Raw genomic sequence first — 72,089 nt, 5'->3', positions numbered from 1 at the left:
TCGCCTTGTTTGTTTGAGGAGGATCGGTTCGTGGAGTAGACCTCCTCCTTTTAGGGCAAGAGGTACATGTACCCCCTATGTACTTCACCCATAATATTGTACAGACATTTATATATTTTGGCGTTATCAATAGCTTTAATCAATTGCCGTGAGGTCGCCCTTTGCTATGTGTTTTCTTAGCAGTCAAGTGTCTGTCTTTACATCACAGTGTTTATTTTTCATTATTTCATTTTATTTCTTATTTTGTTTGTATTTACTCAACATGTACTCATTCAGGATAAATTATTTTTCTCGACTGAAGTGAAAAAAACAGTTAAAAATGATTGGACACGTAGGCCTATCTGCACCCCTTGAACAATTGAAAATTTGAAGTCACCCTTTTCTGAGTTAAATCGAATGACCATGAAGAATACGTACATACATAAAGACAACATTGTTTAATCTATCAAGTCAAAAGGCATGATATTAAAGTTGCAATGATTAATAAACATAGTTAAACTTAATGTCACTTTCGAAGTAAAAAATGGGCTAATTTGTTCAGGGTCGAGAGGGAGACGTCCCTTTTTAAACCTTTTCGATGTCATAATTACAATCAGAAATTGCACTTTTTGCCATGACAAGGACGGTTGATCGATTGTACTAAATAAATTATTTATGAAAACTGGAAATTATATGTTTAACTTTCATTAGAATCCATGTCGACTTAATGAAACTTTCTAAATTCATTTCATGTCAAGATATGTATCTCATTGAACAGGCAATGCGAGCACGAAGCGTAGCAATAAGTAGTATATAGTGAAAATGAAAATATTTCTAATTAATATTTTCCCAACTTCCCTAACATATCCTCTTATTTTTCTCCTATATTTCCCCTTCTTTTCTCTTTTTTCCTTTCCCCTTGTTCCTTTTTTTTGGCTCCGACATAGAGGACCACAATATTTTGGGGGCATCAAATTTCTCCCTCTTTCCAAAAAATGGGAGACGCGTCTTCCCTGTTCCCCTGGGAATTTTGTCCAATGGCCACAATTAGCGAAAATGGATATATAAATGATTTAAAAAATCGGTCCCTTAACCCCCCCAAACCACTACGACCAAACCCACTACGATCTCATCCCTCCCATTTTAGATAATGTCTTTGCATATTGTGATGATATAATCTTGTAGATGGTTATTTATTTATTGGTAACTAATAATTCACCATTAAAAGACCTGGCCATATTTCCACAAACAACATTAGAATACCCTCATCGGCATCCACAATTAAAGTTTCACATGAAGAAAGCACCAAGCAAATAATAGTAGGAATGTAAACAAAGCAGACATTTATTTTTCATTCGTTCTTACTAGCTCGGAAGGCAATGATATAAATGTAAATGAGCCCCACCCCCCCCCCCCAAAAAAGAAAAATGTATATCAAACACCTCAATTCTTCTTTAGTTTCTTTCTTGTTACCCCCAAAGAATTTCATGTAAAAGATAAATAATTATACAAATGGATATATAGAATTTCATATATAATTTGAGTATGATCGTACCCTAGTGTACACAACATGAAAATGAAAACAATGAAGTATAACTAAATCCATTCTCCAAATTCCCCCCCCATCCCCCTTCGTCGCGATTTTTTCCCGTCAGAACTTGTGCACCCGGCTGTTTAGGAGCCTTTGAATCAGACTCTTTTTGTATCTTTTACAAGGCTTGTCTCAATGTTTAATTGTGTGGAAAAGCCGTGGTGTAGAAGGTTCTGACTCTCACCTTGAAACAGAGGGTCGTGTGTTCGAATTCCACCGCGGTTAACGTCCTTTGGCAAGGTGTTAATCCACACACTTTGTCACTCTCGACCCAAGTGCTAAATGGGTACCCGGTAGGATGCGAAAGCCTATGTAGTATGCCTAGCAATTGAGTCTTGGAACTCTTGCTGGAATGATCCCCAGGGAGTGGAGAAGGTGCATACATTGTATGCGGGCATGCAAGTATCCGATAACCGGGGTAATGATATGCTGTGTAGTGCTTTGGACCATTGTGGGAAAAACGCTGTATAAAATATTTCAATTATTAATTAAGACAAAAAATCTTTGAAAATTCGTTGTAGACGAGACTCAAACCTTGGTCCATGAACTCGACTGCTGCAGGATTTGCGTAGTGAGCTAGTCCTGCTACCACTCACATAAACATTTACGGCAGCATAAACTGACCCCCCCCCCCCAAGGTTTACACCCACACGTACAAATTCAAACCCTCTCACTTTCTTTATGGGAATTCTTTCAATCGCATGTTAATGTACAGAAACTGGAATTTACCTGGCAGAATTTACCATAATATATCGTTATCCAGTATATTTTTAAAATTCAATTCAACATTTATTTCCAAAGATAAAAGTATCAATACATTTTCAAAAATGGAGGTGGCAACTCAGTAGGCAGAGCCTGTGACGAGTGGACCGTGACATAAAGATAATGAAGGCATAATATAGTAGACCGGCCAAACCTCAAAAAGTGCTCTAGATAAGGATTCGACGGCAAAATTTGTTAATGCTTGGCATCCCAGCTAATAGTCTTGCAAAAATACCCAGGAATAGCGTACGGCCGGATGCCAAGCGCAATTTTGCGTGAAAGTGTCATTTTTAGCGTAAAATCTGAAAGACTGTCGAAAATCACGCATTTTGATATTTTGACGGATTATCATCATATTTTTGATTATCTTTGATATATTTTTATTCAGAATTTCAAATTCTAAGTCTACTTAATATGCATTTCAAATTTGAATATTACACACACTTATATGGCACAGGGAAACATAAAACCGCGATTTCCTCGAAATAAAAGTTTGTGAAAACTATCAATAGTTTGAAGTTTTTTTACGCAACATAAATTCTTCGATTTAAATGCGTTTATCCATCGAATGTATAGTAAATGTCCTAGTGCCACAAATATTAAAAGAATTTTCAAGTAAGATGGTAGATATCTCATTTTATGTTATCCGAAAGGAGACAATGTGCATTTTACCAGGTGCGCATTTTGAAAGAAAAATTGAAAATACCGTACATTATGCACATAATTACATGTATAAGTACATACTAAAGCGAGTTTTTATTTACATGTATAAGTCCATAATAAAGCGAGTTTTTAATTGAATAGCACAATTTTTCAATTCCTTGCATCCCAGCCAAAAGTCTTGCGGAAATACTGAGGAATAGCGTACGGGCGGATGCCAAGTGCACTTTTGCGTGAAAGTATCATTTTTAGCGTAAAATCTGAAAGACTGTCGAAAATCACGCTTTTCGATATTTTGACGGATTATCATCATATTTTTGATTATCTTTGATATGGAATTGTTTTTATTCAGAGTTTCAAATCATAAGTCTACTAAATATGCATTTCAAATTTGAATATTACACACACATATATGTCAATATGAAATATAAAATCGTGATTTACTCAAAATAAAGGTTTGTAAAAATTATTAATGGTATAATGTTTGTGTTCCGCATCTCAATTTCGTCAAGATTTAGTGCTAACCGAATAAATACTTAATAATTGTTGTCATGTCACATATAGTGAAAACAAATACTGAAATAAGATGCAAGATATATATCATTTTATGTTATATATGCGAAATATAACAATGCACATTTTTTATCAGATGCGCATTTCTGATAAAAAAATAAACAGCGCACAATATTACATCAATATTGCACATATCTTATATCAGTGCGATACTCGTCATGATATTATATAGGATTATGTTTGCTTTTGTAGAGTTCGATCTTCTTGCTATTTGCACGAATGAATTGGTGCTGAACTTAAATCTACCTGTGGCGATATTCAGAAATAGGTCTGATATTTAATTTGCCGTTACCATGGTAGCATTAATTTTACAGGAATATCTATATCCAAAATCATAGAAAACATACATGTATGAATAAAGCGATTGAATTAGCATTTTTAAACCACTCTGTCAATCTACATTTTACTTCAGTTATTTGATTATCAAAGTACATTTAAAAAAATGGCCGTTGCACGGCAGTACCTATTTTTTGTCTCGCCGGCATAGCAGAGCAGGACTGAAGGAGCCACTTCTCCGGTGGAGGTGACGGTAGTTTTGAAATAACAGCGTCATATCAACCTTGTAATCTTAACCAAAGTTACATTTTTCAAAATTTCATTATAACTTTGAACGTATAGAAAAAAATAATGACACTTTAATTTAATGACACTTTAATATTCATGTATTACTGATCGTCTTGCACAAGTTTTAGATCACATGATTAAGTTCAAAAGTCATTTAGAGTCACTGAACTTTGGCCATATGGGTGTATTTTTTTAAATGTCATAACTTCTTATTTTTATTGATCTAGTTAAAGATTACACTTGAACATAAGGGTATTTAAGCATCATCGATCATTTTGCACAAATTTCAGTTCACATGATCAAGGTCATACGTTATTTTGGTTCGATGAGCTATGGATGGCGTTTATTTGAATTATTAATTTCAGTTGTTTCCAATGTCCTGCTGCTATAATTATTATGTTAAAATATGAATAATAAATGTTATTTGGTCTTTGCATTGCAAATTATAATTTTAATTCAATTCATTTTACTTCATCAAAGTTTTTGCATTTGCTATTATCACAGGTCCATGTTATATATCCTGGTCTAAGACGGGGGCCGGACAGCCCGACCCTGGGCAGCCCTGGACATACCAAATCCCTTTTGGGAAATGCAGTTGTACGACCATCTATATATTACAGTATATGCGCTGGACGCTGGTCATTAGCCTTTAGATTTGTTTGTCATAATGCTCGTGCGACGGCATTTCCCAAAATGGCAATACACTGTGATGAAATGCGCTTTAAGATTTGAAATGTGAACTTTTAAAGTGAACTTTAAAGGACAAGTCCACCCCAACATAAAATTGATTTGATTGAAAAGAGAAAAAAAAATCCAAAAAGGAATTCACTGAAAATTGACAGAGTGGTTTAAAAATGCTAATTCAATCGCTTTATTCATACATGTATGTTTTCTATGATTTCGGATATAGATATTCCTGTAAAATTAATGCTACCATGGTAACGGCAAATTAAATATCAGACCTATTTCTGAATATCGCCACAGGTAGATTTAAGTTCAGCACCAATTCATTCGTGGAAATAGCAAGAAGATCGAACTCTACAAAAGCAAACATAATCCTGTATGATATCATGACGAGTATCGCACTGATATTTTATAAGATATGTGAAATATTGATGTAATATTGTGCGCTGTTTATTTTTTTATCAGAAATGCGCATCTGATAAAATAATGTGCATTGTTATATTTCGCATATAATGATATACATCTTGCATCTTATTTCAGTATTTGTTTTCACTATATGTGACATGACAACAATTATTAAGTATTTATTCGGTTAGCACTAAATCTTGACGAAATTGAGATGCGGAACACAAACATTATACCATTAATAATTTTTACAAACCTTTATTTTGAGTAAATCACGATTTTATATTTCATATTGCCATATATGTGTGTGTAATATTCAAATTTGAAATGCATATTTAGTAGACTTATGATTTGAAACTCTGAATAAAAACAATTCCATATCAAAGATAATCAAAAATATGATGATAATCCGTCAAAATATCGAAAAGCGTGATTTTCGACAGTCTTTCAGATTTTACGCTAAAAATGATACTTTCACGCAAAAGTGCACTTGGCATCCGCCCGTACGCTATTCCTCAGTATTTCCGCAAGACTTTTGGCTGGGATGCAAGGAATTGAAAAATTGTGCTATCCAATTAAAAACTCGCTTTATTATGATTTATACATGTAAATAAAAACTCGCTTTAGTATGTACTTATACATGTAATTATGTACATAATGTACGGTATTTTCAATTTTTCTTTCAAAATGCGCACCTGGTAAAATGCACATTGTCTCCTTTCGGATAACATAAAATGAGATATCAACCATCTTACTTGAAAATTCTTTTAATATTTGTGGCACTAGGACATTTACTATACATTCGATGGATAAACGCATTTAAATCGAAGAATTTATGTTGCGTAAAAAAACTTCAAACTATTGATAGTTTTCACAAACTTTTATTTCGAGGAAATCGCGGTTTTATGTTTCCCTGTGCCATATAAGTGTGTGTAATATTCAAATTTGAAATGCATATTAAGTAGACTTATAATTTGAAATTCTGAATAAAAATAATTTCATATCAAAGATAATCAAAAATATGATGATAATCCGTCAAAATATCAAAATGCGTTATTTTCGACAGTCTTTCAGATTTTACGCTAAAAATGACACTTTCACGCAAAAGTGCACTTGGCATCCGCCCGTACGCTATTCCTCAGTATTTCCGCAAGACTTTTGGCTGGGATGCAAGGAATTGAAAAATTGTGCTATTCAATTAAAAACTCGCTTTATTATGGACTTATACATGTAAATAAAAACTCGCTTTAGTATGTACTTATACATGTAATTATGTGCATAATGTACGGTATTTTCAATTTTTCTTTCAAAATGCGCACCTGGTAAAATGCACATTGTCTCCTTTCGGATAACATAAAATGAGATATCTACCATCTTACTTGAAAATTCTTTTAATATTTGTGGCACTAGGACATTTACTATACATTCGATGGATAAACGCATTTAAATCGAAGAATTTTTGTTGCGTAAAAAAACTTCAAACTATTGATAGTTTTTCACAAACTTTTTTTCGAGGAAATCGCGGTTTTATGTTTCCCTGTGCCATATAAGTGTGTGTAATATTCAATTTTGAAATGCATATTAAGTAGACTTAGAATTTGAAATTCTGAATAAAAATATATCAAAGATAATCAAAAATATGATGATAATCCGTCAAAATATCAAAATGCGTGATTTTCGACAGTCTTTCAGATTTTACGCTAAAAATGACACTTTCACGCAAAATTGCGCTTGGCATCCGGCCGTACGCTATTCCTGGGTATTTTTGCAAGACTATTAGCTGGGATGCCAAGCATTAGCAAGCATTAACAAATTTTGCCGTCCAAAGTATAAAAAATCGTTTTGGCCGGTCTACTAATACATGGAAAAAAAAATTATCCATACAAAGTGCATTACATAACTAGGGAAAACAAAACAAAAATAAAACAGATAAGGGAAACTCTATATACATTATATCAAATGAAACATTAAAAAAAGTCCAACCAACCCACACTCTGAAACTAATCAACTCTCTCAGTTTATGGACCGGATGTACTTTTTTTTCAAGTTTTGTCTTAAAGCAATTTTAAAAAATGGTGCCTTTCGGATATCTTTAGATAAATTGTTCCACTATTTCGGACCTATAAAATGAATATTACATTGTGTATTGGCAAATGATTAATGAAAAGGTGCGTGTATTGTATTTAGGTAAATTCTGAGAAGTAACTGAGAAAATGAACAGGCATAAGCCGATTGATACACTGATAAATAAACATACATTGATGGTAGGTTGTAGAATATCCTCAATGCCTATTGATGGAAAGTCACATCCTAACTTACAAACAAAAGCTCATGGGAGCAGAACACCCATCGATATCTAAAAAATGGATAGAGCAATTACACGCTCTATATTGAGGGCACCGGAAACACATATACCCATATACTGTTAGTTGTGTCATTGAGTACATGGAGTTCTTGTATTTCTTTGTGGGTGTGGTTCTTCATTCCAATTACATGTATATGTACATAGATTCAATCAAAGATAAAAGTAAATAGTGAACTTGGGTTACAAAGGGCTAGGGTGCCTTAAAAATAGCACGACAACTTGGAGATTTCTGAGTCAAATACCATGAATAGGCCTACTTCTGCCGGAATATAATTTCTTTTTCAAAACACTTAACAGATCCCTTGTCAATTCTCCAAGGCTAATCAAAAGCAAATATGAGTATAATTGCTTAGTATGTATATCTCTTCTTGCCCGAAAATTTCTACGCCGATACCAACATATCAAAAGACCTATAGCAGTAATGAGTAATAAACCAGCAGCTGATATGAGTACCATAAAGATTACTACAATTGTTACATTCTGGTGAGGATCGACGCCCTCATGTAGACTACTATCACGACTTGTAGGACTAAATATTGGTATATTTGCTGTTGATTGCTTTACCTGGAGCGTGACTACATTTGGCTGACCAGATGGGGACACTGTTACCAAAGGACATGGGTTTACGTTCCCACTGAAACCGATGTTGGATTTTGGATCCCATTCGTAATCATTGCATATGCAAAAGTCTTTAGGTTGAGTTAAGTATGAAGAACAACAAAATACTGGGTAGCTCCTTTCAACAAGATCATGAGTTTTCATTACGTGAAATTTTTTCTTTAAGGTGTTATAATATTCTAAAGGCTTATACCGCAGGGAAGGCATTTCCATACCACCTTGGAAGCATTGAATCTGTCCTTGATTACTACCGATTTCAGCTTTGCAAATCAGTTTTACCCAATTTCCTACATAGGGTTTTCCATCCCATTCACAATCTGCTTTACCAGGGGGATAGTCAACCCGTAACCAGATTCTCTTAACATGCATAATGTAGGCAAGGGTGCTTCGGAGAATATATGTTCCTTGGTCATTCCTCATAACTGGCGAGATAACTAGCTCTAGGAAACAAGTTCCATTTTCTTGCACAATATTCACTGTAAACCTCCCCATCTGATCTCTGTGTAAATTGAGTGGGTCTGGATTAAGTGAACTGAAAAATGGGACTCTGTGTCGAAACTGCAGTGTAACCTCTGTGTTTTCGCATGGATACGGGAATATAAGTTTTACACCAACGTCCCATTCAGTCGCTCTCCTTCTGCTATTAAAGAAGCCCCTTGTAACTGTAATTAACAGCAAAAATTCTATGAACACCAACATTCCCAATATGTGCATACGTCTTTCCATTTTTAGAATTTTCTTAAGTAAATCAAGCACACGAGTAGAGCTAATGTCATTAAGTCACAGTCAAGTGTACTGTACTATAAACAGATAATTGAATGTTTAAAACATGAAAGTAGGCCTACGTGTTGAAATTAATAAACAAAAATCTAAATGTCAAGATTTGGTACTTAGAGTTCAAGTTCAGGTATAGATGAATAAAATGTTCCCATATGTAGGAGGTATTTTGTCACTTTGGAAATATTGCTGATTCCTGGCAAGCCTTCACTGATTGTAACTTCGATTCGTGGAGTATTTGTAGTTCAAGTTGTAACAAAGAATTTGTATCCGGAAAACAGCCTTTGCGTCAAGTCATGCTGAAAATAACAATACGGAAAAAAGATATTAACAAAATACAAAATTTTCAACTTCCATTGCCATCCCTTGCAGACGCTTTTCGGAAATCATTATGAGAGACAATGGCTGGTTATTTTGTTGAATCGACGCCATTATGTTATATCCCCGATAGCCGCAGACCTTAAAGGTCAAGTCCACCTCAGAAAGATGTTGATTTGAATCAATAGAGAAAAATCAGACAAGCACAATGCTGAAAATTTCATCAAAATCGGATGTAAAATAAGAAAGTTATGACATAACTGGCTCGTTCATATAACTGTTTTTGTGAAATGAAGCGAAACTTTGGAATGTTATAACTTTCTTATTTCACATCCGATTTTGATGAAATTTTCAGTGTTATGCTTGTTGGATTTTTCACTTTTCATTCAAATCAAGTTTTGTTGAGGTGGACTTGTCCTTTAATAATGCCGCAGAAAGGATGAGGCAAAAAAAATTGCATTATCGACACATTGTTTTCATAATTGGATGGCATATCTCATAATAGCACGGGCAAGTAAGTTTATTTGGATTAGTTTTTTTTTCAACGATTAGAACTCCACAAACAGAGGTCACCGGCCTTCTACAAAAGTTGTAATTCTGATGTTTCTTGGTCACATCATCAACTCTTTCATATTGCATATCACCCGTGTTTGTCATAGCTTTCTCATTTTACTCCAAGTCTGATGAAAGTGTCAGACATTCTTCTGATTTTCTCATTCAATAAATTTAAAGATCGGGTAGACTTGGTCTGAACGCAATTATTTATACCATACTTACCGGCAGTCTACTATATTGGGCATCGAGTTGTGTACATCCTCGAAGAGTGAGCCTTATCTTTCATGGGTCTAGAACACGAAATAAATAATACAGATGTTTGGTTATAAGATAGAATCCATGGCAGAAATTGATTCTACATAGTCATATTCATTACAAGAATACATGCTTATGAAAACTGATTCTAAATGAGTAAAATATTAGCTAACCTGTCTATGCCGAAATATACTGATCGTCAACACGCAGGAGTAAAATTTCGAGAGTTATAACTGCTGCCGAAGATTGAAATCGTATAAGGTGTGGTGACACGCATTCGGTTAGAGAAAAGGGGCTACAGTTTCTCTATTTTGGCCAATTACTTTTGCCACCTAAACCTAATAACTGCTTCATCAGTAAAAACGATAATATTTATGACTTGTCTAAATAAAGTACAAGATGCAAACTCTTGGATAGTTTGTCTATGTCATATTTTATGGCATATTTGCATAGGGCCTACGCGATTGATGATTTTATGATAAAATGATTTATGATTTTATGATTTCATTTCATTTAATGATTTGTTTTTACAACTCGGCAATTGAACAATTAAGGTAAAATCATGTCCGGAGTTCAAGATTTATGTAATTTATTCGTCTTAACAGATAAGGATTTGAAAAAAATGGATGGAGCTAGTTGAGATAATTTCTTGATCAAACATTCATTTTGTATGTTTTGTAGACATGAGAGTATAGTTCACAGAATAACAGCGCCATAAAAAATATAGGTATAAGCTATAAAGTGTCACGAGTTTGGAGATTAAATTGCAGGATAGAGAATTAGCACATATATGGGCACATCCAGGATTTAGAAGAAAGAGGGGGAGGCAAACATTTTCTGTCCATCAAAGTAAAGGGTTCGAAGAACCCACCATGTCAAAGAACGGTTCAAAGAACCACCATCAAAAGCATTGACTTTCCCGTCAAAAAATATGAACAATAAATAAGAAAAAGTAAAAAGAGGAAGTACTCGTATACAGGGGACAGGTCTGGAGGAAAGTGCCCAATTTTCTCCCTGGGTCCACACCTTAACAATGGCCCTATTAATTAACTAGAATCTACCATAGAATACCAGAGTTGGCATTTTAAGAAAACACATGCTAACAGACACCCATTATCATGCTTAGTTTACACTAAAATAGAAACCAATTGTACACATTTTGAAAAAAGGTATAACAATGCTCTTTTGAGTGCTACAAGTAGACGATCTGCTGTCTCCTATCATGCCTCTGAAGAACTTGAAAGTGCATCTGCCCGAACTATACAGGACCTAACATCTTTTTTTGTTGGGCGTCCAACATTCACCGACTGAGCGAATCTTGAAAAAAAGTCGATTATAATGATATTGTGAATTTTAGTAGACTTGTTAAGAGGTTGAACGCTGCATTTTTGAGTACAAATGTCCCACTTGGCACAAATGTTCCTTGAGTCAAAAGAAAAAGATTCATCCAAAGAGACACGCTGTATCTATGCAAATAAGCAAGTAATTTGCATAAATTTGCATATTATGTTGATATAGTATAAACAAGTAATTCAGAATATATATTTCACCAGAACTGCCCTAAAATTGGAAATAAAGACTTAGGGTAAGACAGGGAAGAAAATTGTCATAAAATAATTGGGATATCCTTGTTTATTATTACCTAATTTACATAAATTATGCAAATTATAATTTAAAACAGAGTATTTTTTCAAGAATCCTGAACTGTTTTATAAATAACAGCAATTAATACAAAATGTCAACATTCTACATGAAAGAGAATATATTAGCGAAAACATCGATATGCTTCATGACAGTATTAGTGTCTTAATTTGCTTAGAAAGAGGGCAAATATGTCAAAATGTATGACGTGATATTGCGCTAAAACGAGACCAAAACAACCTCTATGTCACAGTCACACTCACGAAAGGGCAATAAAGCGATCAATGGTATGTCATTCGAGATAACACAATCTCAACACAATAGCTTCCATCGGCTTCTCGTATCGCTTTTGTTGGTGTGTCTGCCACACCGTAATCTATGATACATACTGGCAAAATGCATTTCGGTATTGGTAAAACACTATTAATTTTGTTTTATTTGTTTCTAATTTGTTTCTCTTGGAAAATTTACAGGAGACATTGCTTTGCAGGTTACTGCTTTAATGAAGCTCTGGCACATGAATCATGACGAATATACCCCACCTCAATCCATATATTAACTTTGTTAAAATATATATCTTTTGGAGACCCCGAAGTGGCAAAACTGCATTCCCCGGCATTCCCGCTACTTTACAAAACCAGTTTGACTTGTATTATCAACTTGGAAAACACAGATGTATGGGACATCAGACAACATGATTCCTGAAAAAAGTTTTTTATTTTTGTTTATTTAAGCCCACGGGAGCCCTCCGAATTTACCCCATCCCCTCTCCGTATTTCGACTTTAAATTAAAAAATATCATGTTTTAAAGCCATCGGCAAGGCAAATTGCGTTTTTTTGTATAATAAAGCAACTTTTATATCTATATTTTTATATTTACATTCATCATTATTGATATTATTATACTAATTATTATTATTATGATTATTACTATCACTATTATTATTATTGTTCTGCAGTTTGTAATAGTGCTCTAGCACAGTAAAGGCTATAACCCAACAGGACCATGCCTAGGATACCCTTTCCTTTTTGGTTTTATGTATTAAAAAATAGTGTATTGTCTTTAGAACAACCGCGTAGCCAGGATTTCATTTTGGAGGGGGCGGTAAATGCACGCGAAGCGTGCCAACACTTACAGAGCGCGCGAAGCGCGCTCCCTAGGGGTGGGTGCAGGGAGCGCGAAGCTTTTAGTATTTCATTAATTGAAATGAAAAGGAGCCGTTTCTCTTGTCTCTAGTACCTCCAATTCGGTTGACTATATTGCGATTTTGAACCTTGTTTTCAAGAGTTATTGTGAACGCACAAAAGAGGTATACAATGGAGGAATTAAAATGATAACTCCGCGCGAAGCGCGGAAGCTAAAGCGTTTTATCAATTTTTCTTGCCATAAAAAGGGTCCCGAGAAAAGGGTATTCTCAAAGATATATTGAATACTTTCCTTGGAAAGATCAGATTTGATTACAACCAATTTAGCAATAGTGCATATTTTTAACTCGCAAAACAGAGGAGAAGAAGTGTAAGAGGAAGATATTCCTCCCTGCGCAGAGCAATGAAACTCTGAAATTTCAAAGGGCGGACGTTTCATCAAATGTAGATATCTCTAATACCCAATCGGCTCTAAGGTCATACCAGTTTATTTATTTATTTATTTATTTCAATATATTTAACCAGGGTAGCCCACTCAGCAATAAACTGGTCTCCCGTGGGGCCCTGGAATACATGATAAAAACAAGTATAAAACATTTAAATACATTTAAAATATACACAGAAATATTCTAAATAACATGACTCGTATCATAACAGAAAACATAGTAGCAAACATACGACATCGTTAAAAGCATGATACTAATTAACAAAATTACACACGAAGCAGTACATATAAATAAAATAAAGTAGATAGACATAAAAAGTTGATTTCAAATTTAAGAGGCAATAATAAAACTTAGAATTTAAAAAGATGCACTTTAAGTTTCTGTTTAAAGATTGATAAAGATTTTGACTGTTTCAAATTAAATGGCAAGTTGTTCCAAAGTAAAATCGCTGAGTAAAATAAAGAGTGTTTAAAAATTTCGGTATGAGTTTTTGGGGTGATCAAATTATCTTTTGCTGCATATCTAGTATTAAAACAATGAGAATCACTTGCAAAAGTAAACACATTACGATAATATTCCGATGACAGACCACTGATACATCTATACATAAAAATACACTTAAAATAGGTAACGCGGTCATTGAACGGGAGCCATTGGAGTTCACGAAACATTTCTTTGGAGGGGGTATAAAAATTACATTTCAGGATTAATCTAGCAGCTCTTTTTTGAAGCTTAATTATACGATCTGTGTGCATATTGAAACGCAACCCCCAGATTTCACAGCAGTAATCAAGGTGTGATTGAACTAAACATAGGTATAGAGTCTTGAGGGTATTTTGGTCAACATAAGGCCTCACCCTTCTTAGCATACCTAAGCTGGCATACACCTTTTTACATACATTGTCAACTTGGTATGACCACGATAGGTGTTGATCAATGATGACTCCAAGACATTTAATCTTTGTACATCGTTCTATAACATCTCCATTAAATTTGATTATTACATTTTCCATAGAAAAAATTAGATAGCTTTTGCGGTGTCCCTATTAACATGAACTTTGTTTTATCCGTGTTAAGTTTGAGTTTATTTACGTTTAACCATTCTTTTAAGTAATTCATATCATCTTGAAGCTTATGTTGAATATCTTGTGCAGACGTACTGTGAACGAATAATGTGGTGTCGTCTGCGTACATGGTAATACTACAATGTTTCAAGGCATGAACCAAATCATCGATGTATATTAAGAAAAGGAGCGGTCCAAGGACGGACCCTTGCGGTACTCCTAGCGAAACAAATTGCTCATCCGAGAGATGAGCAATTTGATTGAGTTTCTAAGATTATTGAACTTAATTACAAGGAAAATAGTGCGCAAAAAGTTGAAACTTCTGTGATTTATTGAAATTATCTTTCTATATAAAAAAAAGGATGCCTAATTTCTTTGACTTATCCTGAAGCGCTTCATTTTGAATATAAAGAAACTTAAGTGTCATTCAAAATTTCAAACTGAGGGCGCAAAACAGGACAGGAGATAAATGTATACAGGGAAATTACATGAAGTTTAATACAATTTGATGAAAAAATATTGTACTTTTTTATTTAATACGACACGAATTTCATACCTTCCTCTTTTTATATTAGGAACCTAATTGCTCCAAAATTATGATTGTTTAGTAATGAGCTGAAAAGCGGGAGAAGTTGACTTTATGGAGGTGACGGTAGAAACTGATATAAAGATTTTACCCGCTCGGAGCCGACCAGACCAGAAGTTGCGCGATCAATTGAAAAAAAAGATAACTTCATATATTTACTTCGGCCTAACCTTACTCAAATTCATGCCCTAATGTATACAATTTTAACTCTAACTGGCAAGAAGCACATAGCTGAGGTGGAAAAACAGGGTTAGAGAAAAGGTGGGGGAAACAATGGCGAACTTCAATATTGTCATTTAACCGCGCGCAGCGCGGAAGCAAAATTCATATATAAATTTAGATCAAGAAGAGTGAAGGAGTTTCTCTTTTGAGAAAAAAATAAAGAATAAAAAGAAAAAAACACAAAGCTACCTTTCTTCCCTTTCCTCCCTTCCCTTTTCCTTTTCTCCTCTCTTTTTTCCCTTCTCTTTTTTTCTTTTTGGGGGCGTTTTTTTTGGGGGGGCGAACGCCCCCCCTGTCTACGCGCTTCAGAACTCTTAAAAGATTACTTTTGTTTGTATTGATACCTTGGAATAGATTGAGGAGAAAATACTCTTCAACTGACATGTAGGGCACGGCCCTTTATTGATTCCACTCTATGTTGAATTTAAATATTTTGAGAGCCCAATCGGAAGAAAGATACATTTCTACTACACACAGTAAAGCCTCTTTGCGTTCTCCTCTTGAAAAAAAAAACAAAGAAGGCATTGTTTTATATCTCATAAAATAAGTTCGTGTACGTGACGGTGGCCTGTCGAAGTTGCCAAAACCGTTTATTTTGTTTTGACAATATATATTTAGAATATCGTCTAAATGAAGCCCTCATCTGGAAAAGGGCACTTATTAAAGGCAGCATCTACATTATATAGAGGAGGCCTTGGCACTGGAAAGAGGGGGCTGAAGCTTGTTTAATTTCTTGGGACCAAAATTTTACATTGAACCTTTTTTGATTTTCAAATTTACATCAATAAATTTTACAGGCAAATAAACAAAAAGGATTGCACTACAAAATGAAGTTTTTGCCTTGGGGTAACGTTTCTTTTTTTTGTCACATCTGCCGGAATTCCAGGGGGTGCTATCTATCGAGAATAATACACGCAGCACCCCCCCCCCCCTCTTCCGGAAAATCTTGCGGGTGCTTCAGCCCCCGCTTCCAAGTACCAGGGCCTCCTCTATCATGTCTATATAATGTAGATGCTGCCTTTTCCAGATGAGGGCTTCATTGTAAAGTAGCGGGAATGCCGCGGGGAATGCAGTTTGCAGTGAAAATACAGTGAAAATATGGATTGAGGTGGGGTACATTCGTCATGATTCATGTGCCGGGGGGGGGGGTATTTCAGAATACCAAAATGCTAATTGAGCTTTCAGAATACCGCCCCAGAGCTTCATTTAAGCAGTAACCTGCAAAGCAATGTCTCCTGTAAATTTTCCAAGAGAAACAAATTAGAAACAAATAAAACAAAATTAATAGTGTTTTACCGATACCGAAATGCCTTTTGACCGTATGTATCATAGATTACGGTGTAGCAGACACACCAACAAAAGCGATACGAGAAGCCGATGGAAGCTATTGTGTTGAGATTGTGTTATCTCGAATGACATACCATTGATCGCTTTATTGTCCGATTCGTGAGTGTGACTGTGACATAGAGGTTGTTTTGGTCTCGTTTTAGCGCAATATCACGTCATACATTTTGACATATTTGCCCTCTTTCTAAGCAAATTAAGACACTAATACTGTCATGAAGCATATCGATGTTTTCGCTAATATATTATCTTTCATGTAGAATGTTGACATTTTGTATCAATTGCTGTTATTTATAAAACAGTTCAGGATTCTTGAAAAAATACTGTTTTAAATTATAATTTGCATAATTTATGTAAATTAGGTAATAATAAACAAGGATATCCCAATTATTTTATGACAATTTTCTTCCCTGTCTTACCCTAAGTCTTTATTTCCAATTTTAGGGCAGTTCTGGTGAAATATATATTCTGAATTACTTGTTTTTACATATCGACATAATATGCAAATTTATGCAAATTACTTGCTTATTTGCATAGATACAGCGTGTCTCTTTGGATGAATCTTTTTCTTTTGACTCAAGGAACATTTGTGCCAAGTGGGACATTTGTACTCAAAAATGCAGCGTTCACCCCTTTTTTTGCAGTTAACAAGTCTACTATTTGACAGTCATTTTGTGATATCTTGGTCAATGGGGGGGGGGGTGCCCATTTCTTGTAGCCTCCTATACATAATTTGAAAATAGACCCCTCCTCCGGATCACCGCTAATGGTGGCAGTAATATGTGTTGTAGATACTGGGCAAGACATTTTGCACAGTATACGATTTTTACTGTTGTTATTTTGTTGTTGCTTATCTCGAAGTATTGTGGTGCGGTGCGTCGTATTAATGCAACCCTTAGGACGCCCCCACCTGTCTCGAAGGGTTGCGCTGAAAGCAATCAGCTTAAGAAAAACAAAAAGTAAATATATTTAACAAGGGGTTATAATGTATACAGTCCATTGTTAAATTTGATTATTTTTCATCCCTCCCCTTTATATTCCATTAAGGGCAAGTACTTCTAAAAATGTTTTTTTTTATTTGCTAGATTCTCATCATATCGAAAACCGTTCCAAAATTGTACACTATTGTACACTAAAAGTTTGGTCATTTTGAATAAAATTTACCTTCGATATGAGATAAATGCAAATTCGACTGGATTGTTTTGAATGATGATCAAGTTCAATCATGATGACGAAATTCTAAAAATGAAAATGTGACAGCACTCGTGCCAAATTTGTTCAGGGAAAGTGTCAATCTTCAGGAAGTGGTTTTCTGACATATCTTCAACACATATGGTAAGGTCGGAAACGCGTTTACCCGTTACTACAGAAACCACCCGGAAGCGCTTTATCCAAACGAGACCAGTCCCGGAAGTGCAGTGCATGGATTTGGTCGTGAGTTTTTCCCGAGCTGATTGATACGCGTGCGAAATGGAATGAAATATTACACTATGGTATAATACAATGTTATGACGAAACCAAAGAAAGAAATTGACTGATACTGTGACGCTATACGCAGGGCATGACTTTGGAATACTCTTTCCAAAACGAAGTGGTGCTTTTGTCAAAAAAATACAGAATTAATGGAAATGGCAATGTTCTGAAAGAGAGCAGCATGTTTAGCCATTCATTTCGATACTGCTCTCAGAAGCTTATTCGAGAGTAGTCTAGGTCTGTGCCTTGTTTATATTAATTTCACGATAGGAAATTTTCGCATCGCGACGAACGTCGTATTAAAAAACACAGTAAATGTATTGATGAAAATTGGTAGTTGGCAGGCCTTTGTCGAAAGGCCTTTGTTGGTTAATCAGAATAGCAGTTTCGTCCTCAGTTTTTCAAAGAGGTCCTTTGTCCAGAATCCATGACGAAACTGCTGTTTCAATTCACCAATATTTTCGACAAAGACTGCTTGGTTAGTCATTGCCATGAACGGAATTTTGCATTACAGTTTCTGTGTCCTTGAGTTTGTCGTGCGTACTGGAGCAAAGACTCCCTTCTAAGGCCATTTCTGGTACCGCTTTTACACAATGCCTTTCACGACGATTGATTATTCAGCGGAGGTCCCCAAATAGGTCTAAGTGCTGTCGAGTAGCCTTGACAGTAAATCTTGGAAAAACGAATGGAATGAAAGACATTTGGTAAAGTTTTGTAGGAATTATCATGGTATGATTAAATATTTGTTCGAAAATAAGAATATTTGCGAGCATGATCCTGATCATTAGTAACATTACCATTTGGTTTAAAAAAATGTTGTATGGAGTATATTTGCCCGCTACGTTATCATTTCTCTTTGGTGTGGATTGTAAGATAATGATACATGATGCAGAATCTCGCATTCTGCGTAAAGAACCAGGAACTCTTTGATCAGTGCAGGACTTGAGATAATGCTATCCAATGTCATGAATGTGGCTACATGGGGCTATTGGCCATCTGCTCGTACGCGAATGTTATAGAGTTTTCGCTCCGCAATGTACGAAGGATTCAAGAATACAGAACTTTTGTATTGATAATGTCCGTCAAATGACAATGAACAGCTGTTAGGTTTTTGTCGAAAACTTGTGAACCGGAACAGCAGTTTCGTCCGAAGTTTCGGAGCTGACGAAATAATTGCAAATATGTCGTTTGTCAAGGACTAAACTGCTATTTTGATTCTCCAATTTTCGACAAAACCTACTTGGTTGTTCTTTATCATGAATGTCACTCTGTCTTGAATCAGCCGTCACTGTGTGAAAACTCCCTATTTTCGGATAAAAAACACCATTATGCGAATGTTGCATATCTTCAGAACTTCAGAAAGAAACTCTCGCACTGCAGCATCTACAGTATAGCGCCATCTATACTCGGATCGCTCATTCTCACTGGCTTCGGCCACTCGTGCTACAGTCACAACTACGAAACCAACTCTATTCCGACCGATATTATGTCATTGGTAACAATGTAATATAGGTGGTTGGTCTTGACTCCTTTTGACCGGTGTGAATGTGGCATATCAACCGAACTTACTCCATACCGATGAAAAACACTATTTCATTTTCAATGACAAACCACGTACTAGGTTTCGTTGGTGCGATTGTGACATTAGACCCATTGATCAGTTTACAGTGTATATTTATTTATCATTGATAGTACTTGTATATCGAATATAATTTTCAATAAAAATAGGCAATTCTCTGTCACTAAAATTAACACTATGCGAGTGCAAAGCGGTTCTGATCATCAGAAACCAACGGCCTACCCCCCCCCCCCCCCCCACAGAAAACACAGTGCAATTGTCGTGTTTTGAGAAATCCTGTTATGATTATCCAAAGGACTTATCCTCCTTTTCGTTGATATCTATTATTTTGCTTTGACTTCTGGAAATCATTGCATCTGGAGCCTGTTGCATATAACTTTTTCCTGAGAAAACTCTGGTAAAAACTGAAAACTAAGGTTAGTCTGATTTCTGCCATTGACTTTAACACAGGGCAAAAACTCTGGTAAAAACAACCTGGGTTTTCTCAGGTAAAACGTTTTATACAACGGGCCCCTGATTGGCTGAGAGAATAATAGTTGATGGAAATCACCGGCATGCAAGCTACCTTGATCAGGATCAATCGACCTTGATCGAGTTCATTTGGATAGTGTCCCAAATACTCGTGCAGGAAACCAAGTGAAGTTTGACAAGGATAAAAAAAATCAACTCCCGAATGAAGCTGATTTTGATTGGAGAAAATTTGACAACCACAAAAAAATTGGAGGGGGGGGGGGGCACTCTCATATCAGGGACTTGAAATCAGGGTTGAATGGCCGCGATGTCCTCGCCTATGAGTCCGACCTGGGGCTCGTTGCATGAGATTTAGCGATTGATCGCAAACGTTTGTGTTACAGAGCCCTGATCAAAGGACTGAAATGTAATATCAAAACTTCACCAACGTGTAATAGTATATAAGGAGCTTTTGCACCACGACGTTGAACGACTTCTAGAACAGAGAAAATTTATTGTGTAATGCCCTTCATTACCAAGATCAGCCAAGAGGTCTTTGTCGAAAATTGAGGAATCAAACAGCAATTCCGTCCTGGTGGGTGTTCCATAAAGCTGCTCGTAAATTAAGATCGACTTTAAGAACGACTTGTGAACCTTTCTTACGCGCTTAATCATCATCATCGTCAATGAATATACCATTCCCCCCCCCCCCGCATTTTCCACAAGAAAGGATCACCAGCCGTTCTTAAAGTCGCTCCTAACTTACGAACAGCTTTATGAAACTCCCGCCTGGACTGTGGACAAACAAAATATTTGCAACTATTCGTCAGCTCCGAAACTGCTGTTCTGGTCCACCAATTTCCGACAAAGACCTCCAGGCTGGGCTTTGTCCTTTCACTGGCATTTCCAATATTTTTCCCTTTTTTTAATTCCTTCTGCGTCGCGATGCGAAACCTTCACAATATTCTGTTGAGAGCTAAATAGTTAATTTCAATAAATTGCAAGATACAAAAGATCACATTTAAATAGAAAATCGATGAATATTCTGTTGTGCAATATTGCTTATGTATATAGTGAGATGAAAGTGGTTTTGTGGTATTTTCAAAGATTCACAAAACACTTCCCCCGATTGTCTGTATGCCTGCACACGAACAATCATACAGACTGATCGTTGTAACAGAAACGGATGGATTTATAAAAGAAAAGTATGAAATATGATTTCGTTGTCAAAACAATGCATATCCCGAAAACACACAATGTTAATAATCAGTGGGAAAAAAACTAAGTTGTGTTCTCTATTTTGGTCGAATAGCACTCGCAACAATACAAGGCCGGATATGATTAGTAATTTGATTGATATAAGATTACACCCGATTAGATTGTATTTCGTTGTTGTTGTTGTTGTTGAGTAACAGGACAATTTATAAAGTTTTGCAAAAGATTTTATTAATATTTGAGAAATCCTCAAATTTAAGAGCACAGTGCTCAAATTTTCAGAATAAACTTCGGCGAATTATTGTATTCGAAATCAAATAATGACAAAAGAGCGCAGTCAGCATGGAAAATAAAGTTCTGACATTCCTGAATGATTTAGGGACTGATGCCATGCAGCTTGGTTTGAGTATGGACCTATTACGATCTCGTATTAATAGGTCCATGGTTTGAGTTATAGTTTAGGCTAATTCATAGAGTTCCTCACTACTGCGCTTCTGGAAACCTTGTTTGGGTAGACTCATTGGAAACGTACATGAGACGCTTTGCAAGTTCTGGTTCGGGCAGCCACAGACACACTCCCAGTCCCTCCATAATATCGTGGACCTCCAGCAGGTCCATGATACACCAAGTATAGCCAAATTTGGTTCAAGGCGGGGTACACAATATATATAATTCTCCCGAATAAATTTTGACCAATTCTGCCCGAATACGTCCTGAGTCGGATGGTTTCATTGGACTTTCTCGCATTCGCCCAGGGAGAACAGAATACTCTCGAAACAACCCAAATAGTGTATTCGGATGGATTTGCAGATGATTCGGTTCCGGTGTAACTGGCCTGCCACCAGAATCATGACAATTACAAAGATGGAAAATGGAGGTTTAAAATAAGTGAAATATTTTCTCCAAACTATTTCGAAATTGGGATATATTTTTATAGATATTTGAATTTTTTCATAAACATTAAAACAAACCGAGTTAATAATTCATGCCTATATACGAATTCATCAATTTTTTTTTATTATGAAGAGTAAAGGTCATCGGCCCTCAAATCGTACAAAGGAAAAATTCTTTGACCAGGATTATAAAATTAACTGATGAGCGTAAACCGATGTGTGATTACTTTCAGTTAAAGTCATCAGGTAAATGAGTTTTGAGGCAGTCTACACCCTTTTGATTTTTTATTTGTTCAAAAACATATTCTAGTGGGTCAGTCATGGGAAGACATGTTTATGTATAGTTCCATTGAAAAAGAGCGTTAAAAGATACATACATGTAAGCAGGTAAATATGCAAACGTGCATTTTTAACAGTGTTGGCCATATTGCTGTTGAGAAGAGTTTGTTAGTGTTGTTTTTATTTTTGGTTAAAGGAATGTATAAATTAATGAATAAATAAATAGATAAATAAAGAATGACTAAATGAATAAATAAATAAATTTATTAATAAATAATAAATGAATAAATAACTTTATTAATAAATTCATCAATTAATTAATTGATTTAATATCGTTACATGATTGATGCTTTGATTGCCCATTGTTGATGATTAAGCACCCTTTTTATCTTACAATTTTGCGAAACAAATCTTAGTTCGATATTATATTCTTTTCCAAATGAGAAGGTAAATTGAAAGGACACTAATGGAGGCAAACAGAAATAAAGGAAAGCAAAGGTGTACAAGGAGAGAGGAAGGATATTCCAAGTATAAGGAAGAAATAGATGGAAAATATAAAGCATCTGAAATCTCTAGCTACATGTATCACATGGTATTTGGCGGAGAAATATTGATCCATCTCGAAAATAGATCCTTTTTTTTTATTTGTTAGGCTGGAACCTTTGGACATTTATATGTTTTATTCCCGATGCTGATAGAGGGGGGGGGGGGGCTGAAAAAAAAGTCACAATCAAAATTGTCATTTTTACGCTTTTTCACACGATTTGGGAAAAAAGTGTGTGTGTGTGTGTGGGGTGGGAGGGGGGCTGAAGCCCACCCAGCCACCCCCCCCCTTTCCGCAGCCCTGTCATAGCCCCCTTGGCCCCACCCATCTTTCCCACCCCCAATACCTTCTTCCCTTGGGTCGACACCCCGAACATGCCCTACGCGGAGGGGTGGTAAAAAACAATTTTATCTGTCATAACACTTTCAGGAGATCGTGTGACACGAGAGGAAAGTTCAGTCAATGGCAGTATTATGATAGCTTTCTTTCATTTCCTTTTCTTGTTTTGGTTTGTAGAGATATGAAATCAGAGGACTGTCACAAATGTATAGAGACAGACATCATGCGATGTTTTTGTACTTCATGATGGTACCAACCGAAGTGTTTTGCCGAAAATTTGCCCCGAAATTTACCTTTCCTTTCCTCTTTTTCCATTTTACCTTCATGATAATGTTAATGTGAAACCTTGTTTTCCTCTCAGTCAGGCGCCATTCAATGCTTTTGTGATGATAGTAATTGTGTTCCAATACAGTTACCGTTTACAGAGCCAATGGCGTTTTGACTATGAAAAATCATAAAAACCAATAAGTATGCACACTAATGCTGATGCGATTGGTTTTCGGTTTCATTCGACCTGTAACCAATTGCAAAAAAGAATAAAATCAATACAATTTCAAATCAACCCAAAATCAACACAATTTCGAATCGTCAAACATATTTTTAGTTTATGAGGAGCACGTATATTGGACAATGTTGCACTTGCGTGGGGTTTTTAAGTTGCGTTAAAAACACATCTTTGTTCACATAAATTGATCTTTTTATTTTTCAATTTTTTTCTCATTCCATATTACAATGATTAGAAAACCAAAAAAAGCAAAGTTTCCATCTGGGATCTTAGGAGCCCTACCTATTAGATTAAGATTAAAAAAAATAAAGTTTTACCACAGGTTTGAAAATGGAAAAAAAATAATCCAACTATCAATTGATCACGCTTGTATCCTTTCTTCTAAAGATGGGAGTGTCGAACAGATTCCAATGGTAAGGTTCATAAACTTGTGTATCAGAAACGTCAAATATATTATAATACCCTATATATGAGAGTTTTTTTAGTGTTTTATTTTTTTCATTCATTTTTCTTTTCTATGTTATGGAGTGGACAGGTGTTATTGCAATATAGATCAGCCCTTTTGATCACAAAGGGCATTCTATTTAGCCTTTATGACAATTTTATAGGGGAAATAAACCTATTGTGGTTCGAAACAATCCGCCATTAATTATTTCAATGTCTGACTCGGAAATTCCAGGGTATCTTTGCTATTTCCTATCGTGAATTGTCGAGGACAATTTAGCATTTCCTGTGCAATTCAGAATTTTGACACTACATGCAAAACCAACGCTCCTATCATTGTGACAGTTTTCATATTGTTGATATGATATTGATAACGCGCAAGTCTCTTGTTCGCGTATTTCATTAATCGCTAGTCAAGTTAACGTTTGATATTTGATCACATCTCTTTCTGCAATAAAGGCCCGGGGGGTATTCTGAAAAGTCTCTTAAGTTTCAACTTAAATTTCCTCTTAAGTTACCCATTTAATGGAGCGCTAATGTACCTCCAAATTCGTATTCTGAAAACTCTATTAGCGCTCAATTAATTCCCTTTAGGCCAATCCCCCTACTGAGCCGAATTAGCCAATCAAATGCGCTCTTACAACGTAAAATCTTCTCCCAGTGCGCAGTATCTCTTCACTTTGCAGGCTTGCAGCGCAGCGCCCGGCTGCTGCAGGTGCACTGCACCACGATCTTGATACAAAGAATTTTAGCTGAAAAATAATGCTAAAAGCATTTGCATCGGAGATTATAGAGGTTCGTTATGTTGTTGAATTTAACTGTTGTCTTTTCCCTTTCTCTCTCTTTTATTGTACCTTTGTACTTTTCTCTTTTTTTCGAATGCGTTCTGATTTTCACATCCCCCTATTTGAATCCATTTGTAGCTTTTTTCTTTTTTTTTTACAATATTTCATTTGCCTCTGTCTCGGGGGGGGGGGGGTCTTCTTTAACTTAATTCCTACTTATTTTAAAAACTACATACTTTTCATTGATATGAGAAATCTTCTCCAACAAAAAGCTGATAAAAATAAAAATATTTTAAAAATCAAACAAGCCTAATTTTTTAAAAAGCCGAAATTTCATTAAAATTGCATGATGTGCAAACGTTATGACATTTGAGCTTTTATAGGTAGGGAAAACGATGGCATCACTCACAATTACTTTTTGTATTTGATTCTATATTCGTTTAAATACTAAAGGGGTCTATGTTTATTTTTTCATTGTCAGAAAAGGGGTTTAATTCACCCATGAACATTATTGCATCTACCTTGATTTGGCGACCTCATTATTGTCAAAATAACGTGCAAGAACGAAATAGTTAATGATGCTAATAATAAAAGAAAATATAGAAAAATAATAGTCATATTTCCCCTACAAGTACAAAATTTGTCTCCTTTTATCCTCTTTTTTAATTTCTTTATTACCAAATATAGTCCCTATTCCTTATTTTACTTGTTTCTATATACTACCTTCTTCCCCTTTTTCTATTCCCTTTTTATACCCCTCTTCTTTATTCTCTTCCTTTCTCCTAATTTTGGTCGCAGTATTAAACCGATTTGATGATATTTATACGAAATGAAAGCCACATTTAACATGTTTAGCAAGATATGATGAAACTTAATGGACCTCTTATCACCATTATCTTTCCTCACTGGAAAGTCCGCTAATTGAGCGCTATGAGACTTTTCAGAATACCAAAAGTCTCGTAACTACTCAATTAAGTCTTCGCGCGGTCATAACGCGTACTATTGCAAGTGCGCGCAACGCAACCCTGCCAAATAAAGAAAGGGGCACTTAAGTGACTTTTCAGAATACCAAAATGCTAACTGAGCGTTAATTGACCGCTAATTGAGCTTTCAGAATACCGCCCCGGTCACATCGCCCGAGCGTTGTTGATGCGGTCGTGGAGCGGTAGGGAGAGAGGGTCGAATTTCGACAACGCTCGTCACTGCTCACAAAATTGGGGGAAAAATAGAAAACATGGGCGTTGCCTTAGCGGTGCACCGCTGAAGCCAGCGTAGCTTTAGCGTTGGTTTAACGGTGGCGAGCGGTCGCGAGCGTTGGTTTGGCGGTGACTCGAGCCTTGATAGAGCCAAGTTCTGCGCATGCGTGCGTCGGCTCGACGGGGTTTAACACTATGATCATGATGACAAAGAGATTGCACTATTTATACAGCTACTCATTGTACTCGCCACAATTACTCTGGTAGACAAGAAGAACATCCCTTCATTGCTATTATTTAACAATGAATGGATGAATGCACCGTTCCAGCATTCCCGTGTCCGCTCGGAAACGCTTACAACCGCTCCACCAAAGTTTGTGAACCGTTGAATCCCAGCCCGGGGAACGCTGGCGAAGCAGCGGTTGTCCAGCGTTCAAGATTTCTGCGTTGGCCTAGCGGAACCAAGCGTTCACGAACTTTCGTCTAGCGGTGCCAAACTTTGACTGGGCGTTGTTAAAGCGGTAGTCAACTTTGCTGGAGGGGGAAAATTGCCCGCTCCTCTCCGCTCGCAATATTTTGAGCAGCTCAAAACTTTCGGAGCGGTAGGAGGGACCATCAGCGGTGGCTAAGCATATTCGGCGTTGCCTTAACGAAGGCCAACTTTGGTTAAAGGGCTCCACGACCGCCCCAACAACACTCGGGCGGTGTGACCATGCCTTTAGCCTCATAGCTGACCATTCTGCAAGCACAGACCCGTGGTATTCACAATTCGCTTAGTGCAGAATACAGAGTCTGAAGTCGTAAGACTAGATTCTCAATTTACTGTGACTGGCTGTACCGATAATAATATTGTTATATTTGTGGCAAAGACAAATAGTTTGGCGTCTAGTCTTCACTTCAGACATGATATAATTGGTTAAAGTGTCAAGTAAGATTCTGTACTGGCAGACTAATATCTGAAAAGCATCGTTGGATTTGATAGATTGAGAAATGTATATACAGTGACTGGTCCCTCTGTATGATATTAGGGAGTTTTCGCAATAGATACGTAGACGCTTCCTGTAACGTAGAAAATCTATTGTCAATGCCCTTCATGATAATGAAGTCCTTGTCGAGGGTCGATGAATCGAAACAGCAGTTTTGTCTGTGATTTTGGACAAACGACATATTTGCGATTTTTCATCAGCTCTGAAAAGTTTCAGCGACTTTCGACTTCATTTGTATTTGACTTGCATTTTCAATGCCTTTGTGCATTGTAGGAATCATTCCGCGACGCTGAGCGAAAACTCGGTAATATCAGCTTGTCTGTGCCGACAGCTTTTCTTAATATACTGATCCCATTTTAATCAGTTAACCAACCAACCAACCAATCAATCAATCAATCAGTCAGTCAATCAAATCAAATGAAATCAAATCTAATCAATCAATCAATCAGTCAGTCATTCAATCCAGCAATCAATCAATCAGTCAGTCAGTCATGCAATGAATGAATGAATGAATGAATGAATCAATCAATCAATAAATAAATAAATCAATCGGATAATCAACCAATCAATCAATCAATCCATCCATCAATGAATTAATCAACCAATTGACCAACCAACCATTTTCTTCGAGAATAAAAATGGAATTAAAAAAGTTCATCGAACCATGATATCAATTTTGGATTTGACAGTATAAAGTAAAAATCAATCAAAAGTAGAAACTTAACGTTGGCTAATAATGTTGTAGAAAGTAGTTTATATATCCCCATCTCTTACTCCCCCTCCCTAGGGATCCACATAAAAAACACTGTTTTAGCATTTCGGATGTTTCCCCTATAATGAATTACGACTGAGATATTTGATGCCTACTGTGATTTCACTTTAAATACATCAGCAAAATAAAACGATTTGTCTATTTAACGGGTGAAATAGAGTTGATATATAAACTACTTTCTACAACATTATTAGCCAACGTTAAGTTTCTACTTTTGATTGATTTTTACTTTATACTGTCAAATCCAAAATTGATATCATGGTTCGATGAACTTTTTTAATTCCATTTTTATTCTCTTAAAGGCCATCACTCCATTCATCCAATCACACCCTTGAGTGTACAAGAATTTTGTATACATTTTCTTTCTTCATCTCTCTCTCTCTCTTAGAAAATCACATTTCACCGGCAGTGTTGTCTGTTTGGATGGGGGGGGGGGCTGGGTTTACCACTGTCCCTCTGATTATTAATCATCATACTGTATTAAATTAATGCCTATGTTTTTTCAAAGACTACGAAAATTATCTCAGCGTATTAAAGGAAGAAAAAAAAGTAAATAAATTATTTGCAATATAGATATAGGATTTTAATGAACATTTCTCGCTAATAATACAACAAATCAGATACTTGATTTGTATAAATATACAAAAATAGGGATTGTCCCATTTTGAAAAACTATCGATCCAATGTAAAGAGTTTCCTCAATAAACGTGATTATACTCTTGACCAAACAAATATATGAGAGTGCGTGTTCATGTTATAGGTTTATAATTTCCTTGTGTTCTGCTATATTGACGTCAAAAGCTAACCACAAACTCTTATTTTGGCAACTGTTAAATATCCGATCACTTTTAGGGGGCAATAAAATAGATAAGGTAAATCACCATTATCGGATAACAAATAAAAAAAAACTACCAAGATTAAGATAAGTCTCATATTTCCTTATTCACGTCAAAGTAAAACAGTCTTTCTTAACCATTCTCTTCGTTTTCCTTGTTTCATAAAAATATAAATAAAAACCTCTTTTTCACATTATTCCAATATCCAATTAATTTTAGTGCAATCAAATCGATTTCAAAACCGCTTACTTAAGAATCAAGGACTGTGAAATATGAATCGTTTAATCAATTAAGACTTCTGCTTCTTTACGTGTTTTGTCAAAAGTTTCGATTTGTACTCTATTCATTTTTTTATTATGGTCCATTTCACAAACATGATAAATATTTGTTCTCATAACAAATGCCTAATTACTATAACAAGTTTACTATCATCCAATCAAATCGAATATTTTCAGTAGCGTTATACTGTTATTGCAAATTTGTTATCATATCAAGTTTTGTGAAACGGGCCCCCAGATCAACTAAATCCAGATTTGACTTAATGCCTTGTTTAAAACAATTGCTTTCATTGATGATGTGGAAAAGGTTAATCAAGGGGATTGATGAAGTTGAAGAAATTATTAGGTTGTCTCACTATGGATCACATGTTTCCAACGTTTTAACCATCGTGAGACAACTGATTAATTTCTTCAACTTCAATGCTTTCATTATTTCATTGTTGTTCTCAGTGTGGGTGGCTCACACTGTTATATTTATTTATTCAGGCACTTGTCTTCTTTTTTTGACCTTTCAAATCATTTATCACTATGGTGTTAATAAACTTCATCTTCGTTTTTGGCAATTTCTATTAGATCCAACCCTCTTATTAAAGGAATTCCTGTTGGACCTTTAGAAAAGAAAATAAGTCTCTTTGCAGACGATACAATATGCTTTTTGAATGGAGAATCAGACTCCTTTCAACATTTGTTTGACACTTTAGCCCTTTTTGCAAAGTTTTCTGGCTGTCGAATCAATGTAAATAAATCGGAAGCTGTGCATATTGGTAAATTGAAAGGTAGTGATTTCATCCCAATAACTGCTCAGGGATTGACCTGGGGAAAGAACACATTTAAAGCTTTAGGAGTAGTATTTTCTCTAAATACAAAAGCGCTTTATGAATTGAATTATGTCCCCAGATTGGGCATTATTGAGCAAATTTTGAACTGTTGGAAGCACAGAAATTTATCTCTTTTGGGCAAGATTGCATTTGTTAAGTCTTTGTTGCTTCCCCAGTTGTTGTATTTGTTAAGTGTTTTGTGTATCAATCTGCCTAACACTTTTTAAAAAGACTTAATAGCATGTTGTTTAAGTTCATTTAGAGCAATGGAAACGACAGAGTCAAGAGGCATTTTTTGTGCAATGACTATGAGGAAGGGGGTTGAGAATGATAAATCCTCTTGTATTTGCACAAGCTCAGAAAATGTATTGGGTTACTAGACTTTTGGATGACAATTACAAGAGTGCTTGGAAAGTAATAGAACTGAATATTTTATCTGATTTTTGTGAAGACAATTTAGCCCTTTTTAGGGCAGATGCCCCAGACATCGTTTTGTCTAAGTTAAAAAATTGTCAACTGATAGAATCTATCAAAGCTTGGTATCTGTATAGGCAAAATATGCTTAATGAATTTGGTTACAGCCAATATCATTTACAAGAATTTATTTGGTGGAATATGAATGTGAGGTTAAAGCACAGGTCTTATTTTTATTATCCAATATGGTATGCGAAAGGTATTTATTCCATCTCACAATTATATGATGGTGTTGGTAATGCAAAATTATTTGAAGATTTGGTTATCGAATTTGACATTCCTATTAGGGACCGTAGAAAATATGATTCTCTCATGAATGGAATCTATCTTAGCTGGTTTGATGATGCTGTGCACACAGATGAAGATATTTTTAGGAAGATTGTTAATAATTTATTGATTCAAAAGAAAAAACCTAAACATGCATATGATATGTTACAAAAAAAGTATTGTACTTCCAATACTAAGAGGGAGAGTAAGTGGGAAGAGCTTTTTGGGCGCCAGCCTAAAGAGATAGACTGGTCCATAATACACAGGGATAACTTTAGATGTACAATAGAAACTCAACTGAGAAGTTTTTATTTTAAGATTTTTCACAATGCTATTGGAGTCAATGCCTTTTTGTTTAGGATAAGGAAACGACATTCCCCCGATTGTTATTTTTGCTCAGAAGAACCTGAAACATTGGATCATTTATTTTGCAACTGTAATAAAGTAGTCCCTCTTTGGGAAAATTTGATGGATAAAATATATACTAATTCTGACATTTCCCGTGAATTAGTATTCTCAAAATTCAATTATTTGTTTGGTGTACATACGGGAAGTAAACATGACTCTTGTATTAATGTTCTATTTCTGTATTTGAAATTTTACATTTACTCTTGCAAATTTCAGGAGAAAGAACTGAGGTTTGAAGTTTTTATCTCAATGGTTAAATCAAAACAAAATGTAGAATATAAGATAGCTCAAAAAAAGAATAAGCTGAGTGCTCATTTTAAGAAATGGACCATACAGTTTTAAGGAAATTTATCCTGGTTCAATTATTTTACTTATTTGATTTAATTTGTACTTGTTATGCAGTAATGAGGGTCCTCTTTTATAACATAGGAAAGTATGAAGAAAGTTAAACTTTATACAAGCTTTTAACATTGGGAAGACGTGCGTGTGTGTGTGGGTCTGTGTATGTGTGAGTGGTATGTTGTGAGGATGGATGTTTGTGGCTGATTATTAAGTTAATTTGAGATAATTTAGCTTGTTAATGTGTTTAAATAGCCTTGAACTTATTGTCAGCCTATATTGTTTGTTACTGTTATTTTATGAAAACCAATAAAAACAGAAAAAAAAATCATCTTCGTTTTCCTGCGTACATGAAATAAAAGTAGCCGTCAAGTCATTTCCTTCAAAAAGCTTTAAGTTCAAAGGTAGCAGTAATGAGCATGACTCGGCCCTTTTTTATCTAATGAAATAATTATACACACATCGTATTCAATTTGTTGGTACGGAGTATGGTTAACTATATTACTTTCATGTCATTCACCAGGATATGTTTCTAATCATTTTGTTCTCTTTAGACCATTTCTGGTCTCATTTATTACATGTCAAATCCACATAAAAATCATAAAGCTATTACAATAACTCCCTTTTCAAATGAAAAAAAACCCCAACAAACACACTGTATACAATTGTTGAAGGTACAGACAAGGAAAAACAAATACAGATTGTCTGAATACGATGACAACAATGAATTGAAAAGGAATCGCAATTCTCCGAGGACCCTTTTCCACAATTCAATATTTATCACTTTATTTGTTTTGCTTTTGTTTGTTTCTTCCTGTATATGGTCTCTCAACAATAAAGACAAATAATCTTTCAAAATAATATGTGTCGCATATTTATTTCTTATATGTATGATTGCGGATCTATAAAATTTATGATTTTTAATCATAACGTTACCTTGAACAAAGTATAATATATTTCCCCCAAAAAATGGGTATCTTTTAGATGACAGAACATTTGAGGAGACTTGACTATAAATGTCCAAAAGTAAAGAAAGAATCAAATAGGTTCATTAAATATGATTTGCTGAATAAACATATGGGGAAACTTCTTACTCTTTTAAGAAATGCTCCATTTGGCTAATATGGACAGCAGCGCCGGCCTTGAACGTACACGTTTGAAGTTTCATTTATCCGTTCCAAATAAACCTGTGTTCTCTGACCATACCAGCTGCATTATCGGTTATTTTCTACACATTCCATTAACTCTCTTAATTGTTGATGCCTCTATAGGGTTAATTGAACTTTCAATTAACAAGGGCATTTCCGAATGGCCTTTCCACCGCACTCTATCCTTCACGTACACATCTTTCAAGCAAAGGGAGGCCGAATACTGTTCGATGGGGGAAAATGCTAATTTGTTTCATATCTTACGACGTATGATTGATCAACAATACATTTGAATTGGCAAAAAGACGAAATTTTGATAACCGTTGTCATCGTTGTTGTGAGAAATCTTCAGGGTGAAAACCCCACACGGTGATGAGTAACATTTAAAAAGCATTGTTGAGGAAAAGTAAGATTACAGGGAGTTGTGTTCTCTACATGGGTTAGACTTGTTTCCTAACAAATTCAATTTATTATGCCTACTTTTGAAGAAAATGTTTGCTCTTGACAACATGAAGCATCCTGTAGTATTACCAAGCATAGCGACAGGTAATATATGAAAACTATGCTCCAGATAACATCATGCTGTAGATCATTTGGTAGAAGGACGTTAAAACTCCAAAGAAGAAACATCCCTTCTGATTTGAACAGTAGATTTATTAACAAACAGAACTACTGGATATAAATAAGAAAATAATCATATTATGAATTACAGGAAGAACTATTACCACCCTGAATATTGACGCCCCAGAAGGCAAACACACCAGACATTTTCAGAGGTTGGTTAGGAAGAAGGGGTTGGAGAGGAGGAGGTGAAAAGAATGCTGGGAGGAAAATACAACATTGATGCTGTCCTTGCTGTTGTTGTTGATGTTGATGATAATTCATGATGATGATGAGGAGGAGGATGATGATGATGATGGTGATGATGATGATGATAATGATGATGATGATAATTTATGCTGATGAGGATGATGATGATGATGATGATGATAATGATAATTTATGAAGAAGAAGATGATGATGATGACGACGACGATGACGATGACTATGAGGAGGAGGATAATTACGAGGAGGATTATTATGTTGATGATGATGATGATTATTATTTTTGTTATGACTGCAAAGAAGACCCGTATGTAGTAGACATATATCAACAAGAAATAAAAACACCATCGAATATGATTCCATCCAGCTGCCAAAATATATCTTCCCGAACCATCTTCGATTGAAGTCATATACAGGTCAAGAATAGCAATGACACCAGACTCGGATTCTACCGGTTTCCGACTCGTCATGGTTGTGTCTTGGAGTGGTTTCCTTCCTGTTATCATTAGCGTTTAAGGTAAAACAAACGACATCTTTAACCCTTTACCAACCAATGGTATGTGTCACAGGACATAGGCAGTATTGAGGGGGTTAATTGAGGAATCATGCCATTGTGACCCGAACCAATGACCCCATACAGGTGCAGCTCGACTGTCACTATTGTTATGACATTGGTTAGGTCCACACGGCAAGCTTCAAAATTGGATTAGAACAAGGGCGATGCCAAGATATGTTCATATGTGAAGGAAAGGGGGGGGGGTATTATGACCTGAAGATGATTTCACGTATTTCAATTTAACAACAAGGTTTAATATAGACTTCATGAGACTCACTTCTATTTTTGTAGTTTCTTTTTTTTCCTTTCATCCCCATTTTTGTGTCATTTTCTCCTCCCCCTCTTCCTCACTAGTTGAAAAAAAACCCGTACTGGTGGCAATCCCCTAATTGGCCTTTGTAGTGTGGCCTCTGGATCAGAGTTCGAACCCTTTGTGTCATCTTAAAAAGTATTTTAATTCATCAATCGGACTCGTACATGTACGCTGTTTACCGTGGATACAAGTTAAATTCGGGTGAGATAGAGTGCAATTTACTGTTGGCGTCTGGCCGTGTTGAATGTCGCATCCGTATATATTTGTTTTGTTGCAACAATAATAAATAAAGTTTATTTATCAATATTGACACACTCAAATATTAAGATGATATTTAAGGGATGATAAAAATTTGAATTGTGATGCAAAAGAGGGTTATCCTAATTGCAAATCCATCTTCTCTTAAAACCTATATTAACAAAACACACAACAATAATAATGGGGACAAATACATTGTCAACAACATGGTCAATAACACCGTTAACCTGGCTAAACATCTAGAGACAGGAAGCTTACCTTTATACACGATCCCCTATTACTCGTAATATTACTTCTGGTATGATGCATCTACCATGTCTAATCTAAGATTTTAAAGTATTTAATTTTGTTATTTGTACATATATCGTTATGATTTTGCCTAAAATAGCCATTCGGGATAAATGAAATACAAAATGAAAAACAAGATTATAATTGAGGCAAGCATTATTAAACAAAGAACACTTCTATCGATGCAATGCTAGATCAGATAGATAGTAACACTGTAAATGCACAGTCCAGGGGCCCGTTTCATAAAGGACTTGCAACTGTCGCAACTTTGCCATAATGGCAACTACCAAGGTAACAAGTCTCAGCAGCCAACAATCAAAATCAAGGTTACCATGGTAATTGCCATAATGGCAAAGTTGCAACAGTTGCAAGTCCTTTATGAAACGGGCCCAAGTTTCGACGTACTTTTTCGGCGCCCCGTGACGCATAGCGTCTCCGCTCTGCCGAACGACACTGTATTCGGAGTATTAAAGGCTGTATCGTGAACAACATGACCAAGGCGTCGGAAATTACCCGGAGCAAGGGTATACTTGGAAAATATTGCTAAGCAAACCTTCAATCTGAAAATCTGCAATTAATTATGTTAGTTACTGAGAGGAGACTAATTTCGCATTTAGTTACACGGAATCACACTAAGCAAGATTGGTCTGCCTATCATATTCAACCTTAATCGTAAAGAAATAAGGACGAAACCTATTTATGGTCGGGTTTACCCTTCTTTTTCTTCTTCTTCTTCTTTTTTATCCTTTCTTCTTGTACTTGTTCTTCTTGTTCGTGCCCTTGTTCCTCTTCTTCATTTTCTTTTTCTTCTCCTTTCCTCTTGTTGTTGTTCTTCTTCTTCATATCTGTATAATTTTTAAAGACTGACGATAAAACGTCTTTCTGATGGAAACGCACGTTCAGCTCAAGTAAAAACAAAAGCTAACGCTTCTTACCGGTCAATGTTTATTGAATAATTTGTGTTGGTCATAGACGTGTATTTTATTATACATACTACCGACTGTCACAATTTGCGCCACGATTTAAATCGTGGTCTTAATCGTAGAGTAATCTTGGTGATCGTATCAGATCACGAGGTCAGTCGTAGCAATCATAGTGATCGTAGAAAAAGATGGGAACGGTGTATTTTTTTTCTACGATCAACACGATGAGCAGTCAATCGTAATAATTGGATCAAAACCTTCTCGGATGCAAGAGAAGGAGACAGATCACATTATTTTAAATTGGGGTGATCTAGGTCATCCTGAGACAAGTTTAGTGTGTATCATTCCTTTGGCGACCTATGGAGAAGGGCAATTATGAATCCCTCAATTTGTTTTAAAAAATATTTTCTTTGGGGAGGGGGCGAGGGTGACTCGTCAAAACAATTTTTAGTCTTTCTTTGTTTTGGGGAAAGGAAAGGGATTGTTTTCAAATTGAATTTCTGATTTTTAAAAAGAATTTTGAAGTTTGCTTTTTTATCTTTTTTTTTGTTTGCGGTGGTAGTGGATTTCATTTATTTTACTAATTTGTCTTGCTGTCATCTGTTATTTTTCTATACTCTTGTAATTATGAACGGTTGTAGGTCATAGTATTCATTAATATGGAAAGTCAATAAACGAATGAAGTCTATGACCACTTGAAATCAATTGATATCAGCCAGTCTCCAGATGAAGCGCAATTCGTGATAACTTTTGACCCAGTCCGCAACATTTCTTAACAAACCACAAAGGTTCGCAATTGTCCTATCCGAACGTACATGCACATAACAAATAGTCCTAATCAAGTACCTGATCGTGATTTTCGTATCATTTGCCCATCTCACCAAGAGTTGCGATTGATCCGATCAATCACAACTATGGAAAGCCAGCAAAGTCTACATATAAAATGCATGTTTGTTCAAAAATTTTCTGGATATGAATGTATATCCATAACTTCATTGATTTTTTGACAATTTGGTGTGTTCTCCTTTGTTTATAAAGGACATTTAAATCGTATCCATTAGTATTACCTCGTATCTTATCTTGAAATTTCAGATAAGTTGACAAAAATCTGCGATCAGCTACGAAAGGGCAATCGCGGCGTTCGTTGCGCGATTCATGACCAGTGGGAACTATGAATAAGCAATTATCATTTAATGAATATATGAAATAAATTAAATTTGTGAACTATTTTGGAAATCAAAAGATGAAGACATCTTATTGGTGCTCTTGATATAAATGGCTTTTGGCCGATTGTAGGCCTTCTTAAACTTCGATTAAATGACTAAAATAAAATGCAATCACTCGTAGAAATCCAACATGAAAAGTTTTACAGACACTTCCTCTTATTTTGCTCTAAGATATGTCTGTATATCTAATGATAAGTTATTTATAGCTCTGTTTTATCATTACTACCATTGCTATCCCCTGCATTTTTATTGCTTTCATAAAAATATTGCAATTATTATCGTTAACACTATTGCTGTTATTACTAATCATTATCATTAGTAGTAGTAGTGTTTTAGTCATTATTGTTATTTTATTACTATTATTGTTATTACTACATGTATTATTATTATCAATACTCTGATTTGTTGTTATTGTTATTATCATTATTTATAGTTTTGACAGGCAAATAACTAATTTATAATTCCATTGCATTTTGATGATAAAATACTCACGTGTCAGTTTCACATGGAATATTTTTTGACAAACTACTGAACCACAATGACGTTTGGCTTTTATTCTGAGCACACAGCCATGATAACAACGTTTTAATAGAACTCAGTGCTGTACTACTGATATGTGTACATCTTCCGCTTGGTAACTTCCGGAGCACAAGGTTATATCCTTCCGGTGTCATCAGCAAATCCCACGTTATCTCTCTCTCCCTCTCTCGATCTGTTTGTCTCTCTCTCCCCCTTCCATCTGTATCTCTCTCCCCTATATTTTTTCTTCTCGCTCTAACTATCCTCCCCCTTCTCTCTCTCTCTCTCTTTCTCTCCCTGTATGCCCTGTTACATAAAGGGGGATTCATCACAACAAAGTGATGCATCGTGTAGTAGATAATGTGTATTTTTTGTGTTATCTTAGTCTTCTGTTCTGTGTGTAATAAGGGATGATGGTGTGATATGGATGTGTGTGTCGGTGTTTATTATTTCATTATGATAGGAAGAATCATACACTGTATATGTCTATATTAAGTAAAGTAATCTTGATTCTTTCATGGCGCTTTTCACTTCAAAAAAAAAAATTCGAGGCACAATAACAAAAGTCTCTTCTGTGTTATTTCCCCTCTTTTTATTTACATTATCTCTATATTACAAAGGCTATCTTTGTTTTTACAAATATTTTTCTAATTTGATATACAATAATATATCCCCATATAACTCTACTATAAAATTACACTAATTTACATCATATTTCCGTAGGAAAGAATATGTTACAGACCTTTGCTATACAATTAATTACAATGCGGAGTTAGAAATACTAACTTAAATGATTTTGTGCAAATTCCCAATCCATTCAGATTCATGATCATCATTTCCTTTCAGAAGTACCTTTCCTCAAACAACTTCTAAGAATGTTCCAAGCCGGCAAAATATAGTTTAACAAAGTAATAAACTTCCAATTTTGCACTTACTTGATAATTCCATAGTCAAAACGACATTCTAACTTCATACAAAAGTACATGTACATAAAATAAATACTGTGATATCAATCATGAAAATATACAAGAAATGTAAGGCAGCTATTATCGTATTCATAATAATATTATGAAGACAAAACGAAACGATCCCAACCCCCCCCCATGATATTATCATTATCCGTAATTTAACGTTTTACTTTCTTGAAAGTTTAGTTTCTTCTATAAAACAATCATCTTAAGAGTTCCATTGTATTTGAGTAGACATTACATAGCATCAACATAATTCAAATGCCCAACTTACATGAATTCGGAAATAAATGACTGGCATTGTGTATGCTTAATCCGTAAATTTAAATTCACTATTTTAATATATTGTTTCATTATAAATGAATCAATTGAAGGAAGATTAGACACAGTTTTAAAACAAGGAAAAGCAAGAACGGAACAAAAATATGCACCAGCGAATTTGAATCACATATTCTAGCTAATAAGGACATTGAGCTTTGCATTTCAAACAGAAAAAAACTTTACTTGGGATGACGACTTGATGTGATTTTTTTTTTCTATTTGCGAAACTAAGGTAGTCGAATGCATTGAGAAAGTCATAGAGAATGGTGCATTTTCGTAAGTGTTTTACACGTAAATGACAACAATAAGTATGTTTAGGTGAATTATTTATTGAATCATTGATCGTTTCATCTCATTAAGAAACGATAATCACGAAGAAAAAGATGGATAAAATACTAAAATTGCACAATGATACAGAAAGAGAAACGTAAGTAAGATATCACACACTATTATTTTTTTACAGCATATACGCTTTCTTTGACTTGCTTAAAATGTAATCAGAGTTTTCAGAGACGTATGATATGGTAGACTTAATTATAATCTTAAATTTCTAACCGGTACAGTCAAAGGTAAATGTAGGATATGTTATTACAGCTTATTTTCCATATCTAGGTACTAAAATTATCGTGATTAACTTCTATGTGGTTCGACGTTGGGTTTAAGTTTAAAGATCATAAGATACGTGTGGTCAAACTTCGGTATGTTTAGCAAATCTTATATTACAGTTGTTCACACTGAAGTTTTGCTTTTTAGGGTGGTAATCAAATTCGGAATCACTGTCACTGGTGTCTGATATTTCTTGCCTCTCCTCTTCAATTTTATCTTCGATAAAAGCCAGATCCGTCTGACTTGCATGGGTCGTGTATTTCTTTAGAGGGGGACACTCCTCGTACTTATGCTCGCTTGGTTGTCGGGTAAGAGCAGATTTCTCGCTGGGCGGCGATGGTGGGCTGCCTCTCTTCGGCGACCCTTCATACACGTTGTCCGAGGCGTGGATCCGATGGAAAGGGGATCGGTCCATGTCGTCCATGGGAATGTCTTTACCACACTCTTTGCCGTATTCCTTGCCGTACTCCTTGCCGCACTTTCCTCCCAATTTACGCGTGGGGGATCCAGTTAGCTTTGGGTTTGCCTTGTACTCGGGTGACTCCAAAGATCGTAGGTGCATAAGTGCAGTAGCGGAATCAATACTCTGGGTGTCGTAGGACATGGTGCTGAAGTTGCTCTGCATCCGTCCCAGGGAATTTCCTCGATGTTCGGGGTCTGGGGTGTTGTGACGGGAATGGAAGATGATGCTTTCAGCAATGGAGCGGGTATCGTCTGGACCAGACATCATCGTTAGCTGGATTGGTGTTTCCCGACGTCGATTGAAGGCGATGTAGCCGAGGATGATGATGACAACTAGGAAAGCGGTTGCGATGATTATTATGATGATATGCATGGTTGTCAGCGTCACCGGATCTGTAACTGGGGCTGTCGATGGCGTCAGAACTACTCCATCGGTTGCTGGTTTAGGGGTTGTGTAGCAAAGGGCATCGGGATCATCGTTCAATACATCAATTGTAATGGAAGTAGAAGATTCTCCGATTGTATTGTTGGCCATGCATGAGATGACAGCTCCATCATATGCCATGTCGACTGTCGTTAAAATCAACTGGTCTTGCAGGGTTATGTGATTCATACCCTTGGAACATCCTTGTGCTTCTATCACTGTCCAGGTGTACTGAGCCTCAGGGTTAGCCGAGGTAGCGCATGTAAAAACAATGCTTTTGGCATTGACATTGACAACCGCCACAGATGGATTGTCTTCGGGAAGAACTACAGACGTTATCACTATGTCCATTGGTTTATATTCAACAACCAGCGGGCCCACTGAGCAGTATTCTGCCTGAGGTAGTAACTCCTGGCTCAACATGCAACGGAATACCTTCCCGTTGTCTTCCCTATCCAGAATCTTTCTATAACTCACGCTTTTCTCGTTGAAAGGTGCGTCGGGTGTTTCGTTAATGGCCATTGAGCCGTAGGTCGCTGTCAGAGATGCAGGTGGATTTCCAAGGTCCGTTCGACAGCCGAAAATGATTACATAGCCAACGCGCAAGTCTTTGGGCTGGGATGGCGAACACATAAACGAGTCGGTCGACGGTGGGTACTCGATGTTCAAAGTGCCGTTATCTGACTCTGCGACAAACTGTCTAGTAGAAACATGTTGAATTTTACACTGATACCGTCCTTTATCTGGAGATATGATGTCTGTGATTTCAATCGAGTAGTCCCCTTCGAACCAGTTACCTAACAAGCTAAAGCGAGACACATCAAGGTGCCGAGAATCAAGGCTCTCATTGGTACTTCGGGTGATCCTTTGGTTGTCTTTGAACCAAGCAACAATGTACTCTGCCGATTTGTCTCTGACTATGCAAGTTAACGTCACGGTTTCCCCGAAGTTTACAGTCTGGTTCACAGGTCCATTTATAATTGAGGGCTCTCCTTGGCAGTTTGCGAGTCGAGCAGTGTAGATCAGAAGGAGTATTAACACCCCAGGTAGTCCCGTCACTACACACTCCATATCTAAGAATTTATATCAAACAAGAGCTCTAAATAATTGTGAATGTTTTATCTCATTAGATAAACCATTTGATTAATCACTTGTAGTAGATGAAATTAATGTTCGGTTCATTTATTCCAGAACGATCCAGTCAAAAGAATATTAATCCAACACGGCTGATGAATTGACATGAGAATTGCAACTCCCCGTTTTCGAAATTAGAACCGTCTATAGTGAATGTCACAAAGGCTAGTATTCAAACAATCGATGCTTTCGAATTGGTAGGTATAGACAATAATGGTCTCAAATCATCTGATTTCCCTAAATCTATCCAAACCCTAATCGTCCTAAACCGGTAACACCTTCTGCTTGCGGATATCCGGCGCATTGTACAACCGTGGTTGCTTGCACTGCATGTATCATGTTCATTGGATGCACCAAAGCGTTAGGAGAACACGATATGATTACGCATGGTATGTTGAGACATTGTGGCTAAGGACATAAGAAGAAATTGTTTGAATTAGACTTAAAAATCGAACAAATGAAATGGGAAATGGAAAAGGGAAATGATTACTCCAATGAAGTAGGTCTACCATTCTTTGTCTAATTGAAAGAGTAATAGTCCTCTTCTCGTCCAGTCAATAATCGGTTAGGCCCCAAAATAGGCTTGAATATACAACTATAAGGTAATGCACAAGACAAACCAAATTTGTCAAGATAGTTTTGTACAAAAATGGAAACTGTTTGCACTAGAATTTTAAAGGGCTCTTACTTTTTTAAAGAAACTTGTGAATGAGCAAGTTTTTTTTAAAGATATTATGCATGTACATGTTTAAGCAGGCCTAAATCCAAGATGGTCTAAATGTTTGCAGACCAAAAACTCAGTTTAAGACAAACTTACTTAATTTGTTTATACATACATTTTTTTTACATACATCGATAGACAGTGAAAAAATGCTCATTGTGGCCTTATTCATATGGTTTTACCTGTATGTAGCTATTGCGATACCGGGAGATTTTTTTTTACTTGTGGGGGGATGCATAAATTATTATGAACTGAAAGTTACCTTTTGTGTAATCTCCTTAGAGTGAGTCAAATGCACCTATAGTTATATTGCTTAAATAATACTTAAACACAAATATTGTTTAAATATCTTATCATATGAACAATGGTAACTTTTAACTTCAAATCAAAATGGAACACAATGTGCGAAATAATCTCTTTTATAAGGAGATAAACAAGCATTCAAAAAGTCTAACAAACGAAGCAATCGAGAGCTTCTAGATGTATTTTTCACGTTTCCTTGTTTTACCTTTATTTTCTCATTCCTACTCCTTTTTTTAACCGATGGCGGAGGGGCGTGGATGGACCCTCCTAGTTACGCAACCGATGACAGGAATGCCTGAAAACTTTTCTGGGTTCGCCAAAACGTCATCGGGTTAGTGCGTAACTTTACAGATTGCTATAGGGGGCACCCCTGCACAGATTTGCAATACGCCTTACTTACACAGTCATGTAAGTTGACTAAAACACAAATTCATCAAATTTATTAATAATTATAACCCTACCTAATACGGTAGACCAAACAGGCGACAGGATATACACAGACATGATAGATAGGTTAGAACATTACATCCAAAACTTAGGTCGAAAAAATAAATCGGGACCACAAACTTGCGCCTACGTGTATACTGACACCCAGCAAAACACATCTTGAGGCCACATTTTCTCCGCCGACTTGTTTTCAACGATGTTAAATGTGGCAAACAGGCTCCTGGATTTCCCTTTTCCTCACGATTGCCCTTAGTCATCCAGAGAGAACATTAAGTGATTGACTGCTGAATTCTTCCAGTGGTCGCATATCAGCTACGGAGACCGGTCTATTCCGACAAGTAACAGGTTAATGGCCGACCTACAAAACAAGGTAATTGATGTGTTTTCCTAGTGTAACAGGCACAACCATGCTTCCCGGGCATCAGTTTAAGACGTTTGCCAAAGGATATCATCCATGTAAGAGTTTATGTTATTTTTCGGTTAGTGTTGTTTTTTGTCAAGTCTAAGTCAAGTGAAATAGATGTGATTCCCTCTCTTAGCATAACGTCTGTATATCTATTTTGTGGCAACGCAATAATCTCTCCTGCGACACCTTTTTTCCAAGTGAATTCTCTGACGGTTAACATAGTTTATGGTTAGGATTGGGATACGGTTTATAGTTCAGAGTGATGTGAGGGTAATGTTTAAGTTTGGGTTTGGCTTGGATGTTAGGTTATTATGTTTGGCTCAATGTGGGGGAATTTCCGTATTCTAAAGAGAAATTCATCTTTATACAGAGCCAAACCAATTGAATAGGTATCAATCAAGATGGGAAGATGGAAGATGGATCCTTTGACTTGCTGGTCATCAGGTCATCCAATACATTTTATGTTTTGGGGGTGGTTGAAATGTCCAAAAAGGTACACAGTTTTCTCCAGAAGGAGCTATAATACACTCCGTAAGGTTGCAGTTCACTCCAGAGGTTTGGCCCCCTGGTATCACTCCGATGGGAATGTAATTAGGGACTATATTAGCTTTTCTGCATGTAGCGAATGCGAGGTAATATAGAGAATCATTATAAACAGGAAGTTGATAAAGGTAGATTGGCCATGAATACCTTTGCCGAGAGAGGCTGACAGACCAAACTTACGTATATGTACAAAGGGACGTCACATCTGCAGCTGGACATACCATGTATACTGGAAAGCTAATTATTGTCATGATTGCCAGTTATTGTATTTTTGTTATTGTTCAGCTTTTTAAGTTATTCACGATGTTGGAGTGTTCTTGGACATGTCTCCAAATAGCTGTGTTCTGGGAAATCCATAGATATGTCGATCAAGGTATAGTCTGAACCAGATCGGCACGGATCAGCTAGAGCCGACAATCAAGAAAGAAATACCCCATCGGACATAATTCATGCAATGTCATAAATGCATAAATTTCCTTTAAAAAAAGGTTTTAAAACAAACCATGACAATTTTCTCAGCGACAGGATAGGTTGGCGCATTTCGATTAGGACATACGACCTAAACGGGGTAGTTTTAAGGACTTCTATTACAAGCTGAGACACAATAAAAACTTACAAAACAACACGTTCTGTTAAGGGCCCGCTGTACTGGAGTGGTATTTCGATAACGTATATGGCTGAATATTATTGCATTGTACATAAAATATTTAACAATTAATACCTTGACCATGTTGGCCAAGGCCTAAAAATCTCAACGCCAAAGTAAATTTCAGTGATGCGGCAACGTTTATACCTTGACCATGTTGACCAGGGCCTGAAAATCTCAACACCAAAGTAAATTTCAGTGATGCGGCAACGTCTATACCTTGACCATGTTGACCAGGGCCTGAAAATCTCAACACCAAAGTAAATTTCAGTAATGCGGCAACGTCTATACCTTGACCATGTTGACCAGGGCCTGAAAATCTCAAGACCAAAGTAAATTTCAGTAATGCGGCAACGTCTATACCTTGACCATGTTGACCAGGGCCTGAAAATCTCAACACCAAAGTAAATTTCAGTGATGCGGCAACGTCTATACCTTGACCATGTTGACCAGGGCCTGAAAATCTCAACACCAAAGTAAATTTCAGTAATGCGGCAACGTCTATACCTTGACCATGTTGACCAAGGCCTGAAAATCTCAAGACCAAAGTAAATTCCAGTGATGCGGTAACTTTTATGAAATTAGAAAGTTTTCGCAACGACTACGCTGACGCTTTCTGGAACGTAGAGAACCTATTGTCAAAAGCTCTTCATGACAAAGGGGCTTTGTAGAAAATCGGTGAATCAAACCAGCAGTGTAGTTCGTGACTCTCGACAAATGACACATTTGCAAGTTCTCGTGAGCTCGGAATTTTAGCGACGAGCAGCAGTCCGATTCGCCATTTATTGTCAAAGACCTCTCAGCTATTCATTGTCATTTGACGGACATTTTCAATACATTTACTGTGTTCTTCAACCCCGTCGTGCGTCTCGGAGCAAAACTTTCCAAACGTCATATGCATAACACTCCTTATTATCTACTGATGACAGTGGGAAATTAGTCCATTTGAGGGAAGAATCTGCTGTCACATCTATAGTTTTCAGCAAAATAATATTCATGGATTTGGTAGCTGAAGAACGTGCGCTGCAAAAATGGGCTCTGGTCGAGCAAGAATTATCAGGTATAGACGCAGTAGCAGACCGTGACCCGGACGAGACAAAGCATTGGGGGGCACTGCATTGTCTGTAAACAATGCTGTGCCCCCCAATGCATTGTCTCCTCCGGGTCACGGTCCGCCACTGTATAGACGTATGGTTTAAAAAAAGAATAATTAAGTTAAATGTATATGTGCGTATTACAAAATAAAAATGTTTACCTTTAAAGTTGAGTGAGTTTTCCACATATCCTTTTCACTGTAGCTTTTGCATTGAATGACTCGTGGGAAAGTCTGCATTTGTGGTTATCTCGGTACATAGTCGATACTAAATACCTGGAAATATTTATTTTCATAGCTGTTTATGTGTCATGTTCTTTGTCATTTTCCATTTAATTCCGTATTTTTTCATCAATTGCGGCATTTCAATTACCTCTCTTTTGGTCGTACATGTCATCTTTGGAAAGCAACTAGAAAGCATTGACGAATTGAAGGCCTCATGGAAAGGGATTGAGAACTAAAAGATAATAGCGCAATGAAAGGTTCAAAGACCGAAAAGTTAATGAACATAATTAGGTGATATATATTTTTTAGCATCGGATGCACAATACAAAATTTACATTTAAAGGGGAAGTTCACCCTGAAGAAAACTTTGTTGTGAAAATAGCAGAAAAAATAGTAAAACAAATTGGTGAAGGTTTGAGGAAATTCCGTTAAAGAGTAAGAAAGTTATTAGAGTTCAAAATTTTGGATTTGTGACGTCATAAACGAGCAGCTGCCCCATGTGTTATGTAATATAAAATGTATGAATTTCAAATTTTGTATGGTTCCTGATGACTTAATTTTCTTTTCTTTTCATGATCGGGTATGAAATGATTTGTCTATTGATATACAAAAGTTACAGTGAAAACCATTTTCAATTTTCTGAGAAAATGACATTTCACTGATATTTTACCATTCGCTATGTAGGAATGCTGCTCGCATATGACGTCACAACTCAAATAATTGAAATTCTAATAACTTTTTTAATTATTTGATGAATTTTTCTCAAACCTACGGCAATATTTTTTATTATTTTTTCTGCTATTTTCACAATAAACTTTTGTCAGGGTGAACTTCCCCTTTAAAGTTGTAATCATTTGACATGCAACATATTAAAAATGGCCGAATGGTCTTTGATTTTCTTGAAAATTTGTTTTTGCTTTCAGCGACAAACCTCCGACGATGTTATAAGAAGAGAAATATAGTATTCAGCAAATTTGCTCCCAGTGATTTGAAGGCGATATTTTCATCTTATAGCGTACGTATTTTGCATATGATAATAATACCTTAATCTGGGCAGCCTTGTTTCATCAAGTGGTTACTATACTTTTGGAAGCAAATGAATTCCTTGCATTTTTATTGGATATGAGCGATAATAACGCAGAAAAAAGACACCATAAAGCGTTCAGAGTGAAATTCATGAAATCCTTGTGTCATTTCACTCGTTGAAACTGTAAACAAAAGTGTAGACGATATAAAAACAAAAGAGAAAAAGTACAATCTTCACAAAAATATTTATATTGAACCAACAGATGGCGTTATATAACCAATATTGACTATACGACGCACACAGACATCCATTTCCACATTTGGCTCAATGGGCAATTTTATTCACGATAAATCAAAATACGTGTACAGTTCAAAATCAAATGATATTCATACAAATAAATGGATTAATATGACAAATTTAAACACAAAATTATTTGTTCTCAAATTCATATTATTTTAATAAGTCTTCACTTTTTTGTATTTCCTTAAAATCAGACACGATATTGTTCAGCCTCGAGAAAAATGAAATTTCTCCTGTCACTTCTACAATTTAAAGCATCATCATCTTTCCGTTTGTAAACAAAACGTATACATGCGGAATACTTTAGAGATCTCCTCCACTCCAAATATTGATACATCAAATACGTACTGTATAAGGGGGCTGCCCTACAATTAATTTCTAAACAAACTAAGGAATATGAATAGAAACCATTAAGCCAGTGACCCTTCTTTTTTCCTTTCTATTAGGGGAAGTTCATCCTGACAAACGGCTTATCGTAAAAATAGCAAGAAAACCTAATAAAGGAAAATATTGGTAAATATTTGAGGAAATCCACAAAATATATTAAAAGATATAAGAATTTTTTGTCCATTTGTGACGTCACATGCGATCAGCTTCCTCATATATCGCGTAGTTAAAAAAACATCAATGCATTGTCATTTACTTTAATACAATGATGTTATTTTACCTTCAGAATATCGACAAATTATTTCACACCCGCTCCTGAAAGAAAAAAAATAGTTATCGAACCATTAAAAATTGAAATATACATGTTATGTTACATAACATATGGGACAGATGGTCGTAGATGATAGTTCACTGAATATTGACGTGATATGAATAAATACAAATTCAAATCAGATCTTCAACATAAGCTACTTTAGATTAAACCATTCCATCTCTCTTGGATTTCAAAACGACGCCATCTTTCGGTAAAATTGTGCAAAGGGGTTATCATAACGTCTTGGACCCTTACACGCTTGAAACCCATTTCCATGTCTATGTTTTTTTTTTTTTTCAAATCCCGAAACTCAAGTGAACGGATCAACCGACAGTAACCGGATTGACTTCGTTTTAATTTTGAAGTCACAATTGTCAATGTCACTACATATATTGCACTTACGTTTTTGACACTTTTTGTTAGTGTTGTTTTCTGTGACATTAATTGTTTAAATCATCTATTGAAGTAAAGAAAAAAAAAACAACGTCTTTCGATAAGTGTTATCTCGATCTAGAGAATAATCTTCCTCCTAATTGGCTCTAGAAGTTATGACAGAGCCAAACCTGGGACAAATTGGCCCCAATGGCTTCGGAGAATATGACCTGCCCCTCATCCAGCCCTTTCTAAAATACAATTTAAAATGATGATAATAATATGGTGTATGGAGCCTAGCCTGACCTTACTTTGCCTGTATATTCATCTCTTTACTTTAAGAAGGAACGCTGCAAAGACTCCGGTGTTGATTTGCAACCAGCCCGCAATCTTGTGTCCATTGGAACAACACCATAACAGTGCAATCAAACCGATGCTGTTCTAATACTAATAGGTGTTTTATAAACACCTATCTGGTGTTAGACCAAAACCAAAGTGGTGACGTGTTGTTTAACACTTCTCTAGCGTGGACACAATATAGATTCCGGGTTGGTGGTTAATCAACACCGGAGCTTTTGCACTGTTAAACTGCATTTGTTTTAAATGTCTATGGCTTCATGGAATTCATTGCGTAACACAAAACTCCATAATTCAATTCAATATTCAATCACATCTAGTATTATCGAAATCAACTGACGATAAAATCAAAGACTTGGTAGCTTCTGAAGAGTATCGCTGTAGTGTTGATTCACAATATCCTTATTGGTGCCGTACCACCCGTGCATCGTCATATTGGGCGAATACTTGGAGGCCTCTGGACGGCGACCGTACGATTCGGCGAGAGCTCGTGTGTAGTGAGGGGCGTTCCCGCAGCACAGACCCACTATTGGTATTTTTAGTTCGGCACACCGCTGTCCAAACTCAGTGATGTCAGTACGGGAGCAGAGTAAGCAGTTGAGGTTGTCTGGAAAAGCCCTCTTTCCTGACATTTTCAATGAAAAAAAGAGAAGAAAAAAATTATTCGACAAAAGATATAACAATAATTAGATTACCGTTCTTCCAGAAAGATAGAAAAGTGTCTCATAATTATTTGAAAGTATCATCTCATTTTTTTAATACATAACACGCAGCACAGACAGTGAATAATCTCTAGGGGTCGGCATTTACGAAACAGAGCAAAACGAATCCTTAGTTTTGCGTAGTCATGCAAGGAGAATTGATGACATCCCCGAAGGCTTGCGGATATACCCGACTGGACCCAAGAGAATGGGATATGGGACAGACAAGATGGTGACGTTAGTTCTTATCGCCTTTTTAAAAGAAGACACAGTCAGTTATTAGATCGTAAAGGAAATAATAAGAAAAATATCATTTGAGCCAGGACTCGTGTCGTAAGTTCTATTCCTTTGGATAAGCTGATATGTTACAAGGTGACGAAATCTCGACCAGAAAACAAAAAAATCTTGATGATACTTCTAATAATCGAATATCGATCATATTTATTGATTCCCCTCAATGTATGCGTCGTTGGCAGGTGTTTAAGGATAATTTTCTCACCTGTTTTAGGGTCCGGTATAGAGAGCATTGATGGGTACTCTTCGGTGGTACGGTAGGGAGCAGGTAAAACGGCCAGAGGTGCCTGACAGGTAAACAGTCGATAAAAAAATGAGAAAGTCTAAAAAAAAATTGGGTGAAAATGATCCATGAGGGTAATTATATGTATGTGTCCAACCAACATTGGGCGTTTCTTTGGGGGCATTTTTATTCATCCAGTGTGATAAAACTTTTGCCCATTCTAAGTAATTGCTGCACATTTTTAAACCTTACTGGACAATATGCTTCCGTAATATACTGCCCCAAATTGGTTGGACACATAATTACCCTCGTGCTGCTGCTTAAAATTTACCCAGTATTTTTTACAGTGTATATTACTCTTTTTTAATTATGACACATTGAGGGAACGGTCATGTTTTTCATCAAAGACATCAGCACGTTCAGGTAGGATAGGTTGTAGCATAGCTCGCAAGAGGTCATTTTACATTGACTATGAATATTATATGCCCCCCCCCCCAAACAAACAAAAAATGATTTAATGTACAAGCAATAACTATGTTGACAGTTCTATGAATTATGAACCGGTAAGATCTTAAGAATTCTTCGAAAACATATGCGTACCGCAAGAAACGTTTACCTTTCTCGAAAGCATATAATTTTTTCTCTTTTTCTGGGGATCTGGATTCGGGCCATCTTTTGCGGACCCCCCCCCCCCCCCCACCCCCACCTCAAAAAAATCCAACTCGAAACATTTGCTAATTGTCGTTTACCTTAATCCCTTCTTTGATGGCGCCTTCCATCATAGGCATGATAAGTTCTGGACCTCGGTGCAGTTCAACCCTACGACATCTGCCCCTTCCTCGACTAATCTCCTGAAGGCTTCATTGAACTCGACTCCATCGAGTGTACAGAGTCGACCTTCGCTGTCTCGGCTGACGTGAGGAGTCATGGTTATAACTGCTGGCAGGCCTATGGGATATAGAATAAGAATGCAGTTGAAGTTTATAAATTAAGCTTGAAATTAAACTTAATTTGTTCGATTTCTTAAACATTAAAAGGGTCGAGACTGCAGTACAGCATATTCTTGCTGATTTAATATTTATAATGAAAAAAAATTATGTAAAAGAATATTATTCCCACCCCCACCCCCCGTGAGCTATCCCATTTCCTCTTATCGTACAATCATTAAAATAAACATTTATTCTCTTTCGATGCCTAAATTGGCCCAAAATTGCAATCAGCGGCATAAGGCACATTTCATTTCATTTATTGATTCCACTTTTAAAACAAATATCATAATATATATAACAAATGTATTCATAAAAATAGTGTATCAATGATCAAATTAAGTATCTAACATAAGTATTTAATCATAAGGTACACTACAAAATGTAAAAAGTGAGGAGCCTAAATAAAAAGCAGAGCTTGTAGAAAATTAGTAGAAAATCACATCGTTGTGAAGCTCGTCCAGAAAACTGATCGCCAGTCAATCCGCACGATAATTTGGCTATGGTTATGATGGTTGTTTGCTTTGCAAACATTTAACAGTTTGGCCCGGGGGGGCCACTTCCATTCACGAGTGGATACCATGCGCGACCATGGGGTCTCGAAAAGCACCCTAAACACGTAATTTCCATATTCTGAAAATGCACCCCTTAACAAGTATTGGCGTGTGAAACCCTACCCTTAACAAATATTGGAAACAAAACGATACTCTTGGCAAATATTCCCTGAAATGAACCCCTAAACAAGTACAGGAATGTTTTATTGTTACGGGTCCTTCGGTCGTCGGCTTTACCTTATTGGTTAAGTACGACCCCACCTTCTACACCTCGCGCAAATCGGACTCTAAACACGAAGTGTTGGGGCAAAAAGGACATTCTTTATAAAACATTTTAATTTTGTTTTATCATCCCCGCAAATTCGACCCTAAACACGTAATTTTCCTAGCGAAATAGATACCCTTTTTTCATTATTTTTGTGTTTTTGACACCCTTATCACGTTACGTACGTAACGTGCCCTATCGTCATGATCGTGAAAAAGACATTCTTTTTACGGGTTTTTTTTGGTCGCGCGTGGTATCCACTCGTCAATGTAAGTGGCCCCTCCGGGCAGTTTGGTCACCAATTAGCGACCTGGATTTGGTTTTAACCCAGAGACCAATGAGGATGATACCCAGGAAGCATTAAAAGTTTGCTACCGAATTTGCCAAAATGGCAACAGGCCAGATGTCGGCGAAGTTGTCAAGTCGACGCCTTCTTCTCGCTATCATGTTAATGCCGACAAAGACTTGTCTTCACTTCTTTGCCTGCCCTCATACTTTAATGGCACCATACAAATCGTTGAATATTCAGAAGATGAGATGTGATATTGTTTTACTGGACAGCTAGCAAGAAAGCGTATATACGCCCTTAAACCTTTTGAACTTTAGAATAGAAAGAGAAATATGGACCCACCTTTTCCGTGTTCTTTGATAGCCTGTGCAGCAAGAAGAGCTTCACCAAACATTCCAAACGTCTCGCCCATTATGAAATCAGCCCCTTCGTCCACTGCCCATTCTATCTGTTCCTAATGGGATTAATCATTTTAAAATGCAAAACCTTTAGATTTGTAATAGCTTGTAGGTATTTTCTTCTCATTCGAGATCTGCCGGTGATTAAGATGAAATTCATTTTATTCGACTAATGAAATTAAAAACGTTCGCTTTAAATTACTGGTAACAGAAGATGGTGTCTCGACACAGTTTGCGACCCATGTTCTACGATTTAGGCTATCACGCATGACAATGATCTTAGTTGAAATAATTTTGGTCCTAATGATTTATGAACATAGTGACGAGCGATATTGACCTACCCAAAATGAAATTGTGTGCTGCTCTGAATTAAAGCCGATGCACATCAAATAAATATAAGACCCACTATAGAACCATGTTAAATTTCAGTTTGAATGCCATGTTAAACAATCTATCGATATAATATCACCTAACCAGCTAACCTTGAACATCGCTTTCGTCTTCTCGATAGCCTCCTCATTGCCGGGTTGGTAGACGAATGTATTACAAATATCCCCGCACATTAGGGTACCTGTTTCGTCGGCGACCTCCCTCGCTAGTCTAAGGGCGAGACGATTCTGCTTTTCCAGCTCGTCACCACGACCGACGATGGCCATCTTGTATCTGTTTCCATAGTACTGAGGAGGGAAAAAAGGTTTAATGAACATAATCTGCCTTGACCAATGGCGTAATGGGCCAGATATGACGTATCTGGCATTTTTTATAATGCGAGCGACCGAAGCAAGCGTGCAAACATTTCATTTTTTTATCACAAAAAATCAAATTTTCAATTATAGATTTTGACAATGATATTCAAAAAATAATATCACGTTTCCACCTTCTCTCTCTCCTTTTCTCTTTTTTCCCCATTCGTGTAAAAATTATTGGGGGCGAGCGCCCCTTTCCCTCCCATCTGTTCAACACTGGCCTTAAAACAGCTTATCACGTCTACCGTCAATATCTTAGATAGTTTAGATTATTTTTTACGGGAGCCTTAATAAGATCCATGGATTTCTTCTCTGAATTTATGATTCCTAAACAGAATCCGATTGAACTTGATATGTTGATTTTAAAATGACTTCTATTTCATCTCCAGAAAAAAAACAGTGCGGAAATCTGTTTTTCATAATAATGATTATAATCTGTGTATGTGTGTTATTACTAATTTTTAGATTTTCTTTAAAGTGTTTCTTTATCTGATTCGGAATTAAAAACAAACCTAATTTGCACATAATTTTAAATCATCTGGACAAAACAAAAGCACATTTGTATCTTTGATATTTTTTTTACAGCGTTTTATATGAGGTACTTTACAATTTAATACTTTAGATATGAATGATGCAGTATTAAAACTTTGCATAATATTTAAGGGAATTCGAAGTGAAATCTCCTGTACCCCTGCATGGTGATGAGGTCAACTTACAGTCAATGCTTGAACTACGTCACTTCCGCTTCGCACGAAATCCTTGTACATCTGGCGTACAAGCTCGGGATGATCCACTACAACTTCAGGGGTGAACGGTCCTGCTTTCAGGTAGCCAAGACGTTCAAAGGCAAATAAATACCCCTCAGCGATAATGGTAGTCTCTCCATCCTTTATGCGCTCGAGGAGACCAGTCCTGGGAAGGAAAGTAATACCGGAATTAGGTCTGGTAAATAAAGATATCTCTGTTGGAAAAGATCTAGTGTCCTAGTGTGTTCACAGTGAGTTAACAGGGTGTTCACAGTATGCTCACAGTATGTTTCACAGTGAGTTCACAGTGTGCTCACAGTATGTTCCACAGTGAGTTCACATTGTGTCCACAGTGTGTTCACAGTGAGTTCACATTGTGTGCTCAGTGTTTTCAAAGTGTGCTCAGTGTTTTCACAGTGTGCTCAGTGTTTTCACAGTGAGTTCACAGTGTGTTCACAGTGAGTGCTCAGTGTTTTCGCAGTGTGCTCAGTGTTTTCACAGTGTATTCACAGTAAGTTCGCTGCGTGTTCACAGTGAGTTTACAGTAAATTCAGTGTTTTCACATTGTGCTCAGTGTTTTCAATGTGTGTTCACAGTGAGTTAACTGTGTGTTTAAAGTGTGCTCATAGTGTGTTCATAGTGAGTTCACAGTTTGTTCACAGTGTGCTCACAGTATGTTCACAGTGAGTTCATACTGTGTTTACAGTGTCCTCACGTTGTGTTGACAATTCAGATCACAATGAGAAATCATCTCCACATCGTTAAAATGCTCACATTTAGCATTGGAAAATCTCTTATTCACAGATTCCACGATTTAACACACTGAACACTCACACTGTGGAGGTTTTCACTGTGTGAAATTATCTTGACATTGTTTAATTTGAGATTTTAGCATTTTTTGATCTGAAACCCACTTAGTCCTATACTGTAAATACAGTGTTCTTTCCAGCTGGAATTATACCGCTGCATGTCACCCTATTGCCCAACAATGGTTAAGAACATAAATGAGTCTATTGTCTTCAAATCTTTATGCGAACAAAACAAAAATAATTATTTTGTAAATATGCTTGAAAGTTCTGTCTGACCTATTTTAATTTCCAATCCTAACCGTCATCGATAAACAAAATCTAAAATATTAGGCATTTTAATCATGTCATCAAGCTAAATTAAAAACAGGTTGCTTGTTTATTCATTTCTAGCGAGTTCTACCAGTTTATGTCGGGTGAATTCTTATCAAGCTTATGCTATTCCACGATTATATACATACATACATAAATGTAATTCCATTTTATTAAATGTTATCTACTCTTACATCGATTTGATTTTATTCAATAGCAGATAAACAATCTGAATTACCTGTTTGTGTAAAATTATTTCTTCTGAAGAACAAACTAATAGTTCAATTAATCGTATTATCTTTGAAGATATTTTCACGGACATAATTTAAAGGGAATCCAGCCTTGGCCATAAAATGTTGTGTGGGGAAGGAGAAAAATAAATGAAACAGAATGGTGAAAATTTGAAAGAAATCGGACAAGCAATAAGAAAGTTATAGCTGCTTAAAAATTGGGATCACTAATAGTATGTAGATTCCAAATTGGCAACTGGGTAAGTAAATTATGACAAGGGGCAAGGACAACTTTCCCATAGGCCATGTACTTTATTATCAGGGATTTGTGGTTTTCTCCTAATTACCCACTCCCCTGGGGCAGTAATCTAAATATAACCCAGGTAGAATATTGTTTAATGTCCTCATGAAAGAAAAATATAATTTGAAATAAAACTTTTTGGAAAAATGACATTTTAGCCATAATATGTAGTGGAGTACATGAAAGAGTAGTCCTTGCCTTACATCACAATTACATCCCATACGCGGCCAATTTGAAGTGTCCATGAATATAGTGATTACCAATATTTACAACTTTTAAAAATTCATAACTTTCTTGTTGTTTGTCCAATATTGTTCAAACTTTCACCTATCAACTTGTCTGATTTTTCTTTTTCTTATAAAAACAAGTTTTTATTTGGGTTGGATTCCCCTTTAAATAGAAAACAAAACCTACCTTTGCATTTCGGCATGGTAAGACTGTTTATTCTTCTCCAACGACAGGAATTCAGCTTCTTAAAGACAAAGTAACGAAAAGTCGAACAGAACCTGGTTATCTGGAAACATGGATATTTATTGCTTATCTTTGTTGTCGACTTGCATTTGGGTTCATAGTCCAAAGAAAATTGGGACCTTTCGCAATCATCACGGACGCTAGTATTAGGGTCCCCTAACACAAAAGTTAACGCTTAATCATACACTTGATTTTTAAGATTGATTGTGCATTACAGTCAATAGAATCAAACGTAGAAAACTGCTCTACGATCAATGCTAAGCTTTGTGTAACAGGGGGGTTACAGGCCCTACAAATCTGCTTTTCGTGTGCAAAATCCCTTTCCGCGACACCCGTACCGCATGCATGTATATAACGACTGATGGCTGGAGATATTCAAAATGCAGGGCCTAAAATAGATTTATGACATGGATAAGAAAGTGGTTTTTCAAACAAATCGAGAACATATTGAGTGAGGAAAAACTTACTGAATGAAGGCTTAAATATAGATCATTACAGTCCATCGAATCGATATTACATTTGATGTGGATTATTGGTGGATCACTGGCAATTGATTTCATATGGATAAGTCAACCTCTCCAGCCGAACATTTCGCATGCGTTGATATGTACACATCATATGCGATACCTTTGAACTCGTTTCCTTTTGTTTCGTTTGTTTCTTTGTTTCTTTTGTTTACTCCTTATACACAATCGATATGCCTCTCGCACACGATGTGAGGGGCATATATTTTTACATTCCCCAGAAATGGGGATTAGATTCAAATTCCGGGGGACCACTTCCATTGATGAGTGGATACCAGGCACGACCATGGGTTTCGAAAAGTACCCTAAACATGCTAAACAAGTGAAGCAATTCTTTTCCAGATTATGAAAATGCATCTCTTAACAAGTATTTGGCTTGTGAAACCCTACAAGTATTGAATATATATCCCTTTTTCCAGCATTTTAAACATCGTTTTGACACCCTTATAACGTTACATAGGCCTATATACGTAACGTACCTGCCCACTCTGTCCCCTTTTACGGGTGGTCGCTACTGGTATCCACTAATCAATGGAAGTGGGCCCCCCGGGCGGACTCTCGAGCTCTAGGAGGAGTCAAATGTGGCTTTGGAAAGTCGTCCTCAATCGGATAAATCGCTGTTACCATAGTAGCAACCAGAATTTTGCACACGAAACGCATATTGAATGTTTCCGTCGCAGATGCGAAACGAAAAAAAAATCTCATGTCACACAATTTGCATTGCAGGACTGAGTTTTACGACCATGATGACGGGCCCAAAAAGTCCCTTCCAAAGTCAACTACCGTTGTAAATAAGCGTCCGCGTCCTCAAACGAAAGGTCGGGAATAACGCAGACACACGGACGAACACAACTCCAAACCGACCGAAGGTAGTTCATTAAGACATGATATAATAAGTTTTGATCGTACTGGAGTTGTTACTTTCGTTGTGACAGTGGAGTCACTGAACTGGAAAAATTGCCATGAAGGTCAACGATTTTATGACAATGAAAAATAATAACAATAATAATAATAATAATGAAGATCGGTCAAATTCACGAATTAGGGAAGCAAACAAAAAATCCCGGGAAGCCAAACAAAAGCCCGCCATTTTTTGTTGTTGTCGGGGACACCCCCCCCCCCTCACTCCCACATAAGCTATGCTCTCTGTGAATGCGCCACTGTCATCTGTATTGTGTTCTTCACGGTTATTGTATTTCCGCTATCATGGTTATTATCATGGTTATTAATGAGGACCCCTCGGTAGACCAGCAGCACCATGACTGATGCTGCTGAGTAGGGCCATCCTCCCGTTTTCATATATGAATTCACATGTTTCATTATATATATATTGTTGTTTGTTTTTGAACGGAAATAAATTTAATTTAAAAAAAATACAGCAGAGCGAGTTGGCATTGAGATAAGAACACTATTCTCCATTATGATAAATCAAATTTGGAATTCGTTTTCAAAAGATATTTGGTTCACATTTTGTTTTGTTTCAGATGGAAAGGTGTTTGATTAGCTCTTTGCGATTCAAGCGTCTATACAATGATCAGTGCATCAGATTAATAAAGGGATTTATAAAGGGTTACTCGTGACTCTTTCCTGATATTTCGCATTTCTCTCCATTCTCCAAGCTAAGTTTGATAAAGAGCAAAGTCACATGACCGTAATGACGATGTGAATGATGCAATATGTAAGAAGCAAATTTTAATGTCTTGGTTTTTTTTTCATTTTTAGCAACGTTCGGAAACACGCAACTGGTCCAACCCTGACCAATGAACATATAGACACCGAACAGGAATTGGCTAGATCCGTTAGGCTCATACTGGGGTTCAAAGACTAGATTAAGAGTTGTATGCTAAACAAGTGCCATGTTTAAAAATTTCATATTATAATACGTGGAGTCGATGTATAATGGTAAGTAGGCCAAGTTCATTTAAGAGAACAAGCAAGATTAGTTTCTACCACTGATCTGTATACATGTACAGATCAGGGGTTTCTACCGAACAGATGATGTAGAGTTAGTGCAAGAAAGTTTTCCATACTTAAAGGAAAATATTTTGCTCGATTGTTGTAGGTGACTTTAAGACTGGGTATCAAACACTGGGACTGATAAACAGCATTTGATACCATAGAATTTCAGAGTTTGACATTCATTTTTTATCAAGGATAAAAATATAATCAGTTCAGCCGTTGACTGCAGATCGCTCTTATTGATATCTATGGCCGGAGCCATAGATTTAATGACAACTAAAACCATTCTACACGGAACATAAGGGGCTTGGGGATGAGTTAAATGACTTTGGTGCGAGTTTTCAGCCATGCCTCTCATCACCCTTGATTTCATGAATATTTGTAAAGTTTTTATATATTTAATGAAAACATAGTTATTTCCTTTTTTTATCTCTACAATGTATACTATTGGATGTAGACACAATTTAAAAAATCCATTCCCGTAGAGTTAATCATCGACTGTAAATTCATATATTTCATTTTATTCCAGCTTTTGACTGTAAGTACAACTGTTTGAATTCTAACTACCAATTGTAAACATGATTATTTTCCCATACCAGGTAGAGCTTGAATCTTTCCAGAATGCGGTTGAGCGGTCGGTCACCAGGACCATTTAACGTACCAATGGGACACATTCGCTGTAATTTGTTCGGGTTTTAATTCGCAATGCAAAAAATGCTGGAATTACCAGATAGATGGCGAGCAACTGACTATCGACCGCCCCTCCCACCACCATCACCATATTGACTGTTCATCTTCCTGTTAACATTGAACTGTAAAGAAAGGGCTGTATGTAAACATTATGAACATGATAAAAGACCTAGAATATTGCGACTTCCAATCCAATTTGCTCAAAGTTCAATTTTACATTTGAAAGCTTTAAAGACAACTCAACCTCAGGACAAATTCATTTCAACAAAAACAAAACAAATAAGAGAAAAAATATATACAGTGATATACAAAAAAGAGAGATATATGCAAAATGACGTTTGTAATTAATATGGTTTTTAATATGCATTTAATATTTTGAAATTATTTAAGCGTTTTAAAAAGAAGAGGAGTCTAACAGATTAACATTTTTTTTATTTTTTCGTACATATATATTATAAAAATATATTATTATAAGCATAATTACAAGAAAATTGTGAGTGCGTAAGCTTAGTAAACGAAAAAAAATGCTAAAAGAGTCTCACCAATGTATTTCGATGATATTCCGAGAGTCTGATTCTTTTTCATCTCATGATGTAAAAGTGTTTTATTCGACCATTGACATATATCATGGATTATGAAAACCATCGTCATAAGTTATCTCTTTTGCTTTCTTTCTTTTTTTTTCAACACAGTGTACAATCATAATGTAAAGTTCAACCTTTTTGGACCTTTCACAATATAAAATTTTACGATATAGAAAGTACAAATAGTACAAATAGAATTTGTATTATATGAACAATCTTATTGATCCGATAATAATGCTGACATGCATAAAAACATATAAGTCTACTCGGTGACACACCCCTCAGCTTATAGATTTAATTTTAGAGAGACCTCTTATTTTCAAACCTTCGAAAATTAAACTAGGGAGTCCGCAATGATCTTGAACAATATTGAAGGTTTGGTACGAAGGACAACAGGGATACAAAACTTGAAATAAATTGATTTAGTTTAATGTTTTTGTAAAGCACATTAAAATGTCAATGTAATACGCCGTATAAGTGTAACATTTATTTATCGTTTCAAATATTCTGTTTCTTCGCCCAATATTCAGATTTACTATATTTCACCATGATTAAGCAATAGTGATATCGAAATGTGTATCACCAATAAACTTAACTGACACAGACATAGAGTTTGGCGTCTAGTTTTCATTCCAGACATGGTACAATCTTAGTCAAAGTGTCGAATATGAATTTGTGCCTGCAGACCAACCAGACCAAACCGTGACAACAAGTTAGTACCAATCGAATCACAAATTAACATAGTAACTGCACTAAAAGTTATCCTTTTCGAAAGTCTTGTAGGCTGAAGAATAATGGTCATTGACGACTTCTTTCTTTGTTCCGAACCACCCATGCATCGTCATATCAGGCGAGTACTTGGAGGCCACCGGGCGACGGCCGTACGATTCGGCAAGAGCTCTTGTGTAGTGAGGGGCGTTGCCGCAGCATAGCCCTACGTACGGTATTTTCAGCTTGGCACAGTGTTGCCCGAACGCGACGACTTCTCTTCGTGAGCACAAGAGGCAGTCCATGTCTGGGAAGGCTCTTTCACCTGCATGTGAGAGATAATGGGAAGAGGGTCAGAGACGATATAATCAGAAATAGCTTTATGATATAATCTGTGGCGTGTAACTCTATTATACCCCTGTAAAATTATGCCACTATGGTTACATGGAGGCCATCTTTATTCCCGGTCCCCGATTTTAATGCATTTGTTGGCGCCGCGCCTGTTCGGAAAAAGTCCCCGCACGACTTACCATGACTGACTCACGAATGACTTTCTCCTAGAAAGCCCTTTTCCTAGTGAGTGGTGAGCCAAATGGGCAGAGAGTAATATTGAGTAATTTGTGATATATGCTGTGCACATTGCTCTTGCATCACGGCAGACATACCAACCTGTCTTTGGGTCCGGGATGGAAGAGAAAGATGGGTACTCGTCTGTCGTTCTGTAAACCACAGGGAGAACAGCTAATGGGACCTGTATACCAAATGAAAAAGAAATTATTTGAAATCTCGATTAAATGGGAGCGCGTCCGCCTCGTGAACGGGATGTCCGCCCCCCCCCCCCCCATCATTCCAAACACTTTAAAACCTGCCTTCTTGTTTGGCATGACATGTTTGAGTTCTTACGCTTACTTATTTCTTCATCATAATTAGAATGATTGTAAGTTGACATGTGATAATTGTTTAAATGATGTTGGATCCTGAATCGCAGTGTTCGTTCCAAACTTCAAGATCCCCTTCCTCAGTTTGGGTTGGTTTTGTTCTACCTCATCATGTTCATCATTCGTTATAATGATAATTGGGTGATACTTATTTTTAACGAAGTTAATAGAATTGTTCATAAGTGTAAACCTTTAGTCCAGCTTTTGAGGCACTCTCGACCAATTTCATGATTGTCTCTGGCCCCCGTGTGCAGTTGAATCCAACCACATCAGCCCCTGCCTCGGCCAGCTGTCGAAGCGCCTCATTCATTTCGACCCCATCGAGTGTGCAAGTTCGACCCTCTTCGTCGCATTTCACGTGTGACGACAGCGTGACAACAGCAGGGACTCCTTTGAAAACGAGAAAGTGGGAGAAGGAGTAGTTTAAAGATGGTAAATCGACGGGCGTATAGAATCGCTTTTTCTTACGAGTAAATGATCAAAATACTGCATCATAAAATGCTGTTCATTTTCAACAACGATCACACACATACGATAAACATAATCCGGTGATATGAGTGATGTGGAGGTCTTCTACTGCTCACTACATACGTCCTGCCCGGTTAAGAAAGAGAGCTGAGAGGCTTTTCTCGAAAGTTGGTGGACCGGGACAGCAACGGAATCTCTTGACTCTGGACAATGACATATCTGCAATTGTTCGTCCGGTCAAAATCTTCTGATGATCTGCTGACCCGGTCCACCATTTTTCGACAAATGCCTCTCGGCCCCGGCTCTCGGCTCGCCACTTTGATTTTAATTGCATATTCAAAGAAATCCGCGCGTTGTAGAGAGCTGCTCCGTAGTAAATACCAAACTCTATTAGCTTGCTTTTTTTGTTCTGCAGTACACTGCTTTGGTCGGAGGTGGAGACAAAATGGTGCTGCATCGTCTTATCCTCGCCACAGTAGCAAGTAGGTTCTTAATCCCTACCGTAGCGCCATTTATGCATAAGGACTAATATGCATCGTCCTGTTCCAGTTCGTAGGAAATGCAGACATGACCAGCTGGGTCACTCCTCGCCAAGATATAGTTTGTACAATGGTTGATAACCCTGAGCGTAACGCCATCAAACCTTGAAATCTCATCATTTGATGCATCCTCTTCATGGTTGTGTACAGCTTACCTTTTCCATATTTTTTGATGGACTCGACTGCAAGTAGTGCCTCTCCGACGTACGCAAAGGTCTCACCTACTATGTAATCGGCCCCTTCGTCAACGGCCCACTCAACTTGCTCCTTTCGAAATTGAAATTGGTAGAAAAAAAATATGCTTATACCAGAAAATTCGAGGGGGCCGGTTTGTGACGGAGGGCCGTTCTTGTTCAATCCTGAGTCAGAGTCAAGAATCCCTTAATTCATTTTCTTCTAAAATTCTTAATACCTACATGACCTGGTGTTAGACATGTTAGATACTTCATTTAAATTGCTTATTATCCCTGGCCTGAAACTGTTTAGGAAAACTAATTTATCAAGGTAGTAGATCTGATCAATGCCCTTTTAAAAATATCTTCTGGTCTAAATTTGCCTTTTATTTAGTGCTCACAAATCTTATAAGTAAATGACTCAATTTATCAGCGCATTCGACACTGATGTCATCCTGTCTCGGAATAACAAATAGAATAGTTTCCTTCAACATTAAAGAATTAGGAGAGGGTGCAGCAAACATTAAAAAACCATGCAATGTGAACACAAATTTGATATTTTTGGTGTTCCATAATTTTAGCAGAGTTGGGTCGGTTGTGATTTACCTTGAACATCTCCTTGGTGGTCTTTATAGCTTCGTCATTATCGGATTGGTAGACGAATGTGTTACTGAGATCACCACACATGAGTGTTCCAGTTTCATCTGCGACCTCTCGGGCCATCTTAAGAGCGAGACGATTCTGATTCTCGAGATCGTCGCTTCGGCCGACGACCCCCATCTTGTGTCTATTTCCGTAATACTGGGGGAGATAAACCATACCGATTCCCGTAAACAATTGATTGTTAATAACATTATTAACACGGCAGAGGTGGACGTGTTTCATTTGATTGTCGTATTTGAACAGACTCTATGCTAAATGATGACAGATAACAGCGGTCTGTATATTGACAATTAATGATAACAGAATATACTTCAATATTGCATATAATTCAAATATTTCTGTTTTAAAAGGCTATGACATGAGTTACCCCTTAACTTCTTATGAAAAGAAGATATGACTGTGTGTTTCATCTTCCTTGTGTATTGATGTTGCTCTTTCTGGGTCGTACATGTTTGACAGATTTCTGAAGGTGAACTTGAAAGATTAGGAGGCAAAGGAAGTTGTTTACTTTACCCTTTGTTTCCAGGTAAGGTTAGGAGATCATGGGTGTTTATTAATCTTATCCCCATGGTGAGCATGTGAAAAAAGAAAAAAAGAGTCTATATTATAAAGCTATATTTACCGTCAATAGACAAGATGAGATGAGTCTACGCGGTTTATGTTATTTTATATTTACCGTAAAGGCTTGGACTACGTCACTTCCTGCGCGCACGAAGTCCTTGTACATCTGACGTACAAGCTCGGGATGGTCCACTACAACTTCAGGGGTGAACGGCCCAGCCTTGAGGTAGCCCATACGCTCAAAAGCAAAAATGTAACCCTCTGCTACAATGATGGTCTCACCATCATTAATGCGCTGCAGCAATCCTATTGGAGGACAACAAAACACACGCTGAAGTATGTTATTATAACGTTTCAAAATTTACCAATAGGAGTTATTCAAAAAGTCCTGTCCTTGAAAATCTTATTCGGAAATCACCCTACTTCTAACACGCACATACACACCCAAACATATCCACACTCTCTCACACACACAAAACCATCAACAGGAATGCAAACTATTTGATTCTAGTAAAATCGGCAAGCTATTTTATACCAAGTATAGTATGTTGCAGCAATTAACGTCGGTACTGTATCAAGTCTACTCCACAATATTCAGGATTATGCTAATTCAAAATGAAGTATGCTAGGTCCAAGCAACATATAATCTTAAGCCACCTTTTACCACTTGCCACTTTTCATCACCAGATTCTGTATCTACTCTCCAACTTATGATAAATCGGGTTAAATCACATCAGATATAAAGAAAATAAGGTGTGTTTTTTTTTACAGAAAGTAGCAGAAAACAGATTGTGATATATTTTTCAAGATTACACCAAGAACAATGCTTGATTCCAAAAAGGGTCATATTATGCGAAAAAGGATGATCGTGGCAACTATGCTATTAGAACCATGAAAACATGCAACGTACCTTTAACGTTGGATTTAGGCCTATCAGACATGCTTGTTGTTCAGCCTCCTATACCCAGTACTTTTACAACTGAACAAGCTGAATGCCGGGTCAAAGAATAACGATAGTTCCATTATGTCCCTCTTTTAACCTCATTTGAATAGCTCTACGTTTATGAGGCATTCATGATAATACAAAACGTAAATAGTTCACACCATTTTCCACGTGTTGTAAGTATGGCACCCGGGGGTGCAGGCACTGCAGGGGTGTGTCCAGATACATGACTGTATAATGATAATAATAATAATGATAATATAGGGTATTTATATTGCGCACATATCCACATTATTAGGTGCTCAAGGCGCTCCTATATTACCCGGCTAAACTAGGCGTTCAGAGCGCACACAGCTTCTTACCGGTAGGAATTACTTTCTACCGGTACCCATTTACCTCACCTGGGTTGAGTGCAAGTGGACCCATACATGTTTTAGAAGAAGAAAAAAAACGCAACAAACGCAACGACCGAAAGGGCTGCTCCGGAGACTCCACCCCCCCCCCCCCCCCAAATTTTCTGGTATGGTCAGGGCCAGAGCATTTCATTTTAGCAATCGTTGATCTTAGAGCCGTTCTAGAGACCCCGAATCTTAAGACCAAGTTTTAGTTCTAGAAACCCGTATTTTCGACTTTGGTGTGGCCCAGGTATCATGTTATGATTCGAGTAGCCCCCCCCCCCCCCCGGTTTCCTTTGCCTGCGCATTATGGACCTGTAGGTCCATGATTATTGCCTATGCACCTAAAGGATATAGGTCTTCTGTCTTCTAATAATTATGTACGATTTATATGTTTCTACCTTGTTTTACATTGTATGTTTTACCACTTGTATATACATGTACTGTTTTTATGCTTTTAGGGCCCCTTTTGATACCAGCTTTTGCTGAAAGGGCACCCTATTGAAATATTGTTTAATAAATAAATAAATAAATAGGATGCCATTTTTAGTCTGACAGTGACTGGCATTGTGTCATACAGATTTAAGCAGTGTAGAAATATTAAAGAAGCATAGAATGATATCTAGAGGAGATAATTATGTCGTATCGTTAAATAGTATATGCGGGTCGGTCTTTGAGTGAAATTAATCTTCAACTAGATTAATGAGGAATTATCTGGATTTGCAGGAAAGATCCAACCACACACTGTCATATAACACTATCCAGTCAGTTTATAGGCCTAGATTTATTTAGACATTCACACTGACATCAAACTAAAGTTGCTACCCCAAACAAACTTTCACGATTAATGTTAGACGGAGGCAATGTGTGAGAGCGCATACATTCGTAATTCCGAAGCTTCGTTATTCCGAAGGTTCGTTATTCCGAAGGTTCGTATTTCCTAAGGTTCGTTAGTCCGAAAACAAAGTGAGGTTCGTAATTCCGACGGTTCGTTAATCCAAAAACGAAATGAGGTTCGTATTTCCGAAGGTTCGTCAGTCCGAAAACGTAATGATTAACGAACCTTATTTCGTTTTCGGATTAACGAACCTTCGGAACAACGAACTTTATTTCGTTTTCGGATTAACGAACCTTCGGAACAACGAACCTTATTTCGTTTTCGGACTAACGAACATTCGGAACATCGAACCTTATTTCGTTTTGGGATTAACGAACCTTCGAAATAACGCCACAAATGTTCGGATTAACGAACCCTTTTACGTTTCCGGATTAACGAATATCGAAATTACGAACGTTCGGAATAAAGAACCTTCGGAATTACGAAGTGCAACCGTGTGACAGAGCCAAGAATAAGAAGTTGTTTCCACATTTAGATAGTACAAGGTTTAAAAATCCTGAGAACTATAAAATGAATGATTTACAAATTAGATGTGTAAATTTCAACTCTTTATTAAATGTTTATTGGTGTATATTTTTCAAACAGAATCATTTAATATTCAAGTTGTTTGGAAATGGCAAATAAACTCTGGGAATATAATATAAATAAACTCCCCATAAACAAGTCATTTGAAGGTGATTAGTCAAAAAGACAGGTACTTGATTTGAGACCATACTTAATATTTGAACTTTAATATCATAAAAGATATCAGGTTGAAATTCCCACTCATTACTTTTATAATTTCGCTCAAGATTTACATTGCTCAGCACGCTTCGAAAATAAACGTAAACAATCAGCATTTGTAGGAAAATCTTATTTTATGGGACATTAAAGTAGAGCAATGGAGGAAATGTGGCAGCTAGGCTACACTTCCGATGTACACAGAGAGTTTGAAGATCCGAGGGACTAGTTATGTATTTATCTTGTGAAAGGGAGGATGGTGGTCGAACAAGATAACTCAATATCATAGGCTCCATAACCATGCTGAGAATGTAATGGGCCCCGTTGCAGAAATAGTTGCAATCAATCGCAACTCTAATCATGCGCAACTTTATTTTCAACCAATCAACAGCGCGCATTTTTGACTTGCGATTGATTTTTTTGATTTCCATTTAAACGCAACTCTTTCTGCAACGGGCCCCTGGTAATGCTATACTGTCCCCACGTATGGTTGGAAACATGGCTCTCTTGGCCATTCCCCCTTGCACGATGACGCATTACCTATTATGCATAATTATACATATTCTTGTCGCCAATTTAATTACCATATAGGCCTAAAAAGCAGATCAACCATGACATTAGTCTAACCTGTTATATCATTACCAACCAACAAGTACCAGGTAAAAAGTCAAGCAGCACCACTGTATTTCTGATTTTAATTAAGCCCTTCCAATCAAATAGGTCAATAAAATAGTAGTAAATAGTAAATCACAATTAACCAACCATGTCGCATATACACAGTAACATGAATAATGATGTCCAGACCAGCCCACCATATCAGTGCTCAATAATCAAGCTAAACTATCTACCAGTTCATTCAAACTCAACCAACCGACCCAGGCTGGGCCGCGGAACGGTTTGAAAATGGGGGGGGGGCTGAGCCAAAAGTGTGGGCAGGTAGCAAAAATCACTATCAGATGGTATATACATGTATCAAAAGTTGTTGTGCACGGATTGGAAAAAAAAGTGGGGCTGAAGCCCACCAGCCCCCCCCCCCCCCCCCCCTCCCCGTTTCAGCGACCCCTACAACCATGTCAATACTGGGTTATTAACGGCAACCAACCATGCCAATAATCATTTTTCGAGCCCAGACGAAACAGTCATGTCAATAATTCGTAATCTAGCCCAACCAACCGATAATTATGAATCACCAATCTCAACTATGAATATCTCAAAAACCAAAGCCTAACACATCGTGGAACAATGAACAAATTGGTTAAACATCAGTTTTTATATTGTTAGGATGATTGACAAAGTAATGTGGCATGTTGATAATGTTTTGTTCAATAATAAAGATTATGACGAAAAGATAAAACGGATTTGTGAAAAATTATTCAAATCTACCTCAGCTAAATAAACAGAAATTGCCCGATACTTGACTATCACCCTAAAGTGAAAATAAAAAATCCTGTTTACATAGAATCTAATCTGTAATCAATAATAGATAAATTTTATTTTACAATTAGGAAAGTCTTCAAACTGGCCTCAAACAGTTCTAAAGTATATGTATTAACCTGTTAAACAACGTCATGTAAGTTGTTCAAAAACTCAGTAGATGACATTTCGATGAGTAATCCTACTTCTTGGTCGTCGCAGTTTGGTAAAGTTTGGTGTAGTAAGTGGTGAGTTTGGTATCATCAGTGCCATACATCCCATGAAGGGACATGTCAGGTGAATACTTCGATGCCTCTGTGACTCTCCCCAGGGTCTCGGCCATGGCCCGGGTGTAGTGAGGGGCATTCCCGCAGCACAGTCCCACGTACGGTATCTTGAGTTGGGCACAGCGTTCCGTAAACTTGACAACGTCCCTTCTTGAGCAGAGGAGGCAGTCAAGGTCAAGCGGAAACGCCCTCTCTCCTTTGAAAATATATTAAAAAGCATTGTAATAATTAGCTGTCAGTTGAATATGTAATTGATGAAATCACTTCTTGGCCGAGGTCAATAAGTAGCTACGGTGACATCGGCACCCTCAGGGACTCTCACACTTTGTCCTCAGAATATTCGCGATCGTCATGATAATATAAGCAAACTATAATTGAATTTTTTGTAATATTGGCCGCATGGGGTTGCAAGATCAATATCAATCTAAGCCCCTCATCAACTTTAGGTTGATTTCATGTAGCACTACTCTAAGGTCTCAAAGACCAATGCATCTACAAATACATGCGTTCCCGGTTCTGAGCTCCTCTTGAGTCCATGGCATGACTCTCACTGCTCTTCATTGTGTATGAGTATCCGTCATGCTCCATGCTACAGCCACACCACCGGAACGACTTCAGGGGCCCGTTGCAGAAAGAGTTGCAATTAATCGCAACTCTAAAAATCACGCACAACTTGATATTCAACCAATCAACAGTGCGCATTTTTGACTTGCATTGATTTTTTTTGGCTTGCGTTTAAACGCAACTCTTTCTGCAACGGGCCCCAGAGCGATCAAAGATATCACGTTATTTCGAACATCCTACCATTGGTCGGTTTGGAGTCGGTTTCGCTAGTGTGACTGTGGGATTAGGACGACTGTGACCTACCTGTCCAGGGATCTGGAAGATCAAAGAAACTGGGTTCTTCCGCCGTTGTCCTATATAAGACGGGAAGTGCAGCCAAAGGAGCCTGTACGAGGACAACCAAAGATGATATTTAATGAAGGATTATAATGGTTATGATGATTATAAATACTACTTTGTGTGCAGTAATAGTAAAACTTAGATCATATTATTATCACTACAAATAATTTGTTCTAAGCTAAGTCTACTTTTAAAAAAATCTCTAATAGCATTAAAGACTGTCAATAGATTGTAAAACAGCATAAATTCTCATAAGATTCGGGTTTGATTATTGATCACTGAAGAATATAAACGCATGATGGAAAGAAAAATCGATAATCATAGATACATGTTAGCTTTTACATGTTGAAGTATTCGAATGTTATCTTTTTAATAGACCTACTCTCAGCGGTGGAAGTTATTATATTGAAGAACTTGCATTTGAATTTTTGAATCTTTGGAAAGTTTATATGAATCTGATTAACTGTTACCCCTATATTGGCTTCCACGGCGCTTTCAAGGACTGGTATCATAGAGAGAGGTCCCCTGGTACAGTTGAAGCCAACCACATCTGCACCACCTTCTACAAGACGGCGAAGGGCTTCGTTCAACTCCACACCGTCCGCAGTGGTAGGCTTTCCATCAGGGGTTTTCTGAGAGTAGTGCGTTCCTAGGGTTATCACGGCAGGTACACCTTGATGAAAAGGTTTATGAGAAAGATGGAATTCATTATTACTCAAGCTGCCGACTTGCTCAACCTCCATTCTATATGGCACGAACCCTAAAGGACTATAAGCTTAGGTTGGCCTACATTAAATTTGTATTTCTTGGTTTATGCAAGGTGTACCTTTAACGATTCTCTAGAGTCAACAAAAATGAAGGCAGACTGGATCTTCATGAAAAATTATGAACGCATTGATTGATTTACATGTGAAAACTTACAAATGCAGTCGATAACAAAACCGATAACAAAACCCGATAACAAAACAACACTGATCTGATTGAAAAGACACGCCCTCCTCCTGTTTAATTTTATCAGGCTAAAAAGTATGTCACTTGGTGAAACATGTTCAATTACCAGTTAGTTAATTTTCTTTAAAGAAGAAATCATTAAGAATTTTCACATCGGAAGTGATGGTATATTCATTCAATATCTTCAGAATTCGTGTACCATTTACCTTGTCCGTGTTCCTTGATGGCCTTTGCTGCTAGAAGAGCCTCTTCAAAGTGACCAAAGGTCTCACCCACGATAAAATCGGCTCCCTCGTCCACCGCCCATTCGATTTGCTCCTGAAAAAGAAGACAGGATATGAATCGAATTATATAATTGGTGCTTTGTAAATTCAGACTCAACGGACAATCAACTCATGTCATAGATGCTTTGTGAATTACGACTATTATACGGATAGGAGAGGAGTGAGGGTATCCCAACCCAGATGGGAGCACTCATCACAAAATAGTGATATTGGCCACGGATTGCGTGCCATACTATGTGGTGAAGTGTAACGTGATCTTTCAGAAGAGTCATATCGGAATTCCTATAAATTGACACCATGTCGTGTGAAAGACTTATTTATTTAAAAAAATGCTTTTAAACGTGCTCATTTTACCTTGAACATCGATTTGGTCTCGGCGATCGCCTCCTCATTCCCAGGTTCATACACCCATGTGTTGCTGAGGTCACCACACATCAAGGTTCCCGTTTCATCAGCCACCTCTCTCGCCATCTTGAGGGCAAGACGGTTCTGTTTCTCGAGCTCGTCCTCCCGCCCGACGAGCTTGAACTTGTTGCGATTGCCATAGTACTGTTGACAGATACAAACATAGAATTTTTTTAAAGTAGGGCTCCTGTATACCTTTTTCTAAGAAAAGTGAGCTTTTGGGAAAGTTCAACAAGTCTCGTGGGCATGCAAGTCAACATGGTAAACAGATTAGGATGCCCACAGTGCATGTGATGTGGCTAATGAAAAATAAAATATTGGGAATTAGATATATTGCATGGGTGTCAATTGTAAGGAAACACGCTGTCATGGTTATGTAATATTTGGAACTAAATTCCAAATTCAAATAATGTCCGGCAGATTTGCTGCAGTGGAACCTCTGAAAATCTACGTGATCCTTTAATGGTTCAATTTGAATTTCAAATAGTAGTTCTGAATATGTGATTACAATAATTATTCAAACCCTAATTCGCAATTGAAAAATCATTAATAATCTTTATTAGGATAGTAAAGTTGTCCATTGTGTATTCAAGACAAAAAAAACATATAGGTGTATACCGTAAAAGCTTGGACTACGTCACTTCCTGCGCGCACGAAGTCCTTGTACATCTGGCGTACAAGCTCGGGATGGTCCACTACAACTTCAGGGGTGAACGGCCCGGCTTTCAGGTATCCAAGACGTTCAAAGGCAAAGATATACCCCTCGGCAACAATGACAGTTTCTCCATCTTGAATCCGCTGCAGCAAACCTTTCACTATAGAAAGAGAAGAGTTGATTATAAATTTTAACGAATTATTATGGATTTGAAGATAAATATCAGCTGTAGAAACGATTTCAAAATGAATTCAAACATTTTATAAATAAAAAATATCTGAAAAAATGTGTGATTGATGAGAAATTAGTAAACTAAGCACGGAATTCCATCAAATATAGGGTACTTTTCCAAGCAATATTAATATACTCTCCTACTTATATGACATGTACTTTTCTGTATTAGTGGTCATCAGAATTATCGGTTTTGAGCTAAGATTTATGATTTCACAATGATAAGTTTACATTAATATACCAGATCTAGATATATGATAATATGGTGACAATGAACCTTGATTTAAAAGACTTTCTTATGAAATAATTTTTTTGCTGTGACTACTTTC

The 72,089-nt window shown here is 36.8% G+C and overlaps 3 protein-coding genes and 1 pseudogene across 3 annotated transcripts in view; all 4 read right to left on the bottom strand.

Moving 5' to 3' along the window:
• Positions 1-39,004: 39,004 nt before the first annotated feature.
• LOC121413681 lies at positions 39,005-41,644 on the bottom strand. Its single transcript, XM_041606603.1, has one exon. The coding sequence runs from the start codon at positions 41,341-41,343 to the stop codon at positions 39,469-39,471; it is 1,875 nt and encodes a 624-aa protein (XP_041462537.1). The 5' UTR covers positions 41,344-41,644; the 3' UTR covers positions 39,005-39,468.
• A 5,438-nt stretch (positions 41,645-47,082) lies between these two features.
• Positions 47,083-55,923, bottom strand: LOC121412618 (annotated as a pseudogene).
• A 3,710-nt stretch (positions 55,924-59,633) lies between these two features.
• On the bottom strand, positions 59,634-64,729 carry LOC121412617 (betaine--homocysteine S-methyltransferase 1-like). Its single transcript, XM_041605397.1, has 7 exons — positions 64,586-64,729; positions 63,791-63,981; positions 63,058-63,252; positions 62,434-62,545; positions 61,462-61,661; positions 61,003-61,084; positions 59,634-60,658 (listed from the first exon to the last, which is right to left on the bottom strand). The coding sequence occupies exons 1-7, from the start codon at positions 64,614-64,616 to the stop codon at positions 60,378-60,380; spliced, it is 1,092 nt and encodes a 363-aa protein (XP_041461331.1). The 5' UTR covers positions 64,617-64,729; the 3' UTR covers positions 59,634-60,377.
• Positions 64,730-68,139: 3,410 nt separating this feature from the next.
• LOC121412910 (betaine--homocysteine S-methyltransferase 1-like) overlaps positions 68,140-72,089 on the bottom strand; it is a 5,652-nt gene continuing 1,702 nt past the window's right edge. The window contains exons 2-7 of the mRNA XM_041605671.1: positions 71,493-71,755; positions 70,824-71,018; positions 70,392-70,503; positions 69,705-69,907; positions 69,199-69,280; positions 68,140-68,527 (exon numbers count right to left, since the gene is read on the bottom strand). Of these exons, the coding sequence (XP_041461605.1) occupies positions 68,247-68,527; positions 69,199-69,280; positions 69,705-69,907; positions 70,392-70,503; positions 70,824-71,018; positions 71,493-71,755 (1,136 nt within the window). The 3' untranslated portion in view covers positions 68,140-68,246. The remainder of the gene's footprint in view (positions 68,528-69,198; positions 69,281-69,704; positions 69,908-70,391; positions 70,504-70,823; positions 71,019-71,492; positions 71,756-72,089) is intronic.

This window comes from Lytechinus variegatus, chromosome 4, assembly GCF_018143015.1.
Source record: "Lytechinus variegatus isolate NC3 chromosome 4, Lvar_3.0, whole genome shotgun sequence".
In the NCBI taxonomy this organism is placed as follows: domain Eukaryota; kingdom Metazoa; phylum Echinodermata; class Echinoidea; order Temnopleuroida; family Toxopneustidae; genus Lytechinus; species Lytechinus variegatus.
The sequence above is the reverse complement of the archived record's forward strand: the minus strand, read 5'-3'. Positions and strand labels throughout refer to the sequence as shown.

What these genes read in the sequence shown, in the direction of transcription:
- LOC121413681 (XM_041606603.1), bottom strand. Translation starts at nt 41,343, where the DNA reads ATGGAGTGTGTAGTGACGGGACTACCTGGGGTGTTAATACTCCTTCTG.
- LOC121412617 (XM_041605397.1), bottom strand. Translation starts at nt 64,616, where the DNA reads ATGTCTGATAGGCCTAAATCCAACGTTAAAG. An exon ending in CATCAAAAAATATGGAAAAG is followed by an intron (nt 61,662 to 62,433) that starts GTAAGCTGTACA and finishes TCGTTTTCAAAG; the next exon opens with GAGTCCCTGCTGTTGTCACG. An exon ending in CATCCCGGACCCAAAGACAG is followed by an intron (nt 60,659 to 61,002) that starts GTTGGTATGTCT and finishes TCTCACATGCAG; the next exon opens with GTGAAAGAGCCTTCCCAGAC.